General features: G+C 42.9%; 3 protein-coding genes across 4 annotated transcripts; 1 reads left to right on the plus strand and 2 right to left on the minus strand.

The window, feature by feature from the left end:
- Positions 1–9,697: 9,697 nt before the first annotated feature.
- LOC106565722 (dolichyl-diphosphooligosaccharide--protein glycosyltransferase subunit 2) lies at positions 9,698–20,369 on the minus strand. 2 transcript variants are annotated; one of them, XM_045691845.2, is made up of 17 exons: positions 20,250–20,369; positions 19,524–19,711; positions 19,248–19,343; positions 18,889–19,064; positions 18,603–18,678; positions 18,328–18,462; positions 17,828–18,004; positions 17,433–17,551; positions 17,172–17,277; positions 16,606–16,697; positions 16,372–16,486; positions 15,989–16,270; positions 13,827–13,922; positions 13,374–13,449; positions 12,180–12,309; positions 11,167–11,253; positions 10,039–10,367 (listed from the first exon to the last, which is right to left on the minus strand). In XM_045691845.2, exons 1-16 carry the CDS (start codon positions 20,290–20,292, stop codon positions 11,202–11,204), a joined length of 1,959 nt encoding a protein of 652 aa, XP_045547801.1. In that variant the 5' UTR covers positions 20,293–20,369; the 3' UTR covers positions 10,039–10,367; positions 11,167–11,201. The 2 variants fall into 2 exon arrangements, with proteins under 2 accessions (XP_013988611.2, XP_045547801.1); XM_014133136.3 differs by lacking the exon at positions 11,167–11,253 and having other exon boundaries at positions 9,698–10,367.
- Positions 20,370–20,844: 475 nt separating this feature from the next.
- On the minus strand, positions 20,845–32,280 carry LOC106565720 (myb-related protein B). Its single transcript, XM_014133133.3, has 15 exons — positions 32,024–32,280; positions 31,440–31,536; positions 31,255–31,326; positions 31,004–31,096; positions 30,570–30,790; positions 30,220–30,364; positions 30,067–30,120; positions 27,366–27,572; positions 26,885–27,157; positions 24,685–24,857; positions 24,464–24,563; positions 24,243–24,350; positions 24,028–24,144; positions 23,808–23,939; positions 20,845–23,569 (listed from the first exon to the last, which is right to left on the minus strand). The coding sequence occupies exons 1-15, from the start codon at positions 32,062–32,064 to the stop codon at positions 23,441–23,443; spliced, it is 1,962 nt and encodes a 653-aa protein (XP_013988608.2). The 5' UTR covers positions 32,065–32,280; the 3' UTR covers positions 20,845–23,440.
- A 473-nt stretch (positions 32,281–32,753) lies between these two features.
- On the plus strand, positions 32,754–33,970 carry si:ch73-303b9.1 (uncharacterized). Its single transcript, XM_014133134.2, has 3 exons — positions 32,754–32,857; positions 33,007–33,708; positions 33,884–33,970. Exons 1-2 carry the CDS (start codon positions 32,833–32,835, stop codon positions 33,705–33,707), a joined length of 726 nt encoding a protein of 241 aa, XP_013988609.2. The 5' UTR covers positions 32,754–32,832; the 3' UTR covers position 33,708; positions 33,884–33,970.
- The last annotated feature ends 38,119 nt before the right edge of the window (positions 33,971–72,089 follow it).

Consider the following 72,089-nt stretch of genomic DNA (forward strand, 5'->3'; position numbering starts at 1 on the left):
CGCACACCATGTGAACCAGGGCACCCACCTAGAATCGCCACAGTTATCCAAGTAACGTTGGAGAGATCAAAGGAACCATAACTGATTTAATGAGCCATTTGCAGTTTCACTGTACCGGCCGTGTGTACTTAGACTTGCATGGCTTAATCTTTGAGACAAGCATATGCTACTGGCAGGATCAACCAGGTAGCCACTCACAACATAGACGTTGTACCTGGGAACACTAAGCGAAGAACGACCAGGGACCGGTCCTATCCCATCAGGGGAGTAGGCCCTGGTGCAATCCACCGTGCACTGAGCGGGAGGCCCTGAACTGCCCATGGCCGGAGCCACAGGTGCCCGGGCACCGCTCGAGAGGTCTCTTGTCTAGCTGGAGGGTTTATTCGGAATGCCATCAACTTTTTAAAGACAGGGTTTGAGAAATACACGTGTTTCTGGCGCCGGTACGGCATGGGTGAACATCACCACAGGCATCGCTACCTGGGTACTTCACTCCCCGCACCGGAACACCAATGTAGGGCCACTGAGTCAGATGGGTTGGCTGGGTCTCGCACGGACGGTGCGCGGCTGGAGCTTGTCATTAAAACGGGGATAACCGTTTCCGACAGGGGCTCCCCCGATAGAGGCACTTCCACGTGGGGGGGAGGAACCGTCCGTCTGAACACCAGCCAATGGCCGGTCGACAGGGGCCCTCCCAGGTGGAAAACAAATGCAAATCGGTCAGAGGAGAACCATGGAGACGCAACGTGTAGCAAGCTGGGGACGGACACCTTCATAGGACTAGAACCATGGTCATTGAGGACCCAAACCCACAAGGTGATAGCTGAGATAGAGCACCTGCCCAGGACAGAGCTCAATATCCTCCCACCACCAAGCTGGAAAACTGGGATCAAAAGTTAGGACAAATCGGTTGCCGAAGGGGCTGGTCAAACCACAAAATTGGTCGCCGAAGGGATATGGTCCGAAGTACCATGGTTCTGAGGGGCCCACAACCCTCAGAAGTGTCCGTTTCTCATTTTCTATACGGGCTGAGTAGTTTGCCACCACCCCCGTCTTTCTAGGACATGGAAACCAGGTCGAAAACCAGATTTCTGAAATCGCGCCGGTACATGGCTGGTCCACCCGGGCCTGAGTGTGTAAACCCCGGACACGTAGAATTACCTATCTTTATGCTGTCACTCACACCATTTCAGTGTACTCCGCTGTCAAGGGACAACATCCGGTACACCAAAATAAACTTTAACCTTTAATAACTCAAAAGTACAACTCCAATCTGGATGGGGGGTTTTTTTGCACAAAAGGGCACACATAGATGAGCATTTCCATCTAATTAAAACAGTTTTTCTATAAAAATGTATAATAGAAAATCATGTTTTAAGTTGGAGAGAAAAATGTGTAGGTGACGGATCCAATAGCTTCCTATGGATGCAAACAGGGAGTAGTTGTTGCCCATCACGAGAGAGCGTATGAGCCAAAATTTGGGACCTCTAGCCCCTCGGGAAGTATTTTTAATCATTATTTGAAAATTTCAGAAATTGGTTGAAAATGTGACAAAGTGCCCACTTTTTCCTTTCGCTCCAGAGACTGTCCAACTGTGGTCCTAGTGTTTTTTTGGGTTACCAAGACCCAATTTTAAAAACTGTTTTAAATGCATTTAGGGGGCATCCAGACCTCCATGCCGTTATGGGACCACCCTACTACGGCCCAAGTCAATGGGGGCCGGCATTAGTGATTTATGGAGGTTTTAAAAAAAATCTTCAGAAAAACGACTAAGTCTCTGTTCATTGCACTATGTTTTTCGGGCACCTGGTATTATCTTTGGGTTTCCAAGGGGGTTCCAGACCTCCATGCCCGCTATGGGACCACCCTACTACGGGCCCAAATCAATGGGGGCCGGCCTGAGTGATTTATGGAGGTTTTTAAAAAACATTGTCTGTCCATCGCCACACCTTTGTGGGCCTGGTGATTGAATGGTAACAACATTTTCAAAATGATATTTTATCCATATAGGGGGCATCCAGACGTCAATGCCCTCTACGGGACCACCATACTACGGGCCCAAATCAATTTGGGCCGGCATTAGTGATTTATGGAGGTTTGGGAAAAAAAGTCTGAAAAACTTCTAAGTCCCCACTTCTCAGAAATCAGGCTATGTTTGACTGTGGGCCTGGTATTATTTCTGGGTAACCAAGACTAGATTTTCAAAATGGTTTTAAATGCATTTAGGGGGCATCCAGACCTCCATGCCCGCTATGAAACCAACCCACTACTGGGAAAAGTCACTGGAGGGCGCCAATGGTCAATTTATGGAGGTTTTAAAAAATCTTTAAAAAAACGACTAAGTCCAAACTTCTCAGAAATCAGGCTTTGTTCAAATTCTCAGAAATCGCACTATGTTTGGCTGTGGACCTGGTGATTGAACGGGTTACCAGTTGATGATGGGGGGGGTGGCTCCTGGAACCACCATGGCTGGACAATTAGACGTACAAGTCAGAGTTATCATGTCAGGGTTTGCTAACTCTGGAAATTCCTTTGGTCTGTACAGAGTTATGTAAATCAGCTCTTTGCCCCTTATATTTGGGGAATAATCTCCAAGCTGCTCTAAACATTGCTGTTTTTGGTGTCTCTAGGTTAATCTCTAGACTGCTGAATGAGGCCTGTTACAACTTGCTTACAAAACCTTTAAAAGGAGTTTGTGAAACCGTTCATTCATGGCTGTATGTAAAACATATTTAACACGTATTGCATGTTACAGAAGCCTACTGTTGTATATTGAATAACCATTCATCCCTGTTACATCTTGATGTGATGGTTCTCTATGTCTGTACATGTTTATAATCCACATAGTGTGAATAGTGGTTTCCTTAAAGTTATTAACCCCCTAAACAGGAATGTGAAATTACATTTATGATCTTTCTTACCACTATTACTTTGGGGTTTTAATAGCCCTCTTTCAAAATCCCCACTGTGACCAAATCTCTAACATTCATGATCCTTCCCATATAGTTTAACCCTAAACCTCCCACAATAACTATTGTCTATTGTTAGTCTCAGTGACCTTACTGACAATATCAACGTTTTATACATATCTAAATACATTGTTGGAGACAGTTTTCATGTCTTTCATTATGCAGACATTTGTTTATTAGATTATATTTCTCATTAAGAATACTGTTGTTTTAATTCTATATGGGTCCTGCTTTGCCTTGGTCCCGTGTTCTCTTAGGGGTCCTTGTTTTTAATTACAATATAGCAATTATGTTCTCGGCTCAATTACTTATAAGGTGGTTGTGGTCCCTGCCCTCCCGTGTGTTCTCCAGGTCCATATTTGGGAGCCCCTATACATTCAGGATGTAAGGCTTACTAGTTATGTCAAATGTTAGGAAGACCTGTTGGTTGTAACTAAAACTATTTTATTTTATTTTTTTGTATTCTTTTTTACATTTGACCCCATCTTTTCACATAATTTTTATTTGGGTCTTTTTAATTTAGCCTGTTGCTTGGCTCCCGCCACTTGGTAGCTCGGTGTATGTACAAATAAAAAGTAGCCAATTCAACCATTGATGGATGGTAACTAAAATAATGACAATGCATGCAGTCATGTTAAGGTTTTCAATGTTTTCTTGTCGGAGTTTTAGGGTTTTGCATATGACTGTGCATTATATTCCAGTGTTTTACTTGCTATATTGTATTTACTTCGCCACCATGGCCTTTTTCTTTTTTTTTTTTGCCTTTACCCCTCTTATCTCACCTCATTTGTTCACATTGTATATAGACTTATTTTTCTACTGTATTATTGACTGTATGTTTGTTTATTCCATGTGTTGTTGTATGTGTCGAACTGCTTTGCTTTTTTTGGGCCAGGTCGCAGTTGTAAATGAGAACTTGTTCGCAACATGCCTACCTGGTTAAATAAAAGGTGAAATAAATAAATAAATAAATATGATGTTGTAATAGGGAAGAGGATCAGATCCTGCCTATTGGTATTCTTGATCAATTATTGATCCATAAAAAGACACACATCGGTTATGGGTTAATTCCACAGCTGTTTGCATTGCATGGTAGTGTATTAGCATGGTATGAGACACGATAAATAATACAATTTAAGTAAAGTATAAATAAACAGTATTATCCTAAATTGAGAGGTGAAAAAAACATTTGTCACATCCACCTCAAAATCTTTCAGAATGTACCTGTTTTCAGTATAGAATGTCATGTATACAGATTATATTACACCTTTTGTGTTTTGTCTTAGTGATTGTTCTTTAGTAAATAGGAAACTCAACAGTGTGTTAGTCTGAGAAACATTATTTAGATAGTTGTCTTATGTTTTGTGAAACCTTGAAATGTACCTCAATGAGAAGTGATATTGTAACAACAGTTTTAACGAGGTAATTGTATCCAATATATATCTTTGCATGTTTGAATTAGAGCTCCTTAAAAATGTTTTCATCACTGCCTGTTAAACACATTCTTGTAAATTCAATGGTTAAATAGCCTTCTTTTTTTTTAAAACATACATGTAAATACCAAGAATTAATACCTATCATTCTTAAATAATATATATCTATATACACACATCACATTGAATATTCAACTCCCCTTCAAAAAAAAAAGTTCCATGAGGATGGATTCACAGATGATCTATTAGCTGCTCGGTATTCCGCTGTTCTGGGCTGTTGGCTGGTGTTTGGAGTTAGCCGTTAGTACAAAACCGTAGAATACCATCTGTTTCATCTGCTCCTCCGAAGTCGTTCAGAGTCCCTAATGCATCATGTACCCCTGTTTGTTGGCTGGCCGCTGTAAACACAAAAATAGCTTTTAAAATAGGGTGCCCACTTTTTGTTTTTAATGTATAAATATTATTATGGATTTTATTTTTGGATTTACGTCGAAAATAGTGTGATGGTGAAGGGCTACGTAAAGGACCGGGCGCAGTTTGCTTCTGAGAATCCCCGTCTAACGCTGTCGGTTCCCAATCAATTATGCCCAGGTAGCCTCTGGGTATCATACAGACGTTAGATAATATTAACAGGTATTTATACAAAATATATACAGTTTAACTTATAAGAATACGTGCATTTGACATATTACCTAAAAATCATTGTCCATCCATTTTAGAATATCGGTTAAAAAAAAAACAACATATAACTCCTGTTTAATATTACAATAATATCAAATGTTGAATATCCATACAATTCCCTGAAAATATCTAACCTACAAATCTAATATATTATTTTCACTAACTCACCTTCAGAAAGCTCCATTAGGACGGATTCCTCGATTATATTTTAGCTGTTCGGGGCTGATAACTCTTTGGGGCTGTTGGCCTGGAGTCTTGAGTTGCGCTTTAGCCTTTCGTACTCTAACGAGAGAGATATTCTGCAATGAGCTTACAGAGCGGGGGTGCCGTTTTTTAGGGCGACATCCTGTATGCAAAAAATGGTCATATAGTCCCCCCTCCCCCCCAGAATGTCTAGAGACCCAAAAAACCACAGGCGGGTGTCTCGACATATTCTGTCTGCCTGTATTTCCTTTTGATTTCCTAGCACAGCTTGGGGGTGTTCGTTGTAAATTTATATCCCGGGGTGGGGGACTGTTAGTATATGCGCTGATTAGAAATAACATATGTTTTAAACCGTAGGAGGTTGACGTGACAAGATATACACTGCTCAAAAAAATAAAGGGAACACTTAAACAACACAATGTAACTCCAAGTCAATCACACTTCTGTGAAATCAAACTGTCCACTTAGGAAGCAACACTGATTGACAATAAATTTCACAAGCTGTTGTGCAAATGGAATAGACAACAGGTGGAAATTATAGGCAATTAGCAAGACACCCCCAATAAAGGAGTGGTTCTGCAGGTGGGGACCACAGACCACTTCTCAGTTCCTATGCTTCCTGGCTGATGTTTTGGTCACTTTTGAATGCTGGCGGTGCTTTCACTCTAGTGGTAGCATGAGACGGAGTCTACAACCCACACAAGTGGCTCAGGTAGTGCAGTTCATCCAGGATGGCACATCAATGCGAGCTGTGGCAAGAAGGTTTGCTGTGTCTGTCAGCGTAGTGTCCAGAGCATGGAGGCACTACCAGGAGACAGGCCAGTACATCAGGAGACGTGGAGGAGGCCGTAGGAGGGCAACAACCCAGCAGCAGGACCGCTACCTCCGCCTTTGTGCAAGGAAGAGCAGGAGGAGCACTGCCAGAGCACTGCAAAATGACCTCCAGCAGGCCACAAATGTGCATGTGTCTGCTCAAACGGTCAGAAACAGACTCCATGAGGGTGGTATGAGGGCCCGACGTCCACAGGTGGGGGTTGTGCTTACAGCCCAACACCGTGCAGGACGTTTGGCATTTGCCAGAGAACACCAAGATTGGCAAATTCGCCACTGTGCTCTTCACAGATGAAAGCAGGTTCACACTGAGCACATGTGACAGACGTGACAGAGTCTGGAGACGCCGTGGAGAACGTTCTGCTGCCTGCAACATCCTCCAGCATGACTGGTTTGGTGGTGGGTCAGTCATGGTGTGGGGTGGCATTTCTTTGGGGGGCCGCACAGCCCTCCATGTGCTCGCCAGAGGTAGCCTGACTGCCATTAGGTACCGAGATGAGATCCTCAGACCCCTTGTGAGACCATATGCTGGTGCGGTTGGCCCTGGGTTCCTCCTAATGCAAGACAATGCTAGACCTCATGTGGCTGGAGTGTGTCAACAGTTCCTGCAAGAGGAAGGCATTGATCCTATGGACTGGCCCTCCCGTTCCCCAGACCTGAATCCAATTGAGCACATCTGGGACATCATGTCTCGCTCCATCCACCAACGTCACGTTGCACCACAGACTGTCCAGGAGTTGGCGGATGCTTTAGTCCAGGTCTGGGAGGGGATCCCTTAGGAGACCATCCGCCACCTCATCAGGAGCATGCCCAGGCGTTGTAGGGAGGTCATACAGGCACGTGGTGGCCACACACACTACTGAGCCTAATTTTGACTTGTTTTAAGGACATTACATCAAAGTTGGATCAGTCTGTAGTGTGGTTTTCCACTTTAATTTTGAGTGTGACTCCAAATCCAGACCTCCATGGGTTGATAAATTGGATTTCCATTGATTATTTTTTGTGTGATTTTGTTGTCAGCACATTCAACTATGTAAAGAAAAAAAATATTTAATAAGATTATTTCATTCATTCAGATCTAGGATGTGTTATTTTAGTGTTCCCTTTATTTTTTTGAGCAGTGTATTATGCCTGGGCTGTTGGACTTTTTAGCCCCCACATCGATGGGAATGAGATAAATACGTATTTGAAAGGCGTATCTAAAGTGCCCAAGCCCAATTGAAGATCCTAAACAATCCTAAACAACATACCTACTTTTATTTTAATTTTTTTTTGGTTTCAAAAGCCACGCATGCAGAGACACACACCCCACCACCCCCTTTTTGTTTTGAAACACACACACCTACACTCCCGCACACGCACACACCACCCACGCACGCACACATCTTTCCGGAATCCTTTTTTCTCAGGGCCAGGCAAGGGGATAGCTCGAAAATGAGAGTCCCTTCGTTAAAGGTGAGATTCTTTAAAACCATTTTATTTAATTCATAATATTTAGTACAGACCTTTTTAAAAACAGCTTGTAATCACTGAAACATTTTTACTATGCAATATTGAAACATGCATTAATGTTTTTTATGTATAAACAATGTTTGTACATCAGGTCAGCCACCATTACCGGGCACAGTACTACACTTTTTAATAACCTTTAATGTTTCTAACATGTTGTTGTAGGAAAGACTATTCGTATAAAATAAGACATTGCATTTCTCTGCGACAGACCCGGGCGAGAGAGAAATGACAGATTCCCGTTCGTTAAGGGGTGAGATATAGCATTTAAAACCCTTTATTAAATTGTAAATCTTTAGTACAGACCTTTTAAAAAAAATGTACTGTTCCTTTTTTACAGATAAAGGGCCCGGCTATAGGTTTAACCCTGACATCCTGCCGTTTCCAATTCCACCCCGTCGTCATGACAGGCTCTCTTTCTAGCAGGATATCCCACACAAGCCCCTGATCCGTAAGTTTTCCAGGCACAATGTAGTTCACATCCAGACAGGCTTTGGAAAATACATACCAACTAATAGATTTTTGTAGCATCTCTACTATGTCTGTCATGTTACTGGGGTCTTTTTTTAAGTCAATAAACATGTGTGTAGAGTATACACTTTTGTTTCACAGTAAATTTGTTTAAGACCACCAAGAAACACCTGATTTATCCCACAGCATTAATTAATAAGCTGGGTAGAAAATGAGTCTGTTTAAGTCAGAAGTAAAGGCCTTTCAAAAAGAGGCTGGCATGATTGACTGTGACAGCCCCCACCCTGGAGAGCATCTCTCCTTTGATCCCCTATCTAGGAAAATCACCTGTTGTTTGGGTATCGTTATGTATGTATGCCCCCCATTGTTGAATTGTTTAGATAAAAAACATTTTTTCAAACACCCCTGCAGAGAGAGAGAGAGAGACACACACACACACACACACACACACACACACACACACACACACACACACACACACACACAGACACACAGACACACAAACACAATCCCATTCCTGCTTCATAGACAACAACCCTAAGAGCAATAAAATAGGTGGGGTGTGGGGGCCATCCTCTTTGAAATGTTCAAACTCAACCCCCCCCCCCCCCCCCATTGTCTTACATTACCAATAACATATGATATTTATGCCTCAAATTTTTCACTCATTATTCACAATTTGTTCATGATTATGCATAATCATGGTAGCATCCAAATTAATGTGGAAGTGTTCAGAAGTGTTCACTCTTATTTACAATAAAAGTGACTACAAAATGACAAAATACATTATTTACCATTCATTTCTATTAGGCACAAAATAATATGAAACACAACCAAAACAAACTGCAAATGCATCCAACAAGTTTGTAGAGTCACAAGCTAGATGTAGTCATTGCGTGCTAGGAATATTGGACCAAATACTAAACCTCTGACAAAATGACTTGATACATCAAGTGCTTCCATTTCTAAACGGTAAAACAGATTAAAAATATCCTCAAATAAAAGGTGACATTATGTACTGTCGCCTCACATAAAACATTTTCTCAAATCCAAAATGCTGGAGTATAGAGCTAAATTAAAAGTTTTAGCTTCACTGTCCAAATAAATACATGAGTACATAGTGTACATTGCCAATTTGTCATCTGTGAAGTGTGTTGTCACATGGAAATGCATTTTAGGATTTGACTGACATTCCTACTTACGGTTCTCTTCCAGACTTCTACGTAGCGAATGTAAGCGAGGACAAAGTATGTATCTGGCTACCTCCGACCCTAAACACCACTCTTCAAATGACCTGAAAGTGTGTGTGTGTGTGTGTGTGTGAGTGTGTGAGTATAATGATACTTTCTTTTTTTGAGGAAAAAAAAGAAAATGCTTTTTCCTATCAATGCTTAGAGTTCATATTAACACATTGCTCAGTTCATACACTACTCTGCCAAACACAATTGTACTGAAGAACGTAACCGCAGTTTTCACAAAGCAGAGTTTGTTTCCTTCATCCAATACATTTATTGCAAAAGCACTATTAAGTACTTTTAAAAAATATATTACAACACTACAAAGGGTGTATTGCACCCAGAAGAAAAAGCAGTACACATATTAATCCCCATTTCTTTATTTATTTCATTACAAAAACATGTGATTTTTTTAGAATTGCCCATCAAAATGTTGTTCTAGAGGGGGTTAGGTCTTTATTGTAAGGGGAAAATAGCTCACACCCTCCACATGTAATTCATTGAGAAGACAAGCATACATTACAGACTTATGATGAACATGTCAGTGAAGCCACCATCAATAAACTTCCATCAAAAGGCCTTGTAAAAAAAAAAAAAAAAAAATCAATGGCTTACTTCTTGGCGCACCTTTTGATACATAGCAGTGGTAAGATGGGCACAGAGAACCTGGAACGTACAAAAAAAACTAATCCATCCCAATTACATTATGAAACCACAAATGATATCCCCAAGCCCGTTGTGAAAAAAAAAGGCATTTGCAAAACAGTCACAGAAAAATGCAGTGCAAGGATGGTTAGCATTCCAGCCCTCAGTAGGAGTATTGTGTCAGTGAGAGTCTGTCCGGACCCTCTACCAACACCTTTGACTATAACATTTATTATTTTCAGGTTGAAAAAGAAAATTTTAACTGCATTTCAAATTGTCCATTGGATTCATGGAATAACCTCTGACAGTCTGATGGTTGACGATGTGTCAAACGAATCCTTGAAAACCAAAAACTAAGCATCTTTAAATCTTGTCATTTACTTGCAAGTCTGCAAGAGAAGAAAATACATACATTAGAATGTTTGTTGTACACTTTAAACAATCATCTAATTTAAAGCCTGTTAACTGAATGACAAGTCCTGGATACATGTTCAACACATCTGATGTATAAAACCTCCTCATGCATTTCTTTACAGCATAAAGATGAAGTGTACAGGACTTTCTCAGCAACACAACATGAACTGCAGAACAATCAGGATGACATAGGTTAATTCTGAGCTCAGCCAATGATGACACACCACACACGTTGCATCTGAGAATAACTATGTACAATGGCAGGCAATATGAAGATTAATAAAAATGGTGACAGACAGGATGTTAAAGGTGATAGAGCTGGGTGATATGGACAAAAATCCATATCGCAATAAATTGCCTGAACTGATGCAATAAAGATAAATAGAGCGCTGGGTTAATAACAATGTGCACCAGAGCTTATTTTATTTTCCTTTAAACTACTACTAGTTTGATGTTTGTAGCCATCAATTGTCCCATTAACAAATAACCCATAGTAGCAAACTCATTTCAATTTCACATCTCTCTAGTATAGGCTACTTATCGTAATGAACGATATCAGCAACATGCCTGCGATGAGTGATCGGTATGGTTGGTGTCGATCACTTTTGGTTTATAGTCCCAGCTTTAAAAGATGAGCAGGTGATTTTGTGGTGGGATGAGCAAGATGCTGGCCAGAACACTAGACAGAGTGTGAGCCCTGACTGCACCACACAGCCATGCATTATACAGGGCAATGGGGATGCACTGGGATGCAGTCCATAGAGATGCCCTTACTTCAGCCTGGCCCTTTGTTATTAGAAAACAGGCCTTTACCGTAGGCTCCTATACTTTGCCAACCTACTACTTTGCTCTGCGGCAATCCTGAAAAAGAGAAATGTAGCAAGGAGTACACAGGAGAGTTAAGGAGACAGGCAGTCACTATAGGAGACAGTGGCTAAAGAAAGAAAAGCAAGTCAGGCAAGCAGAAACAAGTCAAGATTCATCAACTGTGAAATTAAATCCACTGACAACACATCAACCAGAAGGATCATTAGACTAGCAAATGGTTTAAAGGACCCGGTTAGAAAATGGCATGAACAAGGTGCAGTAATTCCACAGTAAAACTGACCAAATAGACCTTGACGTCTTCAGCCAGCGACACACGTATTACCTCTGTGTCTCTATGGCCTTTGGAGAGATCTACATGTTGAAGGATTGAGGGGATTCACCCACACGGTGCAATCTGGCCAGGCCCTCATGGTCCCAGTGGTTATACGCTCTACAGTGGAGGCTCCACTCTTCTGCTAGCCCGGCACAGCCAGGGGGGTCACACACACCAAGGGGGCAGTGCGCCACCGTAGGCTCTTACACACCCTCTCAAGGGCCCTGAGTGAACAGTAGTCAGCCACATCTCTGACAACCAACAAAGCGGTCCAAAAGCCCCAGAGTCCTTGTCATATTAAAAGCCCCAGAGTCCTTGTCATTAAAAATAGGTCAAACTTCCTGCCTGTGGTCGAGAGCTCTCCAGAAAGAAACCCTGACAGTCTGTGTTGCGATCGCTAACAGGAGCCATACCTAACATAGGGCTCTACAGTGTGACCATTTTACTTGCATATGCGCCTATATATATTTGGCTGCGCGGCCTGGCATTTTTTATTTATGAGCACCTAGAGAAATGAAGGATTCTAGCTTAAGTACCTGAAACATGTTTAATTGTGCTCCTAAATTTCTTCCTGTGCGCCAACATTTCTTCTAATTTTCACACGTTCTCCTTGTAAAAAAGGTCAGTGTAGAGCTCTGGTCCTTACCTCTTCACTGCTTTCTGGGCCAGCATGCGGTTTCCAGCCAGGAAGGTGAGACTGCCGATGATGGCCAGGTACTTGAGGGTCTGGAACATGTTGAGGTGAGTCCAGTAGACGTACATCAGACCCAGCATGCCTGAAACAAGAACAGAGTAAAGGTGACCAACTAGGAAAAAGATATACACCGCCTTCAGAAAGTTCACACCCCTTGACTTTATCCACATTGTTGTGTTACAGCTTGAATCATTTTTTTTTTTATTAAGATTTGCACTTTCACATTATGGGGTATTGTGACATTGTTCGTGGAACATTTTCAAAATGAATAAACAATTAAAAGCCGAAATGTCTTGAGTCAATAATTATTATTATATTAGAGGAAGGAAACTGCTCAGGGATTTCACCATGAGGCCAATGGTAATTTTAAAACAGTTACAGAGTTTAATGGCTGTGATATGAGAAAATTGAGGATGAATCAACACTGTAGTTACTCCACAATACTAACCTAAATGACAAAGTGAAGAGAAGGAAGCCTGTACAGAATAGAACATATTCCAAAACATGCATCCTGTTCGCAACAAGGCACTTAAGTAATACTGCAAAAAAAAAATTGGGCAAAGAAATAAACTTTTTGTCCTTAATAAAATGAGTTATGTTTTGGGCAAATCCAACACAAAACATCCCTGAGTACCACTCTTCAAATGTTCAAGCATGGTGGTAACTGCATCATGTTATGGGTACTGGAGTTGCTTACCAAGACAACATTGAATGTTCCAGAGTGAATAGTTACAGTTTTGACTTTAAACTACAGCAAGACATGAAAATGGCTTTCTAGCAACAATCAAAAACCAACTTGACAGAGCATGAATCATTTTTTTTATTATAAAAAAAAAAAGGGTAAATATTGTACAATCCAGGTGTGTAAATTGCTTAAGAGACTTACACAAAAAGACTCACAGCTGTAATCACTGCCAAATGTGTTTCTAACATGTATTGTCTCTGGGAGTGAATACTTATCTAATCAAGATATATTAGTGTTCTATTATTCATTTAAAAAAAAGTATAGAATTTTTGTAACAACAAAATGTGGAAAAAGTCAAGGGGTGTAAATACTTTCTGAAGGCACTGTATCTGTGGAGTGACAATGCCAGTAGTTTCTATTGTAATCTTAGACTCAGAACTACATCATTGCTCAGTACTCACATGCGTGGCCCACATGGAAGAGCACAGAGCTGGGGGAGAGGCTGAAGTTTGAGATGTTGGCCCCGAGTTTGAACCACTGAACAGAGAGGGGGAGAGAAGAATAAACTATACCACAACAATACAAAAACCACAACAGTACAAAGGGTCTGAAAATAGATTGTCCAGGTAGCACACAATGCAGTGATCCAAGCCTTACACAGTAAGGACAATGTCATCACTCAAAACTGTAAATGTCAAAGAAAATACATAAAATGTCATACAGCATTGCTATTGCAATTTCAAATTAAAACCAGTGTTGAGGTAAATCAAAAACCTAGGCTCATTCAGGATGTACAAAGGCTTTATTCTAAGCCTGGGTAAATACAAGAAACAGACAGAAGAGAGGCAGATTTGAACCCTTTCTAAAAGGTTACCATTGAACAATTCCAAACAGAGAAGTAAAGCGAGCCTCACCAGAATAAGCAGCAGGAGGAACGGTGAGAGGACGAGGGCTGTGAAGGTGTTGGACACCACTGTGGGTGGCTTCTTCTCAGGCTCCCGGAACAAGTGCTACAGAGGAGGAGAATATCATTCGTCCAGTTATTTACCCATTTATTATACAACGGGTGGGTCTAATCCTGATTGGTTAAAACTGCATAGCAGCCGGTGTCTATTCCACAAGTTACCACCAGCTAAATCTATGAAGTTAAAATGCCTATTTACTCTGTTCCATCTGACTGCGCAATTCATTGTCTCATCAGCCCAGCCAAGCAATTTATAAACTTGATCTCCACTATATAAAGCATCTAGACATCTCACATTTAGTTTTCAACAACCAAGATGTATAAACATTGCTGTCTTTCTCTCCAACATTGTTTCAATATTCAAATTCGATCTCCAGCTGTCCTGTAGTAATGAATGTGTCGGGATAAGACCGACAGGAAGGCAGCTTTTTATGGATGTATATACACAAAGAAAATGTCAATTGAAAAAAGATCAAACTAAACAATGTGCAGCTAGTTTGCAGTAATTCCAGTGTGAAGTTATTGTGTTAGCTGTGTTGTTGAATAGCTCCTCTAAACAAGTGTCCTGATGAGTGAGCACATTTACTATGCGCGCCTCATTAGCTCATTGTTATGGACGTGTCCAAATAAATGTCACTAGAAACAGCTTAAACAAATGCGGCTACTTTGCTGTTATTCTGTTTTTTTGACGTGACTACCGTAAATTCCGGACTATAAGCCGCAACTTTTTTCCCACACTTTGAACCTCGCGGCTTAAACAATGACGCAGCTAATATATGGATTTTTCCCGCTTTCAATTTATTTATTTTTATTTTTTTAAAACACATTCTGTGACGTGCTCAGTTTTTTGGCGGCATGAAGCTTTCATTAGACCAATGAAATTGCCGAACGGGTTAAGGTCAAACAACTTTTTTGTTTACTGTTTAGATTAAATCGAGCGCTCTCAAACTTCCCATCATTCTGATTACGGTAGTCATTTTGTCACCCTCATCATGGTAAAGACACGGAGAAATGCATATGATGCAGCTTTCAAGTTGAAGGCGATTGATCTGGCTGTTGGAAAAGGAAATAGAGCTGCTGCACGGGAGCTTGGTCTTAATGAGTCGATGATAAGACGTTGGAAACAGCAGCGTGAGGAATTGACTCTGTGCAAAAAGACAACTAAAGCTTACTGCTATTTTTTTATTTTTTGTTACAAGCCGTGTTTCGTTAAAGCCTATTTATTTTTGTTACAAGCCGTGTTTCGTTAAAGCCTATTTATTTTTTGTTACAAGCCGTGTTTCGTTAAAGCCTATTTATTTTTTGTTACAAGCCGTGTTTCGTTAAAGCCTATTTATTTTTTGTTACAAGCCGTGTTTCGTTAAAGCCTATTTATTTTTTGTTACAAGCCGTGTTTCGTTAAAGCCTGTGTAAAGTTATTTTGTTTCAATGTACCGGTAGGCACCTGCGGCTTATAGACATGTGCGGCTTATTTATGTTCAAAATAATATATATATTTTTTAATTCAGTGGGTGCAGCTTATATTCAGGTGCGCTTAATAGTTCGGAAATTACAGTAAGTTAGCCCTGGTTTGCTAGCTAGCAAGTAAGGGATAATTACGTTGCCAGCCAGTATGGAAATAGAACATTTAGAACAAACGACTGGGTTGCGTCCATAGATACAGAACAAAAAGACTGAATGACTGGGTTGCGTCTCTAGCAACCAAACCGATAGAACAAACGACCAGCCGGCTTGGGTAGCAACCCTAGATTTGTATTGGGACTAAATCTTGTGGAAGGATGAAATAGTATGAATAAATTCATCAAAATAATGTTAATGAAAATGTCAATCAGTATTTGAATATGTTGTTAACCCGTTGTATCAGGGTGATAATGCCCGAGAAGCCGGTGTTGGAGTATATATATTGGCACGGTTTGCCAATATATCAAAACACCAGCTTCTCGGGCATTATCACTTAACTAGTTTATCTATCAGCGACTACGCACCAGAGTTAGATTTATCTCATCTTCATTAGTCATTTCAAGCTATGACTAGTAGCCTCAAGAGTAGCGAAACAGCTAAATGTTACATCACAATGTTAAATTATATGCAAGTGTTTGGCTTGTTGTTAACCTGAATATCTGGTTTGGGCATGTAAAGGGTCTTGGACTGGATGGCTGCTGGGGCCTCCTCATCAAGGAACTTCAGGACAACATCAGCCACGTTCCACAGAATGGGGTTCTCCAAGGTGGCGTCTCCCACGATGAGGTGGAGGACATAGGTCCCAGACATGGAGTCAAACTCAGACTTCCTCTCTGCTGTGTCCAGCTCAAACTTATAAAGGTTCTTACTGTCAGGCTCAGCAACAAACACAACCTCCTGGCCAGTTTTCTGATTGTGAAACCTCACAAAGGTCTGTAAAGAAAAACAAAATACCCTCAAGAGGTGTAGCACAATGCAATGTTGACAGAATGAGAGCAGAACATAAAAATGTTGACACAGGAAAAGCTAAATACCTGGTGGGGCGTGAGCTCTACTCCAGTGATGACATCCACTAACTGGAAAGTCATGGCAAAGTTCTGATGGCTGTCTGCAGTAAAGGAGCCCTTGGCCTTGAAGGGATAGTCGACCCTGAAAATGACATACGTTAGATTTATTTTGTGTGGCTATGGGTAAGGACAACCTCTGTGTTACGGGTCTCACAAGGGCAGTTTTAAAAGGCCTTCATATACGTGGTTGGGCTCTCTTACCTGGATGTCTTGGTGCCGATGCTCTGGTCCTTATCCACTACAGAGAGGTCCATATTAGTGATGGCTACCTCAGTGGACACCTTCACTTTCAGCTGAAGGCAGGTGGAGAGAGAGATGAAGGAATTAAATGGAATTCATATGATGAAATTCAAATGAAGCAGAGTGATTGTCACATGTATGGTGAGTCAGAGAAAGCTAAAGTAAATGCTAAAGGTTAATAGTTTTGTTACCTGGTCAAGTAATATAAAATGTTATGTACGTTAATGAAAAAGGCTACTTTGTAAGAATAACCTTCCTTGGCAAGCACAATGAACTGCTAACCTGACAAATCCCAAAGAGGCAACTCTGACTTAACTTCCAACAACTACAACATTTAGACTAATTGATGGTTCTCAAAATAACAAATCCAAAACTATAGGCCTTCTTTAGTTGGTATTGTGTGTACCATGCCCCCATTTAAGAAAATGCTAAACTACCAAATACTATATAGAAGATTGTTTATGTTACATCTATGTGGGTACCAAATGATTCCCAATAAATGTCTCTTGAACAGAAGACAAGCTCACCTCAACCTGATTGGCAACCAATCGGCTGTCCCCGGTGACAGCCACAGTAAACTGGTAATATCCACTGGCTGGCTGGCTAGCCATGAAGTTCAGTTCAAAAATGCCACTGTAAAACAGTTGGAAATAATTATTACAAACACTACAACGCTGACATACAAATAACATACATGAACAGCAGAGACATTTCCTTGACTGCAAAGATTTGATTAAAGCTTGGATTCTATAACACTCAATACTAATCAGTCTGTCTACCATACTTACTCTCTGAGGGAGAAAGGTGCCTGGCTGAGTACAACACTCTTAGAGGCTACAGCTTGAGCAGATTCCACCAGCACATTGGCTGAGGCAAGAGGATTGGACAGGATGTCTGTCACCAGAAGCTGTAGGTAAAGACAAGGAGGCAGATAAAGGGTCAGTGAAAAGAAAATGTGGTGGAGACCATTGCCCAGTGGTGGACTAGCAAGGGCACTGCACCTTTTGCTCATCAAGGTCCACTAGGGTTCATGTCAACAAGGTTAGGCCTCAAGTAAGAAACAACACTATTCATGTGACATCATTCAAATGTGTTTCCAATTGATGACATCTAAATCATATACTTTATTTTTTGTTGTTATGTCACTGGATGATAAACACTGGAGTAGTAGAGGAGAGCATACATGCAGGATTGGCTGGCTGTGGGAGACTGTGGCAGGCCCCTGGGTGCTGACGATGACTGGCACGTGGAAGCGGTTGCTGGAGAGGGCAGCAGCAGCACAGGCTACGCTGAACGCCTCAGACAGGGAATCCCAGGACTTCTTACTGAACACAGAGTTCACCAGCTGGATCACCTGGTCCTGTGGGTATAACAGCTCACATTAGTTCCACATTTATAGTAATCTGATAAGATAGCTGGGGTTTCAAGTTTTATTGTCACGTGCACAAGTACACTGAAAATCCTTTCTTGCTTGCTCTTTCCCAACAATGCAGTAATTGATATCAGTAGTACTATTTGTTTTGTAAAAGTCAAGTAGAGCAAAAAGACACGAGAAATATAAAATAAACAGGAGAAAGTAAGCAAGCTACTCTGGAGTTCCATTGCAGAGATCTAATACAGAACACATGATCAGGAAAAAGTCACCCCCCTCTACCACCCACATAAATGGTGACAGCAGGTTACCTCTTTCAGAGGAGGCTCCGTGTCCGTATGGTCTGACAGTGTGTAGGCTGCTGTCACAAAGAGGGCGGTCGCCTCAAGTCCCTCCTCAAACTGGAGGTACACTCCACCCAAGTCATCCAATCGTGCTGCCAGATCCTTACGAGGGAGAGAAAGGTTCATATACAACATCTCTGCTTGAGAAACCAGTTTGCGTGTGAGAAATTTGCAACTTTGTAAAGTAATTCACCTGACAAAACCTGTAGCACAGCACCACCTGGTGGACTTGTGAAACTCACCTCAATCTCCTCCAGGATTCCTCCGAGCTCAGCCTGCTGGGAGAGACGGGTGGCAGTCTGGAGTGCAGTAGTGATCCTGTACAGAGAGACAAGAAAAAACAGTCACTTTACTATGACAAAACGGTGCCAAGTCTTTAGATCAATGGCCATAGGAATGCGTTATCTGTTCAAAAGCGAAGTTTGTTAGAAAGGACAAAGTAACAATGAAGTTCCTAAACCCAAATGATCAAAGAAACGATTCAGCAGCAAGTCTGTTCCATCTGCCAGGCCAGCGGGTATTACTCACGCCAAGACGTTGTCCTCCTTGGCAATACGGGCGACGAGGGCAGCGACGACTTCCTGTGAAGCCAGAGGAAGCCCCAGGGAACTGAGGGCACTGACAGCTCTGAAGATCTGTGTCACTGTAGAGTCCTCGCTGACTGCTGCCAGAAGGATGTCACGGGTCTCGTTGGATACTGGCATCTAAATAAGTCATTAATAAAGAGGGAGAACACAGAGCTAAGCGAGGACTTCACTGGCAGAGCATCCAAAACCACCATCATAAGTCTTAATTCCATGCAAGCCACCATTTATGTTACTGGAAGAGCAAATTACATGTTTTTTGTTGTTGTCATACATAAGTAAGCTCCCTATAGGACTACTTACCTCACAGTCTGAGATGGCCTGACTGGCCTCAGCAGCAAAGAAGAGGGAGTCGACACTCATGGGGTCCAATTGGGCCTTCAGAAACTGACAGGCATCCTGCAAAATAAAAAACAAGTATTTAATAAGGCAACAAGCTGTACAGTAAAACACATAGGTAAACATTGTGGTGATTATGGAAGTGAATAGCCTAAGGTAACTAAACATGCCATAGGCTACACGTTTTGGATACAACAGTCAAGCCTCTTTCCTTCAATAATTAGAAGCTAATTTTCTTACATTTTCATCAGCAACTGAGGCTCCAAGCTTGCTCAAACCAACAATGGAGTAGTATGCTGATGCCAGGTCTGTGAAGGGTTGGCTCAGGAGGCCTTTAAGTCTCTCCACGTCTGACAGGGAGAGGTGATGGGATGGGGTCAGCGCCTGGGCCCCGAGAGCCACGGTGAGGAGGACCAAGCAGAACACACCTGTGGGGACACATGCATGATGGTTACAGCCAGGTCAGTAGGAGAGGGAAGATTGCAACTATTTGAGTTCCCATTTTAGAAGTGTAAACTTGTTCGTAGTCTCGATCATGCAACCATTGCACAGCAACCGATGCAAAAGACTCAATTTCTTAACTAGAGGAACCAGCTAGAAAGCTAGCTAACCAGCTAACGTGAGCGATATATTTTACACAAGCTCACTAACGTTGGCAATCATAATCCAGACAACGTACATTTGTATACAATCCAATGGTATTCATTGTGATGTACATGTAAGGTACATGTATAGCAATATCTAGTTAGCTACGAGTCTACGACATCCTAGCTACCTGCTAACGTTAGCTTCCACATTGGTCCTGTCACTCCAGCCTGGGGTCCAGGCGTTACGTACCTGCACGCACCATTTGTAGACTTTGGCAATATCAAAATCAGCGCAAGACGAAATTACAAAATTTGAGTGGCAACTAGTAATAATAAGTTTATTTCGATCGTATTTAGAAACAAAACGCTTTATACTTACGAGGCTGGGCCATGTCCACTCCAATGATGTATAGACAGGTCATTGGCCCACTCTTGTCGTCTAATGTATCGTCACCTAAGAGCCGCAATTGCTTCCGGGTTCCAAGCCTTGGAGACTACCATTTCAAAGACATGGGGTGGAAATTGCATTTTCAGACTTGGTATGTGTTATTATTAAACAACCACCTATCACAAAACGTATTATTTCCCAAATATATTACAATAAAATAACATTTTAAAATCATATATCCTCAGATGCTGTTTTATGAAATGTCAAATCTGACAGCTAGTGTCGTTACCCCTAGTCATAAAATTGGTTAAAACTAACTGCTGCAAATGAATGAACGCGTTCTGGATATCAGAACCAGAGGGTTATTGGACATGTCTGAATGTGGGTCAGAAAAACAAAACAAAAAATGTATATCAAATAATCGGGTATAATCTGTGCAAATGTTATACATTTACGTTCTATTTCAGTGCCTTTCAAACGTTACCGGGCTCATGTGACCGCCCCTCAACACAAATAGGGGCAGGTTCACATGAGCATTGTGTCCGTTTTTCATTGGTCCTCATCAAGAAACAAGCCACACTCAAAATTCCTAATCTGGCCCATCTATGATTTATCACAAAATCAATAGCTCACCAACCGATTATGTCAATAAAAAGCCAACATACATTTAATACTTTTTCAATCACACATTGTAAATGCATAGACAATTTTACAAATTGTTCATATAATTTAATATTTTTTGTTTGTTGTTTACATTAGTAAAAAAAATGACATTCTCATACATTTTGTTATCTGCACAGAACATTATCAGGTTTCAGTAGAAAAATCCTGTACCTCTTAACAATTTGGACATGAGAATAGGGCAACCCGAGTATGATTCTTCTATGGTGATGCATATTCACATCACATGCTTCTACTCTTAAAATAGTAGCCTATAATACAACTACAGGAGTTGACAGTAGACTACATATTATGTACAAATAATTCATAGGAAACAACCATTTCTGCAACCTCACCAACCATCTATTCGCTTGTGTAAGTCAACTTGTTTCGATTCATTATTGATTGATCAGGTAATCAAACACAACCATGACAAACACAGTTACAAACAACTCCAATACTGATAGATGTAAGTGCAAAATGACATGTGAACTTTAGATATCAAAATGAAAACATTTAGACCTTTCTCTTACATTTGAGTATGACAAATTTGATTTAAGTGTGGATTAAATTGTTTTTGTACAGTGTTAAGACCTTTACTAGAGAACGATGTGTGTAGATTCAAACTGCATTACATTTGAAACACTTATATACCCATAAAGTTGCCCTACAATACAATTATTTCCATATTTACAAGTATCCAGGACTGACAAAACATTACTTCAGCTGAGCATGCTCAACACAGCACGAGATACATTTTTTGAAAAATGTTGTTTTAGAAACATAAAACCATGCTATCATCGATACCAACACAATAAAGGCTGGGTTTACTCAGGCAGCCCAAATATCAGAATTGGGCTACCTGTGTAAATGCTGCCTAAGGTTGGGAAGAGACGCATTGAAACATGTTTAATACTTAAGAGAGTCTAAGCCGGAGTGTATTTAACCCTTTATTTTAAAGGGCACTAAACTATCTCCATATATACAGTGCATTCGGAAAATATTCAGACCCCTTTTCCCACATTTTGTTACGTTATAGCCTTATTCCAAAATAGATTAAATAAAAATCTCAATCTACACACAATACCCCATAACGACAAAGTGAGAAGAGATTTTAATTTTTTTGCAATTGTATTAAAAATAAAAACAGATACCATATTTACATAAGTATTCAGACCAGCGCAGAGACAGGATTGTGTTAAGGCACAGATCTAGGGAAGGGTACCAAAAACGTTGTGCATCATTGGAGGTCCCCAAGAACAGTGTCCTCCATCATTCTTACATGGAAGAAGTTTGGAACCACCAAGACTCTTCCCTATAGCTGGCTCCCCGGCCAAACTGAGCAGTCAGGGGAGAAGGGCCTTGGTCAGGCAGGTGACCAAGAACCCAATGGTCACTCTGAAAGAGCTCCAGAGTTCCTCTGTGGAGATGGGGGAATCTTCCAGAAGGACTAACATCTCTGCAGCACTCCACTAATCAGGCCTTTATGGTAGAGTGGTCAGACAGAAGCCACTCCTCAGTAAAAGGCACATGACAGCCTGCTTGGAGTTTGCCAAAAGGCACCTAAAGGACTCTCAGACCATGAGAAACAAGATTCTCTGGTCTGATGAAACCAGATTGAACACTTTGGCCTGAATGGCAAGCATCACGTCTGGAGGAAACCTGGCATCCTCCCTACGGTGAAGTATGGTGGTGGCAGCATCATGCTGTGGGGGTGTTTTTCAGCAGCAGGGACTGGGAGACTAGTCAGGATCAAGGGACAGATGAACGGAACAAAGTACAGAGATCCTTGATGAAAACCTGCTCCAGAGCACTAAGGACCTCAGACTGGGGCGAAGGTTCACTTTCCAACAGGACAACGACCATGTTTCAATGCGTCTCTTCCCAACCTTAGCACACAGCCAAGACAACGCAGGAGTGGCTTCGGGACAAGTCTCTGAATGTCCTTCAGTGGCCCAGCCAGAGTCCGGACTTGAACCCGATCTAACATCTCTGGAGAGACCTGAAAATAGCTGTGCAGCAACGCTCCCCATCCAACCTGACAGAGCTTGAGAGGATCTGTAACGAATGGGAGAAACTCTCCAAATAAAGGTGTGCCAAGCATGTAGCGCCATACCCAAGAAGACTCGCTGTAATCGCTGCCAAAGGTGCTTCAACAAAGTACTGAGTAACGGGTCTGAATACCTATGTAAATGTGGTATGTATTTTTTTTTTTACATTATGGGGTATTGTGTGTAGATTGAGGGAAAAAAACTATTTAGTCCATTTTAGAATAAGGCTGTAACGTAACAAAATGTGGAAAAAGTCAAGAGCTCTGAATACATCGACACAGGGGAGTTTTTAACCAGTGTTGCAACATTTCGGGAACTTTCAATAAATTCCCTGGTTTTCTAGAAATCATGGTTGGAGGAAACGAGATTTTGGGAAAACCAGGCAATTTATTGAAAGTTCTCAGAATTTTGCAACCCTATGTTTAACACAATGGAAATGTCTGCACAGAGGACAACAAGGTTAGTGAGGGCTCAGGACAGGATGAGGGCCCGGTTAGGAGCCTGGGATTTCAGTAAACGGAGGTAACGTCTTGCTTTCTCTGTCATTATGAGTTGGTCCTTAGTACGTCCACATACCACTGCTTCCCATGCCTTGGACATCTGAGAACACAACAAAGCATATCAATAACTTCATATGCAAACAGACAAATAGAGGGAAATGAAAACCATCACAAAAGATGATAAAGGACATGTACAACAAAATAGATGTGTGCATTACAGGCTATTTGAAAACTCCTGATTATGATATAGTATACAAATAAACATGGGAAAAGACAGCTATTTAATAATTATTTCACTTAGATAGCAGCCAATGGTAGCGTTTCATTAGAGTACTCACTGGGGTTGGGGGCACTGGGTTGGAATATGCACCACTCTCACTGGGTCCTAAACAGAAGCCCTGATCCAGAACATTCTCCTCTTTATCTTCAGTCTTCATACAAAAGGATGAGGAGTTGAGAGACATCTCAGCCTGCCACAAGGATGACAATATACAAATCAATAGAGGAAATCACCATCAACAATAACAGCAGAATTCAATTCATTTCTAATGAATGTACCTTAGAAAAGGTTTTCGGCTCGGACTTCATGGACTGATGCCTGGCAGTGACCATCTCTTTGCAGTCCATGACATCCAGAGCCAGAGATTTACGCACTTTCTTCATTGGAGGTCGATGCTGGAAGTAAAGGAATGGACCACATAGTCAGACCATTTCATAAGACTGAGAAGCATCATTTGTGTAAGTAAATTATTGTAAAATTACATCATACTCACCACCTGCTTGCGTCTTTGCTCAGGTGGACTCTCATCCGTCACGATCAGCTCAATCCCAGCCTCTTTCAAGAGGACCTCTTTCAAGTCCTCCTCATTCGGAGTCTGAGGCTAAGACATACAGAAATAAACTATTTTCAGCAGGATATTGAAGAAATTATCCATACAAATCGTCTGACAATCCAGGTGCTTTCATTGACAACAGTAGCAAGTGAGGGACTCACCATTGGTCGCAGAGGACCATACTTCTCCATGGCATTTTTGAATGGAGTTGGAGTCCGTGGGGTGGTGTCAAGATTTGACTTGTGGTTGGGTGTGATGAACCTTTATAAAAAGACAAACTTAATATAATTCTCTACTGCTACGAGAGATTAATCATATCGCATGCCAATAATAACTTCGCGCATACAAGACAACTGTGTGTCAATAATGCCTTATTACATACACTGAGTTTGGGTACAGCTTGGATGCGCAAACAGAGTTTTCCTTCTGTGTGAGTGGAGTCTTGTCACGGTGTAGTGGTGTGGTAACCCCAGACTTCTGATTGCACACTGGGGTAGAGGTGAGAGATGGATTCTCCAGCTCAAAGTTGTCCTGTTTGGTCCACATGTTGAGGAACTGGAAACACACACCACATTTAGAAACCATTTCACTAATATGACACCTAACATCCATTTGCAATAGTACCCCCCAAAGCAACTCGCCCAAGCCTCCCCCATTTCTCCTTCACCCAAATCCAGATAGCTGATGTTCTGAAAGAGCTGCAAAATCTGGACCCCTACAAATCAGCCGGGCTAGACAATCTGGACCCTCTCTTTCTAAAATTATCTGCCGAAAATGTTGCAACCCCTGTTACTAGCCTGTTCAACCTCTCTTTCGCATCGTCTAGAGATTCCCAAAGATTGGAAAGCTGCCGCGGTCATCCCCCTCTTCAAAAGGGGGAGACACTCTAGACCCAAACTGCAACAGACCTATATCCATCCTACCCTGCCTTTCTAAGGTCTTCGAAAGCCAAGATAACAAACAGATCACCGACCATTTCGAATCCCACCGTACCTTCTCCGCTATGCAATCTGGTTTCCGAGCTGGTCATGGGTGCACCTCAGCCACGCTCAACGTCCTAAACGATATCATAACCGCCATCGATAAGAGACATTACTGTGCAGCCGTATTCATCAACCTGGCCAAGGCTTTCGACTCTGTCAATCACCACATTCTTATCGGCAGACTCAACAGCCTTGGTTTCTCAAATGATTGCCTCGCCTGGTTCACCAACTACTTCTCTGATAGAGTTCAGTGTGTCAAAATCGGAGGGCCTGTCGTCCGGACCTCTGGCAGTCTCTATGGGGGTGCCACAGGGTTCAATTCTTGAGCCGACTCTCTTCTCTGTATACATCAATGATATCGCTCTTGCTGCTGGTGATTCTCTGATCCACCTCTATGCAGACGACACCATTCTGTATACCGCTGGCCCTTCTTTGGACACTGTGTTAACTAACCTCCAGACAAGCTTCAATGTCATACAACTCTCCTTCCGTGGCCTCCAACTGCTCTTAAATGCAAGTAAGAATAATGCATGCTCTTCAACCGATCGCTGCCCGCACCTGCCCGCCCATCCAGCATCACTACTCTGGACAGTTCTGACTTAGAATATGTGGACAACTACAAATACCTAGGTGTCTGGTTAGACTGTAAACTCTCCTTCCAGACTCACATTAAGCATCTCCAATCCAAAATTAAATCTAGAATCGGCTTCCTATTTCGCAACAAAGCATCCTTCACTCATGCTGCCAAACATACCCTCGTAAAACTGACCATCCTACCAAATCCTCGACTTCAGCAATGTCATTTACAAAATACACTCTACTCAACAAATTGGATGAAGTCTATCACAGTGCCATCCATTTTGTCACCAAAGCCCCATATACTACCCACCACTGCGACATGTACGCTCTCGTTGGCTGGCTCTCGCTTCATACTCAATACCAAACCCACTGGCTCCAGGTCATTTACAAGTCTCTGCTAGGCCCGCCTTATCTCAGCTCACTGGTCACTATAGCAGCACCCACCCGTAGCACGCGCTCCAGCGGTATATCTCACTGGTCACCCCCAAAGCCAAATTCTTCCTTTGGCTGCCTTTCCTTCCAGTTCTCTGCTGCCAATGACTGGAACGAACTGCAAAAATCACTGAAGCTGGAGACTCATATCTCCCTCACTAGCTTTAAGCACCAGCTGTCAGAGCAGCTCACAGATCACTGCACCTGTACATAGCCCATCTGTAAATAGCCCATCCAACTACCTCATCCCCATAACGTATTTTATTTATTTATCTTGCTCCTTTGCACCCCAGTACCTCTACTTGCACATTCATCTTCTGCACATCTACCATTCCAGTGTTTAATTGCTATATTGTAATTACTTCGCTACCATGGCCTATTTATTGCCTTATCTCCCTTATCCTACCTCATTTTCACACACTGTATAGACTTTTTCTACTGTATTATTGACTGAATGTTTGTTTTACTCCATGTGTAACTCTGTGTTGTCGTATGTGTCGAACTGCTTTGCTTTATCTTGGCCAGGTACAAAGCAATGGCAGCGACGAGTCATTTTACTGTGTTCGGTCATGGTGGTTGAGCCATTACCTGTGAGGGAGAGAAGGGCAGGATCTTGACCGGGGTGCTCTTGGGGGTCCTGGAGTTGTTGGAGTCAGGGGACAGAGCTATGCGACGGCGGCTACGGCGGTTCAGTATGGAAGGTGGGGTGATTCCTCCAGGGGAGATGGGGATCAGCTCCCCCCGGTTACCCTTACTGAGTTCCTGTAGGGCACTGCCCTCCAGACGGAACTGGGTCCGCTCTGGGCTCTGGCTCTCCTCGGGCAGATCAAAGACAGCCATGTTACACCAGCCATCCAGGTCCTGGTAGAGGAAAAGAAACAGAAACAAAGTAAGGAAGAGTTTATGAAAATAAATATAAATACTAATTCATACCAAAATAGTCAGACATCTTGTCTGCCATATCTGATCATCAAATGAGATCTCTTTGGTGTTCCATTCAAAGCAGAAGATGAACGTGGTGAAATTCAGAAGACAGAGGTATTAAGATGACCCCATCCAGCACTCTTACCCCATCCACCATCTCCATCACCTCTTTTAAGGCTGGGCCGTTGGGAGAGAGGAAGCCTGAGCTGTCCACCACCCAGCTACTGGTATTCAGTTCACCTCCTGGGGTGTTTGGCTCACTTTTGGGGGTCTTTGACTGTTGAGGAGAGACAGCCTTGTGGGAGCCTGCTTCTTTCGGGCCTCCTCTAACAGTGGATGTATTGGCATTCTCCTGTAGGGAGCGACATAAGCTTGAAAACCAGAATGGAGATCCAGAACAATAGATTAAATGAATATGAACACACACACAGCTACCAGAGCAATGTGTACTACCTTGAAGACTAGTATAAAGTAGTAATATTGTAACATGCAGATGCTCTGCATGTAATGCACTTTATACAGTGCATTCAGAAAATATTCAGACCCCTTGACTTTTTCCACGTTACAGCCATATTCTAAAATTGATTACATTGATGAGGGAAAAAAACTAATCCACACACAATACTCCATAATGACAAAGCAAAAACATGTTTTTAGAAATGTTTTCAAATGTATAAAAATTAAAAATAAACAGAAATATCACATTTAGATAAGCATTCAGACCCATTACTCAGTACTTTGTTGAAGAACCTTTGGCAGCGATTAGAGCCTCAAGTCTTCTTGGGTATGACGCTACAAACTTGGCACACCTTTATTTGGGGAGGTCATCCATTCTTCTCTGCAGATCCTCTCAAGCCTCTGTCAGGTTGGATGGGGAGCGTCACTGCACATATATTTTCAGGTCTCTCCAAAGATGTTCGATCGGGTTCAAGTACGGGCTCTGGCTGGGCCACTGAAGGACATTGAGACTTGTCCCAAAGCCACTCCTGCATTGTCTTGGCTGTGTGCTTAGGGTTGTTGTCCTGTTGGAAAGTGAACCCTTGCCCCAGTCTGAGGTCCTGAGTGCTCTGGAGCAGGTCTTCATCAAGGATCTCTCAGTACCTTGCTCTGTTCATCTTTCCTTCGATCCTGACTAGTCTCGCAGTCCCTGCTGCAGAAGAACATCCCCATAGCATGATGCTGCCACTACACTTAACCGTAGGGATGGTGCCAGGTTTCCTCCAGATGTGACACTTGGCATTCAGGCCAAATAGTTCAATCTTGGTATCATCAGCCCAGAGAATCTTGTTTCTCATGGTCTGAGAGTCCTTTAGGTGCTTTTTGGCAAACTCCAAGCAGGCAGTCATGTGCTTTTTACTGAGGAGTGGCTTCCGTCTGGCCACTCTACCATAAAGGCCTGATTAGTGGAGTGCTGCAGAGATGGTTGTCCTTCTGGAAGGTTCTCCCATCTTCACAGAGGAACTCTGAAGCTCTGTCAGAGTGACCATCGGGTTCCTTATTTTATAATTTTTTTTACCCCCTTTTTCTCCCCAATTTCATGATTACGATCTTGTCTCATCACTGCAACTCCCCAACGGGCTCGGGAGAGGAGAAAGTGTAGTCATGCGTCCTCCGAAACATTTACATTTTAGTCATTTAGCAGACGCTCTTATCCAGAGCGACTTACAGTAGTGATTGCATACATTTCATTTCGTGCATTTGTATTTTTTTTTGTACTGGCCCCCCGTGGGAATCGAACCCACAACCCTGGCATTGCACACACCATGCTGGCGTTGCAAACACCATGCTCTACCAACTGAGCCACAGGGAAACATGACCTGCCAAGTCGCGCTTCTTAACACCTGCTCGCTTAACCCGGAAGCCAGCCGCACAAATGTGTCGGAGAAAACACTTTTCAACTGACGACCGGAGTCAGCCTGCAGACGCCCGGCCCGCCACAAGGAGTTGCTAGACCGTGAGGAGCAAAGTAAAGCCCACCCGGCCAAACCCTCCCCTAACCCGGACGACGCTGGGCCAATTGTGCTCCACCCTATGGGACTCCCGGTCACGGCCGGTTATGACAGCCTGGGATCGAACCCCAGGCTGTAGTAATGCTGCAACACTGCAATGCTGTGCCTTAGAACGCTGCTCCACTCGGGAGGCTGACCATCGGGTTCTTGGTCACCTCCCTGACCAAAGCCCTTCTCCTCCGATTGCTCAGTTTGACCGGGCAGCCAGCTCTAGAAAGAGTCTTTGTGGTTCCAAACTTCTTCCATTTAAGAATGATGGAGGTCACCGTGTTCCTGGGGACCTTCAATGCTGCTGCAGAAATGTTTTGATACGCTTTCCCAGATCTGTGCCTCGACCCAATCCTGCCTCAGAGCTCTACGGACAATTCCTTCGACCTAATGGCTTGGAATTTTCTCTGATATGCACTGTCAACTGTGGGGCATTATATAGACAGGTGTGTGCCTTTCCAAATCATGTCCAATCAATTGAATTTACCACAGATGGACTTTTGTAGAAACATCTCAAGGATGATCAATGGAAACAGGATGCACCTGTGCTCAATTTTGAATCTCATAGCAAAGGGTCTGGATACTTATGTAAGAGATGTGTTTTTAATTTTTAATACATTTGCAAAAATGTCTAAAAACCTGTTATTGCTTAGTCATTATGTGGTATTGTGTGTAGATTGATTAAATAAATAAAAATTCTCATCAATTTTAGAATAAGGCTGTAATGTAACAGAAGGTAGAAAAGGGGAAGGGGTCTGAATACTTTCCGAAGGCACTGCATTTATAATATAAAACACTCAAGTTTATCTGCTTTCCCCCCTATAGAAGTTAGCAGTGTTTGCATTTTACCGGCAGTGTGGGGTCTTGGTCTGGTTCCCTCTCCATAGAACCACTATAGTCCATCTGCAGAGACATGTTTTTCTGTCAAACATGATTTGTTATAACAAGGAATAGTTTGAGCATAGCCCAGATGTTGTCAAACTGACTTCAGAAGGAACCAACCTGCTGATCTCTACTGTGGTGGGCCATGCTCTCCTCTGGTTCCATCTGCTGACATTTCCGAGAAGGATCCACCCTGCTGTAGAAGCCCATCTCAACCTTACGCTTGATGGTTGAGTTCCAGTGGTTCTTCACAGCATTATCTGTTCTGGAACGTGAAATTTTAACATAATGTTGTAGTAATCAAGATATAGCTAGTGTATGAAGTCGAGCACTAATCCAACTCCAATCCATTCAATTGCATTTATCACAAAATATGTGGAGACCAATAAACTGTTCCGAGTGATCCTGACATTTCAGCTCAGACATATCAGAGTGACTCTCTTAGCTGGAGTACATGTCAACACAGTTACCTTCCGGGGAGCAGCTTGGCGATCTCAGCCCAGCGGTTTCCCAGCATGCAGTGGGCCTTGTAGATGATGAGGTCCTCCTCTGCTGTCCAGGAGGATTTCTTCACATCCGGGTTGAGGTGGTTGTGCCAGCGTTCCCGGCACTGCTTCCCCAGCCGGCCCTTCAGGTGCTTGGCCACAATAGCCCACTGCTTGTTGCCATACCTGTTCACCAGGTCTATCACCTGTGGAGAGGAATGCAGGGTTGGTGGCCGTCTGAAAATGTGGCCTCTGTATGGCAGTACAAGCCACCCGGAGGCTGTCCTTAGATAGGAGTCAAAGCAGCCAGTGGAAAGTAGAGCTGACTGAACAACTACTTGTAAAACTCAACAACCAAAGTTTCTCTCACAAAGAAGTCTAGTAGAACTGATTGTAGAATAGTCACCATCACAACTAACCTTCTCGTCCTCCTCTTTGGTCCAGGGCCCTTTGACCAGATCTGGATCCAGAACCTTCAACCAGCGGTGCTGGCACTGGTGTTCTGAGCGATTCTGTGCCATACAGGGTTACCATACAGTTAATGATTTAATGCAAAATAAACCACACACGCCTTCAGAATGTATTTAATATTTTAACCCTTCAGTTGTATTATTTATATTGTCAACTGGAAATAAAAGAATATATACTGTACTCTGTCAAACTCGCTCACCGGTAAAATGCTGGCAATGTATTTCCAGTCATTTGACCCCCGGTTTTGGACCAACGCTTTCAGATTGTCATCCTGAGAATAAAGTACAGGCATTTTATGAAGAGCTAAGTAACTAGCTCATTCCAAATAACCAACCATTTATAGATCAGCATTGGTGGGGGATGTATAAGGGGACATGAACTCACCTCATCTTGTGTCCATTTCACTTTGACCTTTCCACAGTCTCTCTGTTCAGCCACGTCAGAGTCAGTGTCCTGATACATTGCCTCCTCCCCATCCTCTCTAAAAAAGACAAGCAACAGGGTGTGGTGGTCGAGATCAAACTCATGCAAAGGGCGCACATGCATTGTACTGAAAAGTAGCTGGCTTGGGTGTTAGTCACAGAATTCTCAAACAAAGCATTTTTACACCTAGCTAGGTACTTAATACAAGCAACAGATTATGTGAGCTAGTAAACGTTTGTGCTCGCTGATTTCTACGGTATGCATTAGAACATTCGCTAATTTATCGTTTCATGCCATGATTTGACTAGTGTAACGTTAGTTAGCAACATCTGACGTCGACCTCAACTGGTAGGGTGACAAAAGGGCGGTCAAATCACATAAATGCGCAAAAATAATCGATGACAATCAGTAATCTCATATTATAAAATGGTACATAGATCCCTGTCCTCTTAAAAATAACATTAGGATATGAGCATTGTTATTTATCCAACAGCTGTTGTAGCGAACAATAACAAATGTTAGAATCCGATTAGCTAACTACTTACCCGCGCGCCCACCAGGACATCTCCCTTTGCTTTACCTCCATCACCCTTAACTAAAATAGATTGTATATTTTTTTGCCCACGTCGTGCATATATTTACAAACTATATTATAGGAGCAAGTATGTTTGTCGTATATAATCCACGTTGGTAAAAACAACAAATCTAATTGTCGCTGGGCTAGGTACACTGGATTGCTGACAACACACTAGTCCGCGCTCAAGTTCCTATCTCGCGCGCTTCTTTTCTCGCAGGCTCTCCGCTTTCCCGGGAGTGACGTGACCAGAGCTGTGCGCGCGCAGAACTGAAACGTTCTGTTTGTTCATAGAAAGTCATTGATTCGTTCCTATGATTTGTCAAGGGACACAAGTGTGTATATATATATATATATATACACACATTTTTTGTTTTAATTGACCCGGATTGTCTGATTAGTGACTTTTTACAATGCTGTTTCTCTGTCTACCGAATAAACTAGAGATAAACGCTCACAAACTATAAACTGGGTTGTTCGAGCCCTGAATGCTGATTGGCTGACAGCCATGGAATATCAGACCATTTGACAAAACATTTGTTTTTACTGCTCTAATTACATTGCTAACCATTTTATTATAGCAATAATGCACCTCGGGGTTTGTGATATATGGCCAATATGCCTGGACACAGCCCTTAGCCATGGTATACTGGCCATATACCACACCCCCTCCACCTTGTCTTTGCGGGCTTTCATTACCAAACAGGTGAGACAATCTACCAGCAGATTAAAAACAAGCTGCATTGTAATTAGGCAACCATTCAATGACTGTCTAAAAACATGGATGAGGAGCTTGCCAGTGCTGGTAAGAAAACAGATTTATTTGGCAAAGCAATTTCAATCTCTGCATAGGGTACATTTATGCTAATTAATATGAAGAATAATCAAAACAATTGCATGTTAAATCATGTGGTGGTGAGACATTTTAACTGTGTTGAATTATTTGCTTCATAGATGCGTCCATGAGTTTTCAGTGCCCATCTCCCTCAGAGCTTGACAGAGGCTTCTTGGACCAGAGTTTGTCTGTGTCTGCTCTGTCACTGACAGGACAGTCCACATCGGTGCTACCTCCAAATAGAATTGTTGTTGAGTACTATGGTTCCAAACAATCCCTCCTGGCCTCCCTGTGTCAGTCTCCCAAACCTGTGTCCCCCTCTCAAGCCATGAACCTGAACTCTAAGGAGGCTACACAAACACCAGGCCTCACTATACCTGTAGAGAGCAAGTCCTCTACTCCTGCTGATCGGGTCCTCCTCCAGAAACCCAAACTAGCCTGCCCATTGGATCTATCCTACATTGATCTGACTGCCTCGCAGGTTGCCTGGGAGGTCTCCCTAATCAAACCTGAGACTAACAGTCCAAAACCGATCCTTGAGTCAAGCACGTTGGAGACTACCTTGAGTCCCAAGTTCCAGTCTGCACCACCATCCCTGGCTGAGATCTCCCTGATCTGGTCAGGCTCACCCCCACATGGAATTAACGCAGAGGACAACCAGAGGTCCTGGAAGGAGGTCACTATGGGTTCTAGTCTCAGTTCCAGCCTGAGCCAGACCTCAGGTTCAGCAGCTGAGGATGAATGGCAGAGACGCACAGCCATCCCTACAGGTTTTGACAAGCAAAAGTGGGGATGTGACAGTGCTGTACTGAAAAGTTGAGGTAAGGTTCTCTGGTTCAGTGACTTATTTTTTTTTAGTTGCTGCCGTGTCCTGGCCAGAAAGTATTTTTGATGTAAGTGGACTAGAGCTGGCATGAGATTTCCTAGTTAAACTAAGACTTCAGAGTTTGTTTAATAGCTTGTGTATTGACATGTTCTCTTATTTCACCTTTACAGACCTTAAGGAGGATATTCAAGATGCCTGTGAATTTTATTTTACATTAACCTATTATAGTAAATAAAGTTTTGTATTGATTTAAATCGACAATGCCTCTTGAGTATTTAGGGAATGACGCAAATGCCAACATTTATGATACTATAGCACAAACGAGTACTAAATCAAATGTATATTGTATGAGGTTTCCCACATTTAGAACACTAAACAAATCATCTCTTCAGTTTGACGGAGGATAGGGCGTTACATTTTGTATTTAATGGAAACACTATATAGAAGGCTCTAGACTGTGGATTTGGCTATTTCAGCCACACCTGTTACGGACGTGTAAAATTGAGTGCACAGCCATGCAATCTCCTCAGACAAACATTGGCAGTAGAAGGGCCTTACTGAACCGCTCAGTGACTTTAAATGTGATAGGGTGCCACCTTTCGTCAAATTTCTGCCCTGTTAATAGTGCCCTGGTCAACGAAGTGCTGTTATTGTGAAGTAGAAACTTCCAGGCGCAACAATGGCTCGGCCGTGAAGTGGTAAGCCAAAGGAGCTCACAGAACGGGACCGCTGAAGCGCGTAAAAAATCTGTCCTTGGTTGCAACACTCACTAACAAGTTCCAAACTGCCTCTGGAAGCAATGTCAGCACAAGAACTGTTCATCGGGAGCTTCATGAAATTGGTTTCCATGGCTGAGCAACCACACACAAGCCTAAGATCCCCATGCGCAATGCCAAGCGTCAGCTATAGTGGTGAAAAGCTCACCGCCATTGGACTCTGGCGCAGTGGAACGCTGAATCACGCTTCACCGTCTGACGGATTAATCTGGGTTTGGAGGATGCCAGGAGAACGCTACCTGCATCGTGCCAACTAAAGTTTGGAGGAATAATGGTCTGGAGCTGTTTTTCATGGTTCGGGCTAGGCCCTTAGATCCAGTGACGGATAATCTTAACACTACAGCATACAATAACGTTCTAGACGATTCTGTGCATCCAACTTCGTGGCAAAAGTTTGGGGAAGTAAATTCCCTGTTTCAGCATGACAACCTGTTCGAGGTCTGAACAAAAACACCTTTTGGGATGAATTGTAACCCAGGCCTAATTGCCCAACCTCACTAATGCTCGTGGCTGAATGGAAGCAAGTCCCAACATCTAGGAAGGCTTTCCATTAGAAGAGTGGAAGGCTGTTATAGCAGCAAAGAGGAGACCAACTTCATATTAATGCCCATGATGTTTGACAAGCAGGTGTCCACATTTTTGGACATGTAGTGTAAATGCACTGCAAAATGTACAAACTCTCACTGGTTGCTAGAGTCGTCAGAACGGGGAAAACCTGGTCTGTCTCATGTCCCTGTATAGGAGAGATGGGATAAATAATTGATATTACATTAATTGCAAATGAATGTCAACCAAAGCCTAGATCAACAAATAGTGTGCATTTTTATCAAAGACTCAGTTGGGCATATCGCTCACCTGGTTGAGCTTCTTGAACTCTACAACCTGGAAGAAGATGTGCTCCAGGATGTGTTTGGCATCCCTTTGGTCTTTATCCAACTTCCCCGTCACCCCCAAGATGTACCCACACTTCCTCACGTAGAACTCTAGATTGTCGTTGGTGCCTGCAGGAAGAATACAGAAAACACTTACCGTTAATAATGCTCGATTCAAATATAACCTGGGGTTAACACTTACATTTGTTGGAGAGCTGTGCCAAATGCACTCTCAGAAGAGAAGGTTTCATCCAGGTCAAGCATGGGGGGGAGGCAGGTCCCTGAAGACAGGCAGAAAGACCTGCTCAAAGCAACCCATAGGAGAACACACACACATTTTAGAAGGATGGCAAATTGATAATTTTCTACAATGATCAAGTGTGTATTGTCACATTTTAATAAATCCCAGTCAATTAGCAAAAAGTGTTGTTGAATACAGTCTAGTGCACATGCCATTCTCAGTTGAGTGTACAGAATCCACATCCAATCTGTGAGATGGCTGAGCTAGACAGGAGCTGGGTGAGATTGTGTAGAGCTGGAGAGGGGAAACCTACAGCAGGCTCTAGCTGGGGAAGGGGAGTCTCAAACTGAGGTGTGATCAGCTGGAGGGGCTCAAGTTTGACATCTGCTTGTAGGAACTGCAGTGGGACAAGTCAAACACATTGGTGTCAACAAACACACCGTAAACATGTAGGCAAAGCAGACAAAACATCCTGTAGCCACCAACTATGGCCTAGGGTAATGAACTGATGTCTGTCCAGTTTCTAAAGCAGTATGTGTTTCCACCTGATGACTTGGGGCAAAGTGTTTGACAGCTTGAGTAGACATGTCAAACAGGGAGGTAAAGTCTCTTGTGTTTTCCTCTCCCTCTTGTAAGCATACTCATAGTCGCACAGACAGGCAGCCTGTGTCTGGTAGCATGGTGTAATGTGTTTGTACGTTTCGATGTGGGATTGGATAGGGATTAGCCAGTCATGTAATGTTCAAACTTGTTATAGTGTTAATGTTGTAGAAACAGTTAATGATTGTCAATGCAGTTTCAATTCATTTATTGTGTGCTGCTACAGTACAAGCTGATCAGGACTAAATCGCACAAGAAAATGTTGAGAGACCAGTTTGGCTGGACTTGGATGTTCACAGGGTACCTCACATTTGAAGCAAACATTTATATATATATAGAGCACTGGACAAAATATTTAGAATGTACTATTGTTTTCTGTTGTAGGATGCGCTCTTGGAGCCGAGAGACGAAGTGAGGAAGTGGTTTTGTGTGCCACTGGCCGGGTCGTATGTATGTGTAACTTGGTTGTGTTTCTAAATAGGCTTACTTGTATGTCATTGCAAACCTCAATTTTTGTATTCAAGTGCTGTCCCCTATGATCTTTCCTCTATGTGATATTCCTTCAGGTCTCTTGTTTGTAAGTAGGCTTACTTGTAAGTCATTGCAAACCTCCATTTTTGTATTCACATGCTGTCTCGCTCTGGAGCGCAGGAGGCGGCATTCCCATTCGTCCTCCCGGGAGAAGCGCCACTCTAGGGACCGCAGCGAAACGGAGAGGAAATGAGAGCGAGAGAAACGGAGGAGACACACCAGTCTTTCACCCAGCAATTCAACAGGAATGGCGCTCCAAACACAGGTAACTAACTGCATCCTACCATCCTTCACAGTGCATGACATAAGTGGCCACTTAGGGCCCCACAGCCACTATGAGGCCCCCAACCTTTTTTTAGGAAGTCAGTCAGGGTCTCAACTTACTGATTGAAAGGATATCAAGCAGACCACCATAGTCCCTGTGCCAAGAACACTAAGGTAACCTGCCTAAATGACTACCGACCCGTAGCACTCACGCCTGTAGCCATGAAGTGCTTTGAAAGGCTTGTCATGAATCACATCAACACCATTATCCCAGAAACCCTAGACCCACCCCAATTTGCATACCGCCCCAACAGATCCACAGATGATGCAATCTCTATTGCACTCCACACTGCCCTTTCCCACCTGGACAAAAGGAACACCTATGTGAGAATTCTATCCATTGACTACAGCTAAGCGTTCAACACCATAGTGCCCTCAAAGCTCATCACTAAGCTAAGGACCCTGGGACTAAACACCTCCCTCTGCAACTGGATCCTGGACTTCCTGATGGGCTGCCCCCAGGTGGTGCGGGTAGGCAACAACACATCCGCCACACTGATCCTCAACACAGGGGCTCCTCAGGGGTGCTTGCTCAGTCCTCTCTTGTACTCCCTGTTCACTCATGACTGCATGGCCAGGCATGACTCCAACACCATCATTAAGTTTGCCGATGATCACCGACAACAACGAGACAGCCTATAGGGAGGAGGTCAGAGACCTGGCCGTGTGGTTTCAGGACAACTCCCTCAACATGATCAAGACAAAGGAGATGATTGTGGACTACAGGTAAAAGAGGACCGAGCACGCCCCCATTCTCATCGATGGGGCTGTAGTGGAGCAGGTTGAGAGCTTCAAGTTCCTTGGTGTCCACATCACCAACAAACTAACTAACTTGGTCCAAGCACACCAAGACAGATGTGAAGAGGGCACGACAAAACCCATTCCCCCTCAGGAGACTGAAAAGATTTGTCATGGGTCCTCAGATCCTCAAAAGGTTCTACAGCTGCACCATTGATGGCATCCTGACCGGTTGCATCACTGCCTGGTATGACAACTGCTCGGCCTCCGACCGCAAGGCACTACAGAGGGTAGTGCGTACAGCCCAGTACATCGCTGGGGCCAAGCTTCCTGCCATCCAGGACCTCTATACCAGGCGGTGTCAGAGGAAGGCCCTAGAAATTGTCAAAGACTCCAGACACCCTAGTCATAGACTGTTCTCTCTGCTACTGCATGGAAAGCAGTACCGGAGCACCAAGTCTAGGTCCAAGAGGCTTCTAAACAGCTTCTACCCCCAAGCCATAAGATGCCTGAACATCTAATCAAATGCCTACCCAGACTATTTGCATTGCCCCCCCCCCCCTCTTTTACACTGCTGCTACTGTTTATTATCTACACATAGTCACTTTAATAAAACTACCTACATGTACATATTACCTCAATTACCTCGACTAACCAGTGCCCAGGCACATTGACTCTGTACCGGTACCCCCTGTATGTAGCCTCGCTATTGTTATTTTACTGCTGCTCTTTAATTATTTGTTACTTTTATTTATTATATTTTAATAGGTATTTTTTCTTAACTGCACTGTTGTATTCAACGCATGTGACAAATAAAATTTCATTTGATAGTAGAATAAACAATATGCAATTTCAGAATTTGGTTGTGCATCAGCAGTTTTCCTCTTATGTCAGTCACTGATAGTCACTAAATTAGCTCATGTCAGCTAACATTTTATAGATCGTTAGGCAAATTAGTCTAGCCAGCTATTTAAATAATATGGCCGAATTACTGACCGGCCACGCAAGGCACGTGACCATGGGCCCTGACCTCTAGCGGACCCCAATTGATTTTGTTAGTCACTCTCACTCAGGTAACATATGAACACGAGTAGTTAATAGAGGTGGATTTTGTTAGTCACTCTCACTCAGGTATCATATGAACACGAGTAGTTAATAGAGGTGGATTTTGTTAGTCACTCTCACTCAGGTAACATATGAACACGAGTAGTTAATAGAAGTGGATTTTGTTAGTCACTCTCCCTCAGGTATCATATGAGCACGAGTAGTTAATAGAGGTGGATTTTGTCATCAGGCACGGTTTAGCTGAGACTCATCTCTTAACAGGTAGGCTTTTAGTCTTTTTCTTAAATAATTATTTTCAACTGGCTTACAGTAGGTCTGTCTTAACTGAAATGGTGCTCACATAACTTTCATTAGCTGGGTACGGTTAGCATGCTAGCTAGTTACACTTACAGCTGTCAGTCAGTGCCCTATTTGTTGTTATTTCTCTGCTACACGTAGAGATCACCACAACATGTCCATCCTGAATTCCTGAATATGTATTAGCAGCCTGCATCAGTCTTTAAGGTGGAACCTAAATGAGAATTTTTGCTCTAGGACAGGAATTACTCGAAATAGGTGTGGCAACTTCTTCTGAGGTGTGCCTTGTTAACATCCAAAAATGGAAGTCGCTTCACAGGCTCTCTTTTTAATTTCCTGAGAACCGGAACATCCGGCTGTTGGGGACTAGTGTTTGACTAATGCACTGGTCTGGGTGTGGTCGGAAACAATTTTGTTCACTCAGGAACATGTAATGATTGATGCTGTATGTGTCCGAAGGTCTACATGAGCAGGTACGGTTGTTTGTAAGTACTGTGCGGCTTCCTGTGCAGCGGAATTTCTGTTTTTCCCCTCTCCGAGGTTTGTGTGTGTGAGACAAAGACACTGTGTGTGTACTACTACAATTAGCTTGTGTACTACTTACACAAGCTGACCAGTGTGTGTGTGTGATAAGCTCAGTGGACAGTGTTTGAGAGGAAGTTTTCCTAAGAGTGGAGCAGGCCGATGTGGCCATAGAGGCCCATGAGTCTTGTGTGAGAAGGGGGGGAAAGAGAGAGGTGGAGTCTCAGAGAGAGGCAGAATTTAAGACTAATACCATAACCAAGATTCACTCGTCCCAATTACTCTCTGTGTCACACTGTCAAATAGGTTTGTAATTAACAGGCCTCAGCTCAACGCTCTCTCCCAAGTCTTGTTTCTAAGTCATTCTCTTCATTGGCATATCTGTGAAAGCCAAGTCCTGAAATACAAGATACAGATTGTCTCGTCTTAGACCTAATCAAATCGAATGTCCTAGTCAGGCACTAATATATCATAAAGAGCCTACATAAATAAACTGGTGCCTGTACAACTCCATTTGAATCCATACGAAGTAGCTCTATATCCTCCCTAAATAGGCTTAGCAGAAATATAATAATAAGATATTCCTAAGGTTAGAGTTATGTTAAGGCATTGACTCCAAATTCTTAAGGTTAGGCCTTAACTCCGAATGTTTAAGGTAAGGGTTAAGGTTTGGGATAGGCTTCAAACAAAAATATCAAAAACAACTTTCTATCACTGGATTCAAACTGGCAACCTTTGGAATCAGAGGCAGATGCGCTTACAGCAATCCACCATCCCCGTCCACAACACCCAACAAAACCAAAACCTACTTGAAGGTGCTCATTGTTGCCCCAGTGGCCGATTTCCACATCTCCCGATGTCCTCAGACATGGATGGACGTCGATTAATGACTTGTATCATGGGTGACCTTTCTGATTATTGAAACATTGTATTATTTCACCTCTAGTGTATTATCTGCTTCAACGAGTTTGTATCTTATTTCATTTTTGTAACACAAAGCTCATTTTGTATCTCAACCGACTGTATAAAATAACTGTCCAAAGGTTCTACACGTTCTCCACTTCCCCTTCTGTACATACTTTTGTATATATAGTGTATGTGGACACCCCTTCAAATTAGTGGATTTGGCTATTTCAGCCACACCCATTGCTGACAGGTGTATAAAACCGAGCACACAGCTACGCAATCTCCATAGACAAACATTGGAAGTATGTTGGCCTTACTGAAGAGCTCAGTAACTTTAAACATGGCACCATCATAGGATGTCACCTTTCCAACAAGTCAGTTCATCAAATTTCTGCCTTGCTAGAGCTGCCCCAGTCAACTGTAAATGCTGTTATTATGAAGTGGAAACGTTTGGGAGCTACAACGGCTCAGCCGCGAAACGGTAGGCCAAACAAGCTCACAGAACGGGACCGCTAAGTGCTGAAGCGCGTATCGTGTACAAATCGTCTGTCCTCAAGTTGCAACACTCACTACCGAGTTCCAAACTGCCCCTGGAAGCAACATCAGCACAATAACTGTTCATCGGGAACTAAATGAAATGAGTGTCCATGTCCGAGCAGCCACACACAAGCCTAAGATCACCATGCGCAATGCCAAGCTTGCCGCCATTGGACTCTGGATCAGTGGAAACGCATTCTCTGGAGTAATGAATCGTACTTCACCAACTGACAGTCCAACGGATGAATCGGGTTTGGCGGATGCCAGGAGAACGCTACCTGCACCAATGCATAGTGCCAAATGTAAAGTGTGGTGGAGGAGGAATAATAGTCTGGGGATGATTTTCATGGTTAGGGCTAGGCCCCTTACTTCCAGTGAAGGGAAATCTTAACACTACAGCAGGCCTGGTCAATTATTTTCCATGGAGGGCCACATTAGAATACATTTTTGCCATCGCGGGCCAGAATCATATTACAGGATTATACATGTGTATGACTGACAGATATCTACTGTAAATCACGTCCAGATATGCCACTTATTTTACTTTTTTAACATTCACAGAAATAAACCACATCCATGTTCTCCTTTTGGTAGGTATTTTCACTACACAAAGGGAAAAGTACAGTGCATTCAGCAGCACGGACAGAACTCTTGTTAACGTGTATGCACAAAAACCCAAGAAAGAGAGAGAGCTCAACATTACATTTAAACTACTCAATCAGTGTGAAGAGTGAAGTCTCTGATGGGCATTGACTAGAGCAGTGAAGTCAGGTGTAGTTTCTGACGTCGCTATGCGCAGGATTGCTGAGAGGTGAGTCAGTAAGAGATGGGACTTGTTATATTTCATCGCTGAAAATGTATGTTCACATACAGTGAGGGAAAAAAGTATTTGATCCCCTGCTGGTTTTGTACATTTGCCCACTGACAAAGAAATGATCAGTCTATAATTTTAATGGTAGTTTTATTTGAACAGTGAGAGACAGAATAACAACAAAAAAATCCAGAAAAACGCATGTCAAAAATGTTAAATTGATTTGCATTTTAATGAGGGAAATGCACAGAGCACATGCTTTCGCTATAAAGCCTTTTTGAAATCGGACACTGTAGTTGGATTAAGGAGAATCTTATCTTTAAAATGGTGTATAATACTTGTATGTTTGAGAAATTTTCATTATGAGATTTCTGTTGCTTTGAATTTGCCACCCTGCACTTTCACTGGCTGTCATCATATATACCGCTAACGGGATCAAGCCATAACAGGTTAAGCATCTTCCCCAAACTCAGCCATCTCACATTTGTGTGGTGGGGGAGATCTGCATGACCTGACCTGTCTCTTCCAGCAGTGAGACAAACTGCCTGTGGTTTAAACATTTTGCTTTTATGAAGTTTACCACTTTAGTGACTGTATCCACAACATGGCTCATTTTAAGAACACATTTACAGAGCACCTCCTTATAAATAATGCAATACAGGAAAAACAATGTCTGATCTGGGTTCAGCTCAACTACTTGATCTCGTATCCTTTTCAAAAGGCCAACGTTTTTCCTGTCAAGTTTGGGCACCTATCAGTGGTCACACTGGATAACTTTTCAGAACTCAGTCCCAGCTTTGCCAAACACTTATTAACCTCCAATAAATCTTTCTGGGGTTATGCCTAGTAAGAATATCAACAACTGTGCCATGTCACGTGCATCACTGCTCTCATCCAGGGCCAAAGATAAATAGGTGAAATCCTTTACCTTGTCTTTCAACTGTTGTTCCATATTATCTGTGATGTCCTCAACAAGCCATGTCACTGTTCGTCTTGACAGGGAAACATTTTCAAACAGCTCTTTCTTGTTGGAGCAAAGTATTGCTGCAGAGTGAATTAAACATTCTTTAATGAATTCGCCCTCAGTGAATGGCTTGCTATGTTTAGCAATTTTGTGGGACAGTACATAGCTAGCTCTCGCAATTCCGTCGTTTGCTGAATGCAGTTTTGTGAAAAGTCCTTGCTGCTTTTGCAACTGAGAAAGCAACTCAGAAGACATATTCCGATATTTCTCCGCATGCTTCGTCTGGAAGTGTCGAGACAAGTTGTAGTCTTTCAAGACAGTGATGCTCTCTTTGCACACTAAGCACACAGCTTTCCCTGATACCTCAATAAAAAAATATTTCGATGTCCACTCTTGCTGGAACACCCTACATTCATTGTCTACTTTCCTTTTCTTTGAAATCCTTGAAAAAAACATTTTTCTGCAATTTCTAGCTAGCTACTATTTGTACCTGTGACGTGTATGTCAGCCTGTCAGTCACTGTCTGTCCTTGTGCAGTTGTTATTTTACACAAAGGCGAGAATTCATTGGGCTTTTAATTTGAATAACAAATAGGTTTTTCAAAACTCTTCTATCACAAATTCTTTATGTGATCTGAGCATGATTCTGCGGGCCATATTGAATCAGGCCCCTTTGCCCTGTTCTAGATGATTCTGTGCTTCCAACTTTGTGGCAACAGTTTGGGGAAGGTCCTTTCTTGTTTCAGCATGACAATATCCCCGTGCACAAAGCGAAGTCCATGCAGAAATGGTTTGTCGAGATCGGTGTGGAAGAACTTGACTGGCCTGCACAGAGCCCTGACCTCAACCCCATCGAACACCTTTGGGATGAATTGTAACGCCGACTGCGAGCCAGGCTTAATCACCCAACGTCAGTGCCTGACCTCATTTATGCTCGTGGCTGAATGGAAGCAAGTCCACGCAGCAATGTTCCGAAATCTAGTGGAAAGCCTTCCCAGAAGAGTGGAGGCAGTTATAGCAGCAAAGGGGGGACCAACTCCATATTAGTTAATGATTGTGAGGCACTATACATATTCGACAGTCACAAGATGGGACTTCAAATAGACCTATGTCAAGGGAACTGTAGCCTACTGTTTAGATGGGTTAAATGGGAACTGAAATCTGGACACTGACTGTAGGTCTATAACCGCACATAGCCTTAATAAGAACTCCAGCAGAATTAAACATTTCTTTTAGTAAAATGATACACGAAATGTAGGCAAAATTTGGACTTGTGACCAGGAGTGGAGAAATATGATTTATTTCTGCATCTTGAGAGAATGCAATGCTCAGTTAGATACCATCTGTAGAGGTGCTGTCTTCATAAAAGCTGATAGTATTTCAACCACATAAAATATGCATCGAAGCCCAACTGAAATCTTATAAGAAACCTGTTGGGTCATTTTCACAGATTTCTTTTTCCTTAATGTGTCAAACTGATGTAATTTGGACATTCTGCACAGATTTGTTTTTTTTAAGTTTATTTTTGCGTTATTGTATTTTTTCCCCTGTCTCTAAATGCCTTTGCTCTGCGAAAGATGACAGAGAGAACTTTACCGATGTCAACTAGATTGAAGCATTCATTCTATTGATCTATTACATTATTCTGTTGAGCAAGGGTTTATTTAGTCTTTTGGGACAACATATGACAAAAGAGAAGCTACATGAATCTATTTATAGACAAATTGACTAACAAATAGCATCCCAAAATGTTGTAAATTATAAGCAGAAACATATCTAAAATCAGGCAACAACAAAAAATCCTGCACCCCCTGTCAAAAAAACATTTCTGCCATCTTTGACTAGCCTATGTTCTGTATTTGCGGGTTGGGTGCGGGCGGGTGCTGGTGAACAAACAGCTGATTGCGCACCATTAATAAACGGTTCTTCCACGTACCTCTTGAGGTGGATTTAAACTTTTCAGGGGGATTTCAGTTTTATTTTCTTTACAATATTTCGCCGGTTTCCATAGGCCACAGATGTTCTAGTTGTCCAGTTAAAAATGTATAAGCTTGTGAAACCATATTAATTTACATTTTAGCAATTTTTGCGAAAGCACTCTCGCCCGCTCTCAAACGGGACCTGTGTCTGGTCTATTCCACCAAGACGCAGCTACTCTTTAGGAAATCTCTTTCCTCTTCTCACACACTCATTCACAAACCCTCACTGGTCAACTCATGTAAGTAGTAGCCTACACAACCTAATTGTAGTAGTGCGCACACACACAGTGGATGTGTCCGAATACCCATACTAATGTACTAAATACTTCAACTGCATACTATGTATTCATCGGCAGGGGTACCATCAGGGATTTTGGGCCCATTGAAAATATATCACATTGGTCCCCACCACCACAGGCCACACCAACCCTGCCCAATTGCTGTAACCACACACCTCCAGAACCCAATCCACCCATTCAAAGCTTTAAATAACTATACCCTTGCAGGCTTGCAACTCTCTTGTAGTCCACTATTTACTGTACGATATTTACTGACAGTGAGCTGTGAAAATATAACACTGTGCAGACGTGCATGCAACATTCTGCATACAGTGGAATTCACTATTTGATGCAAGACTGATACCCTCTATAAGAAATGTGCTAAAGGCCATCTTTTACAGTCTAAATGTAATATTAATGGTAAATTCCTTGAATGGAATTCTCTAACATTAATGAATAACTTAAAATACCTCTTCAATTAAAATAAATGTTTGAACTAAGTATACATACCAACTACAAAATAAGCAGCTGTAAAAGTGGAAATGGAAAACAAAATGGAAATGAAAAGGCCTGATGGTGGCGCTAGAGGAAAGGTCAAGTGGTCACCAAATCAATAGGTTTCTTCCACTTGGGGTCTTGATTGTGCACAACAAATTTAATGGCAATCCAGCCATTACTTTGAGATATATCATGTTCTTAGTCTGTTCTCAGTCTTGTTCTCAGCCTGTGGGCATCATGTGCGTAGTGATCCAATATCCATAGCCATGCCATTTAACAGTTATCACTGGCCCTTGCTCAGCCTTATTCACCAAGAGCCCAGCGCCGAGCCTTCTTGCTAGCAAAGTCACTGATCAAGTCTTTGAAGTCCAGTTTTCTAGCTAACTGACTTTCAATGGACAGCATGACAAGACTGCAAAGCCTGTCCTGTGACATAGTGGACTTCAAATCGTTTTTTATCAGTTTTAGCTTACTGAAAGCTCTTTCGCCACCAGCAACAGTCACAGGCAGTGTGCAAAATATACGTAAAGCAATGCACGCTTCTCCAGAAATGCTTTGCAGCCGCATCTTACAAATTTCATTCAGGAGAACAAGAGGGGACAAGTTAGGGGGGGGGAAGTGGCAGCATATACAGTGTTCAGGTGTCTTACTTCATTTTGAAACTCAGGTGTAAGATCTCTGATCTCTGGAATACTTCATGATCAGTGGTTGGCACACAAGGGACTTCATCCTCACTAATCTGCCCAACTTTCAGAACAGCTGAAAATAATTCTACAATTTTTGCAGTGGTGTGGAACCTAGTGTCCAAGTCACTATTGATGTTGTCCATAGCTGTAAAAACACTGTGTTCCGAAACACCATTGCTGCACTGTCCTGAGCTGTCTCCTCTTGAGAGGTCTCATCATGGAAGACAGGGCTGGTTCAGGGGTATGGGGATAGGGAGACAGGGCTGGTTCAGGGGTATGGGGATAGGGAGACAGGGCTGGTTCAGGGGTATGGGGATAGGGAGACAGGGCTGGTTCAGGGGTATGGGGATAGGGAGACAGGGCTGGTTCAGGGGTATGGGGATAGGGAGACAGGGCTGGTTCAGGGGTATGGGGATAGGGAGACAGGGCTGGTTCAGGGGTATGGGGATAGGGAGACAGGGCTGGTTCAGGGGTATGGGGATAGGGAGACGGGGACGGGGCTGGTTCAGGGGTATGGGGATAGGGAGACAGGGCTGGTTCAGGGGTATGGGGAGACAGGTATGGGGATGGGGAGACAGGGAGACAGGGCTGGTTCAGGGGTATGGATAGACAGGGCTGGGTATGGGGAGACAGGGATGGGGAGCCAGGGCTGGTTCAGGGGGATGGGGAGACAGGGCTGGTTCAGGGGGATGGGGAGACAGGGCTGCTGAGCCGTCATGGGCGATTGCGTTGTTTCCTGCTATTTGTTGATTTCGGTAGCGAGTCCCCTGATACCTTTGATCAGCTGTTGTCAAAACCGAAATGAGTATGACATCAGGGCATTTAAAGTGTACTTGATTTTCTTAATGTCGCACACTATCAATTTTTTTCAGTATTCTGAAAACGGCCTACTATTTGGGGTATGGGTATTCGGGCACGGCCAGTGTCTTAGTCACACGTCTGTCATATTTAAACCCATACGCATACTGTAGAAACACACCTCTGAAAGGGGGGAAGAACATTCGAAAAACACAAAGTCCGCCGCAAAGGACTTAAAAACAACCACACGTGGGCCCGGTTTCCCAAAAGCATCTTAAGGCTAAGTTCAGCCTTAGAACCATAGGATCCTATTAACTTAACCTTAACATGCTTTGGGCAACCGCGACCTGCTCATGGAGACCTACGGACACACAGCGTCAATCATTACACGTTCCTAAGTGAACAAAATCTGTCTGACCACGCCCACACATCGACCCAGTGCATTAGTCGAACACACGCATATGGGGGGTGATAAGGGACATACATAAGCCTAGGCAACCGTACCACCTGACATGACATGATACCAACGCCTTACGAACATCTGCGTGACTCCTGCATCGTGTGTTAATGAAAGTCATAATGTGCATAGTTTATATATTAATTAAATCTCAACCATAAATGTTAGAAACATACATTTCTTTCATGCAAGCAGACATTCCGACATTGCCACCTTGAACTATAGTGTAGCCTAGGGCTTGTGTATTTCCTGTTATTGCTAATGGCCTCGAAAAGATTATGTCCAATCTATAGATAATCTGTCTTTCCCTCAACATCTCGCTGTATATAGATCTAAATGTTGTTAGCCAATCACAGACTGTTTTTACCAGTTCCACATCAGACAACCAATAAGAGTTGTGTCCATGGCTTTCAGGGGAGTTCGTAGTTGCTATTTGGAATCCTTGGGATGTCTCTTCAGTCGAATAGAGTAGTTCAAAGACTTTCCCAGAGGCTCCGTGCTATTCGGGATCCTCAAGTATAAATGTAAATTGTTACATTTAGTGTTAGTTTAGGTTAAGGACGTCACAATGATTCCAGATTGCAGTGACCATTCATAGAGTGAGAGACTGGCACGGTATTTGAGAGCTCGGCAGCGACATACATTTTTTTTTTTTTTTTTTTTTTTTTTTTTTTTTTTTTTTACAAGCGGCAGAAGCGATTTTCGAGTGTCTGCCCCAGATAGTTTTTTTTATTCGAGATGATGAAAATAATTACCAAGATGTCCTTGATCCAATTGAGGAGTAAGTAGGCTATATTTAAGTTGTGATATAGTTAGGAAATAATTAGGTCTACTGTGTATTGAGGCAAATTTGGTTTATTTGAAAATAATACTTTTTTGTTGATAACATATTGTCGAAAGCACGTAGGCAATATTATTTACTGTGTCGATAGCGCAGTAGGCTAGTGTACAATAACGTAATTTGATGTGCTAGTATTATTTATTTAATGGATTAATTCAATTGTTAATGTAATAACTACTTTTCACTGAAGGGAAACGAGGTGCAACTTCGATCTAAGACCTAAAATTATGCCTGACAATATCACAACGGTGGAATACTGAATATATTGCTATCTCTGGGAGTATGTTAATGACAGCTTTTCAGCTGTTGAACTAATTTCTAAATCTTTCTTTTAGTCAAGATGTGATGAGCCAGAGCAGCCAATCAGCTTCACTGCAGGTGCTCAACATTTACATTTTAGTCATTTAGCGGACGCTCTTATCCAGAGCGACTTACAGTAGTAAATGCATACATTTCATACATTTTTTTTCTCTGTACTGGTCCCCCGTGGGAATCGAACCCACAACCCTGGTGTTGCAAACACCATGCTCTACCAACTGAGCCACACGGGACTCAACCCACCACCCTCACTGTTCTCCCTCCACAAGTAACCACATCCTCTTCTCCTGTTTAACTACTTTGCCACCACACTGCAAATGACTGTACATATACCCCTGTGCCATCTCAGTGTAACACGATCCATCCAAGGCCTCAGCTGGATGCCTAAAATGTGAGAAATGTAAGCAAGATGCTATTGTGTGTGTGTGTGGATGGAGTTCCAAGTAAAGACTTGATAAGATGGCAAAGGAGATAGTGATGAGAGTGAGAGCATACAGTATGAAAATAAAGAACCCTTGGGATCTAAAATGAGTGTGGGGTGCCTCTTGCGTCTCCTTTTTGTCCGTTTGAGGGTACTACAGTCACCCCTGGTGGAGGTTATTGGAACACTGCGATTTAAGACTGAGCAGAGGTTGACAAAAACCTTCTAAGGTGGTGGTGGTGGTGTTGTGTTGCATGTTATCTTGAATACCAGGCAGATGTTTGAGTACAGAATCAAATGGTGTAAACTTAACAGGCTAAACTTGTTGAGTACGCTCTTTGAGAAAGGGGTTCCAACAGGGTTCTTCTCTCCAAAGGAGAGAACTTTTTGGTTTCATGTAGAACCCTCTGTGGAATGGAGCCCAAAAGGGTTCTACCTAGACACAGAAGAGGTTCTTCCTGGAACCAAAAAGGGTTATCCTATGGGGACAGCGGAATAATCCTGTTAGGTTGTAGATGGCACCTTTTTATCTGAGTGTAGGCCTATATTGCAGTCTTGGTTCAGTGGATATCTGTGAAAAATAAAATTAATTGGTGGTGGTGAGTTATTCAGAAATACTATGAAACATCCCCACTTTTAGCACACATTTGCAAGCAGGCATAGTAAGGCATGTGTGATCACTCAACATTGACAGGACCAACAAAAAATACATGCTTGGGACTCCTGAGTGGTGCAGCGGTCTAAGGCACTGTATCTCAGCGCTAGCGGCATCACTACAGACCCTGGTTCGTTTCCAGGCTGTATCACAACCAGCCATGATTGGGAGTCCCATAGGGCAGTGCACAATTGGCCCAGCGTCGTCCGGGTCAGAGTTTGGCCGGGGTAGGTCGTCATTGTCAACAATAATTTGTTCTTGACTGACTTGCCTAGTTAAATAAAGGTTCAATTAAAAAAATTCAATAAAAAAAAAAACATGCAAACAAAAGATGACGTGTCTAAATTGCACCATTATGCAATTATTAAGAGACGAGATACGCTGCTACATAGTGACCCCCCTCCATTTGTTTTATACAATGCTGCTGCTCACTGTTTATTATCTATGCATAGTCACTTCACCCCTACCTACATGTACAAATTACCTCAACTAACCTGTGGCTCAGTTGGTAGAGCATGGTGTTTGCAATGCCAGCATGGTGTGTGCAATGCCAGGGTTGTGGGTTTGATTCCCACGGGGGGCCAGTACAAAAAAAAAAAAATGCATGAAATGAAATGTATGCATTCACTACTGTAAGTCGCTCTGGTTAAGAGCGTCTGCTAAATTACTAAAATGTAAATGTACCCCCGCACACTGACGCTGTACCGGTACCTCCTGTATATAGCCTCATTATTGTGTTACTTTTTATCCTTTTGTATTTTATTGTTTTACTTTAGTTTATTTGGTAAATATTTTCTTAAACTTCTTGAACTGTACTGGTTAAGGGCTTGTAAGTATGCATTTCATGGTAAGGTATTCGGCGCATGTGACAAAGTTTGTTTTGAATTGAAATAGCTAGCCCTGGCTACCAATGTTCTAGTATTAATTTATTGAGGCAAGCAGATCAGAGATGTCAAGGCATATTCCATGTGTATGTGACACATATGTATGGTCATATTTTGTTTATTTTGCCTCTCAGGTATTTGCATTTAATGTATATAATTACTGCCACTAGGGGAGCTGTGACATCAATGAAGTGAGTTAGAGAGATATTTAATATTTCTTCTTCATTATGGAGAATGACTAGTTCTGAAAATGAATGTTTTTCCGTCTCATCATTTTACCCTATTAATTCAGGTATGTAATGTGCAAAAATACAATATGACTCAAAATATTGAGGTAACATGGTTAATTACATAGTCAATTTTTGAAGGCAGTTTTAACTGAGTGAAAAACTGGTTGGTATTTTTCCCATTATAAGTAAGTTAATGGAGTTAGGCTGGGTTGCAAACTGTTTCAATATGCTTTGTTTTGTAGTCACAACAGACAAAGATATATAGTTAAGCAAACTTTACTAGGCATGTTGTCAACCAGCACATTAATAAAGTAAGTAACAACTGGTTTCTGTTTCCTGTGTAACATCAATATGAGTAACATCAATATTGCTACATGTTCTCTTTTCTTTCTTCTTTTTTTTACAACAAAGGCAGACTCCACCTAACTTTAGCTTGTAGTCCATGTCTGCAATAAACTGGAATGTGAACTCAATGTTTGTTTACTGTCTCTGACTGTCCATTAATTATTATTATTTTTTACCTTCATACAAATTCTTTCAGGTGTATAGGTCTTCGGATGGCCCTACCAGACCTTGTGTGGGGAGTGTTGATTACATCAGGAGGTGCTTGACCTGAGATGTTTGGATCTTCTTGTTGAGGTGCAGCGTTCACCTCTAGGTTGTGTTCAGCACCCTGCTAGGCGTCAGCAGGTGCTCTGTTTACTGGCTCTGTGCCAGGATCCTCAACAGTGGGGAAATCCTCTTCTATTTCTCTGCTCTTCCTCAGGTGTCGCCTGTTCCTCCTGAAGACTTGTCCCTGTCCTGTCTTCACCTCGTAGGACCTTTGCTCCACAGGTCTGACTACCGTGGCCCTCTATCACCACTGTTTCTGTCCTGTGAGTGGCTGAACTCTCACTCTGTCATCTCCTTGCAGCTCTGTGAGATCCTTAGCAGAGGTGTCGTAGTACTTTGCCTGTTTCTGTTGTCTTTCTTTGAACTTCTCCAGCTGACAGTTTGCCTTCCCCGGTCTCAGAAGATTTTCACTCATTATAAGTAGTGTCTTTGTACGTCTTCCCATGAGCACCATTGCAGGGCTGCTGTCTGTTCCTTGTGATGGGGTATTTCTGTGATTCAGCATGGCCAGGTATGGGTCAGCACCTGCTCTCTTTGCTTTTGCCATCAGTCTTTTGGCTGTTTTCACTGCCAATTCCACTTTCCCATTACTTTGCGGGTATCCTGGAGACGATGTTTTGTGTGTAAAGTCCCAAGCCTTGCTGACACTTCGGAACTCGTCTGAAGAGAACTGGGGGCCATTGTCTGAGTAAAGGATGTCAGGTATCCCATGTCAGGTATCCCATTGCATGCAAAGTTTCTTTCTGCTGCTTTATACCCCATGCAGTGCAGGTGCTACATTGTGCCATGTATGTTCTCAGTGTGTCTTCAGTTTTCGAATGACCGTTTTCGACTGTGTGTTCTCCAAATGGTCCACTTTCCAGAAGTTGGAGAGATAATCAACTGTGACCATGTAATCTCTGTCGTTGAACTGGAACAGGTCAGTCCCTATTTTTCCCAGGGACGCTTTGGTGCTTCGTGTGGCCTCAAAGTTTCTTTCTGCTGCTTTATACCCCATGCAGTGCAGGTGCTACATTGTGCCATGTATGTTCTCAGCTGTGCATTCATGCCTGGCCAGCAGACACACTCGCAAGCTCTTCTCAGACATCCCTCTTCCATCCCCATGTGTGAGGAATGGATTCTCTGCATTATCTGACCTGAGGGCAGTAGGCACGACTCGCCCACCTCTGAAGATAACTCCATTTTGCACGCACAGTCAGCTCATCTCTGTTGTGAAAATACATGGCTACTTCCAAGGGTACATGTCCTTTCACTTCAGGCCACCCCTGCAGGATCACATTTTTCAGTGTCTGGAGCTCCCAGTCCGGCTCTCTGGATGTGCTTTAGTCTCTCGCTTGACACAGGGAGGTAGTGTATCATATTGATTGATTCCACTTCGACCTCCACAGGTCCTCTGTTGTCTTGTTTTGTGAGGTACGCCCTGCTCAGGGTGTCGGCCAGCACCACATGTTTTCCCGGAACATATCGGAGACTGACCTCGTAGTTTTGGAGTCTCATGAGCATGCATTGTAGTCTTTTTGGTGCGCTGAGGAGAGGCTTTGTCATGATGCTCTCTAGAGGCTTGTGATCTGACTGCACTTCCACAGTTCATCCATATGTAAATTGATGGAACCTCTCCATGCCAAACACCACTGCAAGCAGCTCCTTCTCTATCTGTGCATACCCTTTTTCAGTCTCTGTCAGGGCTCTGCTGGCATATGCTATTGGTTGTCCTCCCTGCATCAAGGCTGCTCCTAACCCACTCTCTGAAGCATCACACTGTAGTACAACCTGCTCTGTTGGGTTGTAGTATTTCAGCACAGGGGTCTGTGCAATGGTATCCCTGATTTTATTGAAAGCCTGCTCATGTCTCTCTGACCACTCCCATAGTGAGTCCTTGTGTGTTAGCTGTCGCAGTGGCTCGCAGAGCTCTGTGGCATGGCTGCAGAACTTGGCTAGGTAGTTTACCATGCCCAGGAAGCGCTGCACCCCCTGCCCATCTGTAGGCCTAGGCATCTGTTTGATGGCTGTCACTTTTCCTGGGTCCACTTTCAACGCCTCTGATGTTAGCAGGTGGCCAATGTAGGGCACTTCCTTTAGCCTGAGCTGCAGCTTCTCTGGATTCAGCTTGATACTGAGCTTCCTGTATCTGTCCAGGAGCATTTTCAGGTTTTTGTCATGGCCCATAGTCGCCACTTCATCATTGTCTCCTTCTCCCACAATCAGGATGTCATCTGCAATGATTTTGACTCCTGGAAGACCTTCCATTGCCTGGTTCAACTTCCTCTGAAAGATCTCTGGGGCTGGACTGATTCCTATTGGCATACGCAGCCACCTGTGGTGAGAGAGCTGGATTCCTCCTCCAGTTCCACATGCCAAAATCTATTATTTACATAACAAACAGAGAACATGCATGCTCTGTTCAGATCTGGCAGCACGTCTTCAATAGTGGGAAGTGGGTAATGGCTCCTCTTGAGCGCCTTGTTGAGAGGTTTCAGATCAATGCACACTCTTAGTTTTCCAGACGGTTTCTTCACTACGATCAAGCTGCTAATCCAATCCGTGCTTTTTTCAACTTCTTTTCTCTAGACCACCGTGCTCCTCTTTGAGTGGTTTATATAGTGTGTCGTGTCTTTGGGGTACCATTAAACTGAAGACATGTTTATCAATTAACTCCCTGTAATTATTACGCGATTAAACTGATTCATCGTTTAATTGTAATTAACTAGGAGATCGGGGCACCAAGGAAAATATTCAGATTACAAAGTTATAATTTTCCTAATATAACTTTCCTATATTATAACATTATATTCTATTATAGTATAGGCCGATTATCTTCTGGTTTAAATGGTGTATTTTACCTCGCGTCCAGTCTCATTCCAAACGTCGTAAATTGTTGTATCTGCACGAACCCAGTCTTTACTAAAATCATCCATACATCAATTGTCTTAAAATCATTTATTTACTAAACTAAGTAATTCACAGAAAGTATACAAACAGTAATTATCATCACAAAGAATTGGTAGAGTAATGTGCCCTAGTGGCTAACAGGCATGGCTGGTGTCTTGTAGAACAATGAGTCATAAAATGTTAGCTGAGGACACACAAAGTTCATTAATATTAACAATTGACATGCTAATCCTTTGCACATGAACGCTCACTCATTTGAGAACAATTGCAATCAATATATATTTACGCTCAGTGTGTCGTCGGGATCCTTGTTGGAGCGTCGTTCTGTTGGAGAGTTCTCTCTCTCTCTCTCTCTCTCTCTCTCTCTCTCTCTCTCTCTCTCTCTCTCTCTCTCGGTTAGAATGGATCTTTCAAAGCGACATTCATTAATGTCGTCATAGAATGGTTGTTTCGTTGGTCTTCGCGTTCAATGATATAATTTACTTAGCTGCAGACTAATAATTAATATCAAAGACTTGTTCTTATTCTGTCGGTATCGATAGTCTAAAAGTTAACCACGTGGTATAGTTCACTTTCAGTAGAGTACTTGGATGGTCAAACCTATTGGCCAACTCGCAATGGAGTGGAGGCCGGGTCTGTTAGAAATGTAAATCAGGGTGGGTTTTATAGTGAACATGTCACATGACGCCTGGTCCTGTCTGTGTCCCTGGGGGCGTGCCGATGACTGAGTTAAGCTTGGTACAGGAATACAATTCTATCACATTAACATCAGTACATAGCATCTCAATGTATTACAAAAGCTTTATCCTTATTAATACATTCTATACAACCATGTGGATGCAAGTCTCAAGGCTGAGGCTATTATATAAACCGTTTTATGGTAATATGGATATATTGTCTCTTCTGAGTATCACAAAATTGTACCAAGCGGACCAGTTCGTAGCTGGATTCTTCACCAATCTTCCATACCTTCTCCAGAACACAAATGTCATTCGGTTCCCCAATTCTGTGAGTTGGAAGAATTTCCTGTGTCTCTCTATGGGACCCCTCTGTGTCTCAACTGGGCCATGTGGTTGTAAGATTCTCCTCTGGAATTTTACAACCCTTTCACACAGGGCCTGGGTGGGGGGAGGTAGGTTGGGGGATGGTGCAAGGGGGGAGGGGGTCAACTGTCCTCCCTGTACTCAAAGAGGCCAACGTCATGACAAGTGCTACTGGTACTCTTCTCTTTGGCAGCTGGGCAGGCTCCACTCGCTCATCCACTTCCAGCTTCAGTTTGCCGGGTAAGCATCCATCTCCCTGGAATGCATCAGAGTACTCCTGTTTAATTTGCTCTTTAGTCCAGGATCCTGTTGTTTTCTCGATGGCCAGGACGTTGTGATGCTGCACAGTAATCAACTCCATTGCCTGGATAGCCTTACTGCCTAGAATGGGCCTGTGCACATTTTTGTTGACTACGATGAACTCGGTAGGTTTTCTTATTGCGTGGATTGATCACTTTAAGTGTGCACTCCCCAGTGGTGTCAAAGTACTCTTGTTATACATCACCAATACCTGACTGCAGGGCTCTAGGTGACTGACTTTTATGAGGTTTGCAGGGATAACATTACAACTAGCACCACAATCTAGCTGAAATCTGACTGACTTTTTGTTGACCAGCATGGTTGCAAAGAGAGTTGCATTGGGGTCTGTGGTTTTCTCCTGCACCACGTTGATGATCTCTGACCTTGGCCCTAGTGTGATGCACAGAACATCCTCACCGCTCTTTGAGTCAGCTGACGTATTTTCCATTGCCAGGACTCTGTTTCTCTTGCTGGTCCCTGCACTTTTGCAAACCGTAGAGAAGTGATTGTTTTTTCCACAGAATTTACATTTTTGTCCATATGCAGGGCATTTTTCCTTTTTTCTCTCTCATGTGTCCGTCCACAGTATCTGCATTGTATAATGATCTGTCCCTCTGTAGGGACTCCTCTCGGTCTCTCTTTCTGTGTTACTGCATGCACTACTACAGGGCCCTGCACATTTATGACTTTAGCTCTCTGTCTGGACAGTTCTGCAGCTCTTCCAATCTGTATGCATTTCTCTAAACTGAGATCAGTCTCTCTGAGTAAGCATTCTCTTAAGTGTGGGTCACACGTGCCACACACAATCCTGTCCCTGATAAGAGAGTCTGTGATTCTCCAAAGTTGCAGATGGTCGCTAGGGTCCTCAATTCAGTGAGATATTTGTCTAAACTCTCATCTTGGCCCTGACTTAGCATGAAAAAAATTCTCTCGATTGTTTCATTTTTCTTGATCACAAAATGCATCCAGTGCTGCAATTACTTCCTCAACAAAGAGATTGTCTTTTGTACTGCCCACACATAGGGTCTCACAAATCTCTCTGCCTTTTTCCCCAATGAGATAATACAGTAGCTTCACTTTGTAGTCATCAGGTTATTCTCTCATTGTAAGAGCCATGTACAAATTGAATTCCTCTTTCCATCTTTTCCAGGTCAGGCATAAATTACAATCATCAAAGTCAATATTTTTCCTGGAGGTTTCAGTGCATTTTCCATGGCGATTTAGTTGTAGAATGGAACGTTTGCTACTCACGAATCTGCTTGTATCCAATAGCCAGTGAGCTTTTAGCAGTCACTCACGATAGCCAGCTAACGTAGACGTTCAGCGCGATGACTAGCCTGTAAACGCAGCACTTTTTCAAACTGCCGCCTGGGATGTATTCTTCATTTACATCGATGAGATCCAGGTTCATTTGAGTACCGCTGCCACCATGTTTCAATATGCTTTGTGTTATGGTCACGACAGACAAAGATATATAGTTAAGCAAACTTTACTAGGCATGTTGTCAACCAGCACATTAATAAAGTAAGTAACAACTGGTTTCCGTTTCCTGTGTAACATCAATATTGCTACACTAACGTTAATGATTTACATGAACGAGAAGGGATAACATGGCGTCTGTACTATTTTTTTACGTTTTAGATCCAATTTGTCTTCTTTTCTATGAACAAAGGCTCAGTTTACTTTAGGTAAATATGTGATATCATGATAAAATGTGTTAGTGTTAATAATTGTACGAAAATAGCGTTTACAGTTCGCTAGCTTGATGCTAACCAAATTTAGCTTGGCTAAGCACTATAGTTGTTAGCTCTAGCCAAGTTGGTTTAAGTCAATGTCAGTTTAATGTAATGGTTGTAGTGTAACGGTGTAATTAAGTTGGTAAATTCCTGCATAAAATGGGTATTATGCCACCTCCTGGTGGATTAGTATGTTTACATTGTCTAATACAGTCAGTGATAAAGGTATGGGATTTTAGGTAATCCACAGCAGAGCTACGGAGAGTTGAAAATTTAATGGTCCCGGAGTAGAAATGTATAAATTGACATTACATCATAAAATCCACCTTTTACATCAGCAATTTATGCTATTAGTAACTAGTGTTGTTGGTTTGCCATCAAATAAGCCACTCTTTATATGTTATTTGCCGAATCTCAGTTTGCCATGTGGATTTTATGCTAGCTGAAGTTCTGTCAGAAGTTGGTAGCTAACTTGAAAATGCGTCTTCTTTAGGAGTGCTATTTATATCCTGTCGACTACTCATCATTCATTCATCCATACTGTGTCCCCCCCATGATTGCAGGTAATTTATGACAAATGTATAAAGTATATATTTTATAAATTTATGAGCACCAGCTGACAGCATATTAGCCTGGTTTTGTTAGCTTAGGAAAATATGTGGTACAGTCTAGGTATTATATTTCTTCACCACAAGAGTGTGACATTGAGTAATTTCAGGTTCATTTGATATATTTTGAAGTAGTTTATTCAGATGTTGTGAATATGAGATTACACATGGAAACAATAGATTTTTATTATAGTAAATGAGGAATTATTAGTAATTGCTAAATACACTATACGATCACAATGGCTTTGATAGACTTTTCAATTGTTCTTTTGTTAGTATATTATAGAGCAGATCTATGGAGAATTGCTGTGGGAGCGCTATTTATCTCCTGTAGACTACTCATCATTCATCCATACTGTGTGTGTCCCATGATTGCAGCTTTGGAAATAAATTAACTAACTCCTTCCTGTGTTAACTCACTGACTTGAGGGGCGGGACCAGGAAGGTCACAATAGCATTGTTTCGCATAGGCGTCCAGTAATTTAGAGGTTTTTTTCTTCTCGAAATTGATACTGATAGTACAGTGAGTTTTATATATAATGTGTAGATGTATGGTGACTCCACGTTTGAATGAACGGACCAATGGGACTGCCATGGGCAATTCCCTTGACGGGTACCAGGAATGGTGGAAAGACGATCTGAAGGTAATTATCTTTTCACACAACACAGCATTGTCCAGGCCTCCAGAGTATTCACTCTATCGCCTGCTATATGGAGGGGAGCCGCAGCAGTTAACTAATGTAAACAATGCAATTATGTATAACATTTATTGCATATACTGTAGTATATCTTTTTTGGATTGGCAGTGTTTTTCTATTGCTGTTTTTGTGTAACGTACTTTCAGGTCCCTGAAACTCCACGTGATGTGGAAGTTGTCGAACCAGATCAGAACGCCTTCGAAGATCACCTTCAGACACGGACTGAGAAGGATGTGGATGTTTTTGACCAGGTGTAAATTATTGTCCGCTGTTAATTTATTTTCTGGCCTTCCAAGAGATATATAAGATGTATTTGTAATAATATGAAATATAATTGCATTTATTTCTATTATCAATCAAGGTGAGACTGAACATGGGCAGGGTGCATGAGAAGGAGAGCCACCTGAGAAGAATCAAGGGGACCAAGTGCTTCGACATCTGGGTGAATGACTTTGCGTAGAAGAAGGACGAAAGGAAGGCGAGACCCGGGAAAGCTTGGTGCTCTTTCGCTACTAGCTGGGGTCAACATCTGTTAAGAAGAATATAAAAATCTCAGATAACTATTTGCATTTGCTGCCTCGTGGTGGGCGGCATCGCCATGCTGACGGCAGTACCAATGCTGGCCCAGGGGTTTCTCCAAATAGTCAATCTCAAGGCTAACCACTGGGTCACGTTAAGTAACCGCCACTTCCAGGTAGGTACTGTTAAGGTGTATGTCTCCAGTCGTCATGACACCACTCTGGAGTTTCTCTCACAACTCATCTATCTTTTCCAGAGACCATTCCTTCCAACCCCACTGAAATCAAAATTAGACGGGTATCCTTTCTTTTGTCTGCCATTAACATTATTGCATGTCTAATCAAACATTTCAATTAAATAATTCAATAACTATTTTTACATACCTGATAATCATTTAACCTGTGTGTTTGCTTGTTTACGTCTGTCTCCTACCCTGTTCCCTTTACTCTGCTCCTGTTCTCCAGGACCTAGAAGTTCTGCCTAACACTCAGACATGGAACCAGCCTCCAACTTTTCATTACATCAGCTACTGTTATTGTCAAGTTGTCATTATCTGCTAAGAAAGGGCAGGACAACTATCATACTGGGCACATAATGTGAGCTACACAGATTAGATAAAAACACGAGCACTGAAAACACTCCGAATAAAGAGGGCAGCAACGCCTGGACTTTGCAGTTTCCCTCTGAGTCCACTACCTGTTGAAAAACATATGACAGGCAGAACTTCCCATCCACACAAGACCCACCTCCTCTCTATTCCACACACCAGAATTCTGTATTTCAGTCTGATTGCCATGTGAGTGTACAAAAAAATTGACACACATGTAAGTTTATTATGAAGATCCTTCATAATAAACTTAGACGCAAACTGACACGTGATGTGTCAGTGACACGTTATGCGACGTGAACACTACATTTACATGACGTGTACGTGTCACGTGACGTGAATGCGTCGGCAGTTTGACGCCTTAGAAACAAACTTGTCTCCATTGACAGTCCATGTTAATTCATGGCGTTATTATATGGCACTAGTAAGAGGTTAGGTGACTTTGTGAGAGGTATCAGTAGCTTCATGAGGCTTAATTCTGGCATGAATCATCCCCCATACACGAACACTGGACTTCCCTTTTGGGCCCTGCACTTCTTTCCACTCTATCCCCCCGGGACTTGGGTGTGGGTCTGTGAAAGTTTATTTCGATCTGCATTTATCATATATTTACAGAGTCGATTCTACTACAAACATGCCCCTGCTCGATTAATCAATTCATAAATTTGTACATACATGTACATCATCAATCAACACTCATATTCTTAAGTGAACAAAATCTGGGCAGTGTCTAAACCACCTGACCTACTTCAGCATGTACATGTCCTATTCCCTGACCTTTTAGGTCATAAATCAACACTCACATTCCTGAGTGAACAACATCTGCATCTTAACTGCTAACATGGCATAAGCCATGGCAAAATATGTAGAATTGCATGACGTTTGCTTTAAAACTGCAAAGTTCTCACAATCCAATGGCAAAATGAGTAGAATTACACAGAACAAAAATATAAACGCAACATGTGAAGTGTTTGTCCCATGTTTCATGAGCTGAAATAAAAGATACCAGAAATTGTCCATATGCACAAAAAGCTAATTTCTCTAAAATGTTGTGCACAATTTTGTTAACATCCCTGTTATTGAGCGTTTCTCCTTTGCCAAGATAATCCATCCACCTGACAGGTGTGGCATATCAAAAATCTGATTAAACAGCATGATCGTTACACAGGTGCCCCTAGTGCTGGGGACAATAAAAAACCAATCTAAAATGTGCATTTTTGTCACAGAACACAATGCCACAGATTTCTCAAGTTTTGAGGGAGCATACAATTGGCATGCTGGCTGCAGGAATTTCCACCAGAGCTGTTGCTAGGGAATTGAATGTACTTTTCTCTACCATAAGCCGCCTCCAACGTTGTTTTTGAGAATTTGGCAGTACATCGAACCTGCCTCACAACCGCTGTATTATGTTGTTTGGGCAAGTGGTTTGCTGATGTCAACGTTGTGAACAGAGTGCCCCTGGTGGCGGTGGGGTTATGGTATGGGTAGGCATAAGCTATGGACAACGACCACAATTGCATTTTATCATTGGCAATTTGAATGCACAGAACTACCGTGACGAGATCCTGAGGCCCATTTTGTTTAAGGTATCTGTGACCAACAAATGCATATCTGTATTCCCAGTCACGTGAAATCCATAGACTAAAGCCTAATGAATTAATTACAATTGACTGATTTCCTCATATGAACTGTAACTCAGTAAAATCTTTGAAATTGTTGCATGTTGTGTATATATTTTTGTCCATGAAATGAGTTATAAAACATCAAAATCTTCTCTCTGCCCAATAGAAAAATTGGTAGAATTTCAGAAAATCTGCAACATTTACTCTACAACCCATGGCAAATTGTGTAGAATTACAGGACATTAACTTTAAAGCGGCACATTTCTCTCTGCACTGCCAAGAGGGGTGCCACTGAAATGTTTTGCTTGCGATGCGCGTGGGGGGAAACAAATCTCGCTAACGGGCCCAAAAAGCTAGAAACAGCCCTGCTCCTTTACCTCAATAACTAATACAACCTAGCCCTTTTGAATATATGACTCGCGAAATGTATATCAGTCACTAGTCATCGCTCTAATATTGAGAAAAATATTTACACTGGCCAGATTGATGTACATGTATGTACAAATTGATGCATTTTTTTTCATCGAGCAGGTGCATCGGTTTGTAGTAGAATACTCTGTAAATACATAATAAATGTGAATTGAAATAAATGCGAATTGAACCCCAAAAGTTTGGAGCATGGGGATAGAGTAGACTAAATTAAGTTGGACAGGCAGCTCACTTTCTGTTAGTCAACTACATGCAGCTTATCTTCTGCCTTTACTTGTTGCACAAGAATACTAAATAAACCCCTGCTCACCAGAATGTCATAAATTGATAGAATGAATGCTTCAATCTAGTTGACATCAGTAAAGTTGTCTTTCGTCTCTGCATCTCTCATGCAGCAAAGCATTTTAGGGACCGGAGAGAAAATGCAATAGCCAAAAAATAAATAATTTGAAATATTTTCTGTGCAAAATGTCATCAATGAAATCAGTTTGACCGGTTTTAAGGAAATCAAAATCTGTGAAAACTACCCAACATGTTTCTGATAGCACCTTTACAGACGATCTCTAATCGCGCATATTTCTCCATTCCTGTTCCCGAGTCAAAATTTGGTGAATGACTTTACTGCAAGAAATACTTAAAGGTCAATCAATCAATCTAGATCGTTTCCAAGATGGCGTAACAGTCGGACATGTGTTTGTCTTGTCCCGTGTAAATAGTCGTCTCGTTTTTTTCATATATTTTAATCTCACTTTCCATCTACGGACTGAATATACTTTCCTGCATCCCGCCTCACCCAATGTGGTATGGATCTGCTATTTTTATACTTTAGAACCGGAACCCCCATCAGAAGCTAGCCAACTAACTAGCTACTAGCTAGTAGTCAGTTAGCCACTGCTAGCGGTCTTCACCATTAACACGAACACCAGCCAGCTTCAGTTCAGTCAATACCTGCCAGTCTGCACAGCGCGATATCAACCAAGAGCATATCGGACTGCTTTTTCTCTACCACATCACCGGATTCCTGCCGCAAGCTCTGGACCAGTACACTGGATCATCCCAGCTAGCTAGCTGCAACCGAGTGGCTACTGCTGGCTAACGCCTGTTAGCCTTGAGCTAGCCTCAAGCTAGGCCCATCTCCCGGCTACCCGAAGAGGTCCACCAGCTAATTCTTGGGCTACAATACCTCTTTTGCCAATTGGCCTGGACCCTTTATTGCCAACACAGAGCCCCGCCGATCCATCACGACTGGTCTGCCGACGTAATCGTCCGAGTTGGTTTCAACAGGCTTTTCCGTTGCGACGTCGCCGAAGACCCATCTGCTAGCCCCGGCCCGCTGGCTTTCTGAATCGCTGTGTCTCCAGCTCGCCTAGCGTAGTAGCGACTACCGAATGGCTCCCTGACTCACCTATTGCTGCTCATTGGACTCTATGATCACTCGGCTACACATGCCTCTCCCTAATGTCAATATGCTTTGTCTACTGCTGTTTAGGTTAGTTATTATTGTTTTATTTCACTGTAGTGCCCCCAGCCCGCCCAACATGCCTTAGATAGCTCTTTTGTCCCACCCCCACACATGTGGAGTCCTCACCTGGCTTAACCGGTGCCTCCAGAGACACAACCGCTCTCATCGTCACTCAGTGCCTAGGTTTACCTCCACTGTAACTGTACTCACATCCTACCGTACCCTTGTCTGTACATTATGCCCTGAATCTATTCTATCACGCCCAGAAATCTGCTCCTTTCATTCTCTGTTCCCAATGCACTAGATGACCAGTTCTTATAGCCTTTAGCCGTATCCTTATCCTACTCCTCCTCTGTTCCACTGGTGATGTAGAGGTTAACCCCGGCCCTGTAGCCCCCAGTACCACACCTATTCCCCAGGTGCTCTCATTTGTTGACTTCTGTAACCATAAAAGCCTTGGTTTCATGCATGTTAACATCAGAAGCCTCCTCCCTATGTTTGTTTTATTCACTGCTTTAGCACACTCCACCAACCCTGATGTCCTAGCCATGTCTGAATCCTGGCTTAGGAAGGCCACCAAGAATTCTGACATTTCCATCCCCAACTACAACATTTTCCACCAAGATAGAACTGCCAAAGGGGGTGGAGTTACAATCTACTGCAGAGTATTGTCATACTATCCAGGTCTGTGCCCAAAAAGTTTGAGCTTCTACTTTAAAAAATCTACCTTTCCAGAAATAAGTCTCTCACCGTCGCCGCTTGTTATAGACCCCCCTCAGCCCCCAGCTGTGCCCTGGACACCATACAGTGGATATAAAAAGTCTACACACCCCTGTTAATATGCCAGGTTTTTGTGATGTAAAATAATGAGACAAAGATAAATCATGTCAGAACTTCTTTCACCTTTAATGTGACCTATAACGTGAACAATTCAATTGAAAAACAAACAAATCTTTGAGGGGGGAAAAATAAAAAATAAAAAACTCACAATAACCTGGTTGCATAAGTGTGCACATCAAACTAATACTTTGTTGAAGCACCTTTTGATTTTATTACAGCACTGTCTTTTTGGGTAGGAGTCTATTAGCATGGCACATCTTGATGTGGCAATATTTGCCCACTCTTCTTTGCAAGAGCGCTCCAAATCTGTCAGATTGCAAGGACATCTCCTGTGCACAGCCCTTTTCAGATCAATTGATTGATTTCTCAAATGACTGCCTCGCCTGGTTCACCAACTACTTCTCAGATAGAGTTCAGTGTGTCAAATCGGAGGGCCTGTTGTCCGGACCTCTGGCAGTCTTTATGGGGGTGCCACAGGGTTCAATTTTTGGGCCGACTCTTTTCTCTGGATATATCAATGATGTCGCTCTTGCTGCTGGTGATTCTCTGATCCACCTCTACGCAGACGACACCATTCTGTATACATCTGGCCCTTCTTTGGACACTGTTAACAAACCTCCAAACAAGCTTCAATGCCATACAACACTCCTTCCGTGGCCTCCAACTGCTTTTAAATGCTAGTAAAACTAAATGCATGCTCTTCAACCGATTGCTGCCCCGCACCCAGCCGCCCGACTGGCATCACTACTCTGGACAGTTCTGACTTAGAATATGTGGACAACTACAAATACCTCGGTGTCTGCTTAGACTGTAAACTCTCCTTCCAGACTCACATTAAGCATCTCCAATCCAAAATAAAATCTAGAATTGGCTTCCTATTTCGCAACAAAGCATCCTTCACTCATGCTGCCAAACATACCCTCGTAAAACTGACTATTCTACCGATCCTTGATTTCGGCGATGTCATTTACAAAATAGCCTCCAACGTTCTACTCAGCAAATTGGATGTAGTCTATCACAGTGCCATCCGTTTAGTCACCAAAGCCCCATATACTACCCACCACTGTGACCTGTATGCTCTCGTTGGCTGGCCCTCGCTACATATTTGTCGCCAAACCCACTGGCTCCAGGTCATCTATAAGTCTTTGCTAAGTAAAGCCCCGCCTTATCTCAGCTCACTGGTCACCATAGCAACACCCGTAGCACGCATTCCAGCAGGTATATTTCACAGGTCATTCCCAAAGCCAACACCTCCTTTGTCGGCTTTTCCTTCCAGTTCTCTACTGCCAATGACTGGAACGAATTGCAAAAATCACTGAAGCTGGAGACTTATATCTCCCTCTCTAACTTTAAGCATCAGCAGTCAGAGCAGCTTACCGATCAATGTACCTGTACATTGCCCATCTGTAAATAGCACATCCAACTACCTCATCCCCATATTGTTTTGTTTTTTTTGCTCTTTTGCACCCCAGTATCTCTATTTGCACATCTATCACTCCAGTGTTAATGCTAAATTGTAATTATTTTGCCTCTATGGCCTATTTATAGCCTTACCTCCCTAATCATACTACATTTGCACACACTGTACATAGATTTTTCTATTGTGTTATTGACTGTACGTTTGTTTATCCCATGTGTAACTCTGTGTTGTTTTTGTCGCACTGCTTTACTCTGTGTTGTTGTTTTTGTCACACTGCTTTGCTTTATCTTGGCCAGGTCGCAGTTGTAAATCTCAACTGGCGTTAAAGGTGTATCTTTTAACTCTCTTGGTAGATAGTGTGATCTACAGCTTATAAGGTACTCAACCTCAGGTGAGCAATACCTCGAGACTTCTTTAATATTAGACATGGCGCACCAGCTGTTGACAAAAAGACACACAACCCCACCCCTTGTCTACCAGACATAGCTTCTCTGTTCTGCCGTTGCATTGAAAATCCCTCCAGCTCTATATTGTCCGTGTCGTTGTTCAGCCACGACTCAGTGAAACATAGGATATTTCAGTACTTAATGTCCCGTTAGAAATGTAATTGTAATCGTAGGTCATCCATTTTATTTTCCTATGATTGCATGTTGGAAATTAGAAGTCAATTGATGCATCCCTCGGAGGGGTGCGTCACTTGAGTGGGTTGAGTCACTGACGTGATCTTCCTGTCCGGGTTGGCGCCCCCCTTGGGTTGTGCTGTGGGGGAGTAAAGCCCTTCTTCGTGGGCTATACTCGGCCTTGTCTCAGGATGGTAAGTTGGTGGTTGAAGAAATACCTCTAGTGGTGTGGGGGCTGTGCTTTGGCAAAGTGGGTGGGATTATATCCTGCCGTTTGGCCCTGTCCAGGGGTATAGTCGGACGGGGCCACAGTGTCTCCCGACCCCTCCTGTCTCAGCCTCCAGTATTTATGCTGCAGTAGTTTATGTGTCGGGGGCTAGGGTCAGTCTGTTATATCTGGAGTATTTCTCCTATCTTATCCGGTGTCCTGTTTGAATTTAAGTATGCTCTCTCTAATTCTCTCTCTTTTTCTATCTTTCTTTCTCTCTTTCACTCTCTCAGAGGACCTGAGCCCTAGGACCATGCCTCAAGACTACCTGGCCTGATGACTCCTTGCTGTCCCCTGTCCACCTGGTCGTACTGCTGCTCCAGTTTCAACTGTTCTGCCTGCGGCTATGGAACCCTGACCTGTTCACCGGACATGCTACCTGTCCCAGACCTTCTGTTTTCAACTCTCTAGAGACAGCAGGAGCGGTAGAGATACTCTGAATGAGCGGCTATGAAAAGCCAACTGTCATTTACTCCTGAGGTGCTGACGTGTTGCACCCTCGACAACCACTGTGATTATTATTATTTGACCCTGCTTGTCATCAATGAACATTTGAACATCTTGGCCATGTTCTGTTATAATCTCCACCCGGCACAGCCAGAAGAGGACTGGCCACCCCTCATAGCCTGGTTCCTTCCTAGGGAGTTTTTCCTAGCCACTGTGCTTCTACACCTGCATTGCTTGCTGTTTGGGGATTTAGGCTGGGTTTCTGTACAGCACTTTGAAACATCGGCTGATGTAAGAAGGGCTTTATAAATACATTTGATTGATTGAATTGTACCAAGAAGGCAAAGATAACTGAACTAAATGACTACTGCCCGGTAGCACTCTCTTCTGTCATCATGAAGTGCTTTGAGAGACTAGTTAAGGATCATATCACCTCCACCTTACCGGCCACCTTAGACCCACTTCCGTTTGCATACCACCCCAACAGGTCCACAGATGATGCAATCGCCATCACACTGCACGCTGCCCTATCCCATCTGGACAAGAGGAATACCTATGTAAGAAGGCTGTTTATTGACTACAGCTCAAGATTCAGCACCATAGTTTCCATCCAAGCTCATCATTAAGCTGGATGCCCTGGGTCTCAACCCCACCCTGTGCAATTAGGTCCTGGACTTTCTGACAGGCCGCCCCCAGGTGGTGAAGGTAGGAAACAACATCTCCACTTCGCTGACTCTCAACACTGGGGCCCCAGAAGGGTGCGTGCTCAGTAACCTCCTGTACTCCCTGTTCACCCACGACTGCGTGGCCATGCACGCCTCCAACTCAATCATGAAGTTTGCAGACAACACAGCAGTAGTGGGCTTGATTACCAACAACGCCGAGACAGCCTACAGGGAAGAGGTGAGGGCATTCGAGTGTCGTGTCAGGAAAACAACCTCTCACTCAACATCAACAAAACAAAGGATGATCATGGACTTCAGGAAACAGCAAAGGGAGCACCCCCCTATCCATATCAAAGGGACAGCAGTGGAGAAGGTGGAAAGTTTTACGTTTCTTGGCGTACGCAATACGAACAAACTGAAATGGTCCATTCACACAGACAGTGTCGTGAAGAAGGCGCAACAGTGCCTCTTCAACCTCAGGAAGCTGAAGAAATTTGGCTTGTCACCCAAAACCCTGACAAACTTTTACAGATGCGCAATCAAGAGCATCCTGTTGGGCTGTATCACAGCCTGGTACGGCAACTACACTGCCCTCAACCACAAGGCTCTCCAGATGGTGGTTATGTATGCACCATGCATCACCAGGGGCAAACTACCTGCCCTCCATGACACCTACAGCACCCGATGTCACAGGAATCCCCCGAGCCTCTCCCTGTTCACACCGCTTCCATCCAGAAGGCGAGGTCAGTACAGGTGTATCAAAGCTGGGACCGAGAGACTGAAAAACAGCTTCTATCTCAAGGCCGTCGGACTGCTAAACAGCAATCTCTAACTCAGAAAGGCTGCTGCCTACATCAAGACCCAATCACTGACCACTTTAACTTCTATGGGCTAGGTGGGACGCCAGAGTCCCACCTGCGGTACACAGCCAGTGAAATATCAGGGCGGCAAATTCAAAAACAACAAAATGTCATAATTCAACTTTCTCAAACATACAACAATTTTACACCATTTTAAAGATACACGTCTCCTTGATGTAACCACGTTGTCCGATTTCAAAAAGGCTTTACAGCGAAAGCAAAACATTAGATTATGTTAGGAGAGTACATAGACAAAAATAATCACACAGCCATTTTCCAAGCAAGGACATGTGTCAATAAAACCCAAAACACAGCGAAATGAAGCACTAACCTTTGACGATCTTCATCAGATGACACTCCTAGGACATTATGTTACACAATACATGTATGTTTTGTTTGATAAAGTTCATATTTATATCCAAAAACAGCATTTTACATTGGCGTGTGACGTTCAGAAAATATTTTGCCTCCAATCCTGCCGGTGAATCAGCACAACAATTTACAAAAATACTCATCATAAACGTTGATAAAATATTAAACTGTTTTTCAAAGAATTATAGATGAACATCTCCTTTATGCAACCGTTGTGACAGATTTCAAAAAAGCTTCACAGGGAAAGCACACTTTGCAATAATCTGAGTACTGAGCTCAGAAAAATACACCAGGCAATACAGATACCCGCCATTTTGGAGTCATCTAAAATCATAAATAGCATTAGAAATATTCACTTACCTTGTGATCTTCATCAGAAGGCACTTCCAGGAATCCCAGATCCACAATAAATGTTGTTTTGTTCGATAAAGTCCATAATTTATGTCCAAATAACTCCTTGTTGTTTGCGCGTTCAGTAAGCTACTCCATATGTAGGAAGCGCGCCGAAAATTTCACGACAAAAAGTTATATTTACGTTCGTTGAAACACGTCAAACGTTGTAAAACATCAATCTTTAGGGCCTTTTTAACGTAAAACTTCAGTAATATTCCAACCGGACGATTCCAATGTCTTAAAAAACGTTATGGAACACAGTTACCTCCTCACGTGAATGCACGTAATTGTGGCCTGTCATTCTTTCGGTCATCAGACTCCAGGAGGTCTGGTTCGCTCTCTGTTGACTGCAAAAGCCTGAAACGCATTCTAAAGACTGTTGACATCTAGTGGAAGCCTTAGGAAGTGCAAATTGAACCCTAAGTCACTGTATACTGAATAGACCCAGTCTTGAAAAAGTACAATCCACTTCCTGGTTGGATTTTTTTCTCAGGTTTTTGCCTGCCATATGAGTTCTGTTACACTCACAGACACCATTCAAACAGTTTTAGAAACTTCAGACTGTTTTCTATCCAAATCTACTAATGATATGCATATTCTAGTTTCTGAGCTAGAGTAGTAACCTGTTTAAATTGGGTACGTTTTTCATCCGGCCATGAAAATACTGCCCCCTATCCCAGACAGGTTAATCAATGGATCACTAGTCAGTTTAAACAATGCCACTTTGATCATGTTACATATCTTTCATTACTCATCTCACATGTATACACTGTATTTTATACCATCTGTTGCACCTTGCCTATGCCGCTCAGCCATCACTCATCCATATATTTAAATGTACATATTCTCATACACCCCTTTAGATTTGTGTGTATTACGTAGTTGTTGGGGAATTGTTAATTTACTTGTTAGATATTACTGCACTGTCGGAACTAGAAGCACAAGCATTTCGCTACACTCACATTAACATCTGCTAACCTTGTGTATGTGACCAATAAAATTGTATTTGATTTGGACTGTAACCAGGTTTCCAGCCAACCGTTTTACGCAAGTAAAGCTCATAATGGATCAAAAATGTAATGACAGGAAGCAGAACATTTTTCGGTAAACTTTCCAAATGCAGATAAAACAAAATATGCCAGACAAGATAAAAAAAATTTGTGTCAGTACAATTAATTTTGCAAGAAATGTCGGTGGAAATGCTTTTATGTGCAATTTATACACTGCTCAAAAAAATAAAGGGAACACTTAAACAACACAATGTAACTTTTTAAGCCAATCACGCTTCTGTGATATCAAACTGTCCACTTAGGAAACATCACTGATTGACAATAAATTTCACATGCTGTTGTGCAAATGGAATAGACAACAGGTGGAAATTATAGGCAATTAGCAAGACACCCCCAATAAAGGAGTGGTTCTGCAGGTGGGTACCACAGACCACTTCTCAGTTCCTATGCTTCCTGGCTGATGTTTTGGTCACTTTTGAATGCTGGCGGTGCTTTCACTCTAGTGGTAGCATGAGACGGAGTCTACAACCCACACAAGTGGCTCAGGTAGTGCAGCTCATCCAGGATGGCACATCAATGCGAGCTGTGGCAAGAAGGTTTGCTGTGTCTGTCAGCGTAGTGTCCAGAGCATGGAGGCGCTACCAGGAGACAGGCCAGTACATCAGGAGAGGTGGAGGAGGCCGTAGGAGGGCAACAACCCAGCAGCAGGACCGCTACCTCCGCCTTTGTGCAAGGAGAAGCAGAGGAGAAGCACTGCCAGAGCCCTGTAAAATGACCTCCAGCAGGCCACAAATGTGCATGTGTCTGCTCAAACGGTCAGAAACAGACTCCATGAGGGCCCAATGTCCACAGGTGGGGGTTTTGCTTACAGCCCAACACCGTGCAGGATGTTTGGCATTTGCCAGAAAACACCAAGATTGGCAAATTCGCCACTGGCGCCCTGTGCTCTTCACAGATGAAAGCAGGTTCACACTGAGCACATGTGACAGACGTGACAGAGTCTGGAGACGCCGTGGAGACCGTTCTGCTGCCTGCAACATCCTCCAGCATGACCGGTTTGGCAGTAGGTCAGTCATGGTGTGGGGTGGCATTTCTTTGGGGGGCCGCACAGCCCTCCATGTGCTCGCCAGAGGTAGCCTGACTGCCATTAGGTACCGAGATGAGATCCTCAGACCCCTTCTGAGACCATATGCTGGTGCGGTTGGCCCTGGGTTCCTCCTAATGCAAGACAATGCTAGACCTCATGTGGCTGGAGTGTCAGCAGTTCCTGCAAGAGGAAGGCATTGATGCTATGGACTGGCCCGCCCGTTCCCCAGACCTGAATCCAATTGAGCACATCTGGGACATCATGTCTCGCTCCATCCACCAACGCCACGTTGCACCACAGACTGTCCAGGAGTTGGCGGATGCTTTAGTCCAGGTCTGGGAGATCCCTCAGGAGGCCATCCGCCACCTCATCAGGAGCATGCCCAGGCGTTGTAGGGAGGTCATACAGGCACGTGGAGGCCACACACACTACTGAGCCTCATTTTGACTTGTTTTAATGACGTTACATCAAAGTTGGATCAGCCTGTAGTGTGGTTTTCCACTTTAATTTTGAGTGTGACTCCAAATCCAGACCTCTATGGGTTGATAAATTGGATTTCCAGAAGATTATTTTCGTGTGATTTTGTTGTCAGCACATTCAACTATGTAAAGAAAAAAGTATTTAATAAGATGATTTCTTTC

This window comes from Salmo salar, chromosome 12 (genome assembly GCF_965601325.2).
Source record: "Salmo salar chromosome 12, fSalSal1, whole genome shotgun sequence".
Taxonomy (NCBI): domain Eukaryota; kingdom Metazoa; phylum Chordata; class Actinopteri; order Salmoniformes; family Salmonidae; genus Salmo; species Salmo salar.

Excerpts from the sequence above, each read along its gene's own strand:
- LOC106565722 (XM_045691845.2), bottom strand. The coding sequence starts at position 20,292 with ATGACCTGTCTATACATCATTGGAGTGGACATGGCCCAGCCTC. Across the intron at positions 19,344-19,523 it reads CCTCAGTTGCTGATGAAAAT|GATGCCTGTCAGTTTCTGAA; the intron begins GTAAGAAAATTA and ends TTTATTTTGCAG. Across the intron at positions 16,698-17,171 it reads TGGTTGCCAATCAGGTTGAG|CTGAAAGTGAAGGTGTCCAC; the intron begins GTGAGCTTGTCT and ends ACCTGCCTTCAG.
- LOC106565720 (XM_014133133.3), bottom strand. The coding sequence starts at position 32,064 with ATGGAGGTAAAGCAAAGGGAGATGTCCTGGTGGGCGCGCGG. Across the intron at positions 31,537-32,023 it reads ATGTCCTGGTGGGCGCGCGG|AGAGGATGGGGAGGAGGCAA; the intron begins GTAAGTAGTTAG and ends TGTCTTTTTTAG. Across the intron at positions 30,791-31,003 it reads CCAAAGAGGAGGACGAGAAG|GTGATAGACCTGGTGAACAG; the intron begins GTTAGTTGTGAT and ends TCCTCTCCACAG.
- si:ch73-303b9.1 (XM_014133134.2), top strand. The coding sequence starts at position 32,833 with ATGGATGAGGAGCTTGCCAGTGCTG. Across the intron at positions 32,858-33,006 it reads TGAGGAGCTTGCCAGTGCTG|ATGCGTCCATGAGTTTTCAG; the intron begins GTAAGAAAACAG and ends TTTGCTTCATAG.